We start from the raw sequence: 72,089 nt of genomic DNA on the forward strand, positions 1-72,089 counted from the left end.
CAGCAGCCCCACCCTGGGAATGCATTGAACTAGTCTGTCTGGACAAAACTCCAACCCACAGTACTTCCCACTCCATCCTTCCTCATGCTGGTGAGAACACAACACAAGCTGAGAGCTACGTCAATCAGTTTCAGTTTCAGGACACTTCAGCTGGCAGCTCTGTGAGCAAAACTAAAAGAAGAGTTTAACAACCGCCATTCCTTACTCTCTCTAAGGGGTTCATACCCAACAAGAAATGGGAAGAACAGTAAGGCCCATAGGACTGACCACCCATCCTCATCAATAGTTTTGACCACAGCCACGGATACAATTTTTCATTTTTTATGATGAATTTTTCTCTATTTATTCATTTATTGAGGGATGGTTCCTTGCTGTGCTGATTGGTTCATACTTTATGTGTGTGTGTGGGGGGGAATATGTGTGTGTGTGTGTATGTGTTTATTTCTTTCTCTCATTTTTAGCATTTTGATGTTTTTTTTCTTTGTCTTGCCTTTTGAGATTTAGGGGTTTTAATTTATTTACTTTGTTTTTGTTTGTCTCTTTTATTTTTTTTCTCATCTTTCCTCTCCAATAGCCAATTCTCTTGCGTGCGCTTGCTCTCTTTCTCTTTCTCCCTCTCTCTCTCCCTCTCTCTACTTGTTTCTTTAATTTATTTGTCCTCCTCATTTATAGCTGTCATTTATAATATCTTCTATGCATTCTGTCTGATTGCATTTTGAATATTTTGAACTTCATTTTACCTTCCTATCACATTTTATTTTCTTTAAATGAATAGTATTTTTGGAAATTTTTGGTTTTAGCTGTTGGCAATTGCTGATCCCACCAATTATGTTTTGGGGTAATCAGTGTTGTTGATATCAGAGTGAGCACCAGGTATTTACTTTAATCATGTACATTGTTTTCTGAAGTTGTTGATATTATTTCCACATTTTTTGTGAGGTGGTGGGAATCTACTAGAATACTTCAGGTTTTGCTGCTGAGCTAAATCCAGCCAAGAGTCAATACACATTGCTCCACACACAAACTAATCATGCTAAAATTTCAGTAATACTTTAATACAAAGAATGTAAGAGAAAAATCCCCAAACAAATGACCAGTCCCCAAGTAGAAATGGGTAAGTGGGGCCCTCAGATCCCACACGTGGGCATCCACTCCTACAACAAAAGCATATAGTTAATACAAAGTCTATGGATACCTACAAGGGGTCTCAATCTCCATTCACGCCCATAACTTGCTAGAATATACAGAGGTTTTGTGTAAAGAAAGCAAACACAGAGAGTGTACTTCATATACCCTGCTGTATACAACACAATTGCCAAATCTACAAGAAATACCTCACAATTTTGAGACATACAGGAAAGTAGGATCCTCAAGCTATGACATAATGCACACTGTATCAAAATACACTAATCATCATCAACAAACTAGCAGGTAAACTGTACTACAAACTTATTTGGAAATATACTTAAAAGTTCACAATATCCTGATATTCCAGAACACTTTGTCAGGAGAAGACTGTGCCCTAAAAAGGCCCCCAGCATAAAGCATAACAAAGTAATACAAGAAATATGAAAAAAATAAGGTAACACAACACCTACTAAAGTTCACCAGCAATGGATTCCAAAGATACATAAGTGTATTAAATAAATACCAAATAAAGAATTATTATAAAATGATCAACGAATTCCAAGAAATCAGAAAAACAACCGAATAAATTAAGGAAGTCAGTATAGGATATGCATGAGAAAATCAATAAAGAGATATCAATATTGAAAAAGAACCAAAAAAAAAATCTTGGAAATGAAAAACCAAATAAATGAAATAAAATGTTCAGTTGAAAGTCTGTTTAATAGACTATACCAGGGTAAAGACAGAATCTTAGAGTTGGAAGACAATGTAGCCAATCTTGAACAGACAGTATTAAAGAAAATGAAATAAGTAACAATGACCAAAATATATAAGAACTCTAAGATAAAATTAAGAGAACAAATTTCAGAATAGTTAAAATTGAAGAAAATTATAATATGTAGGCTAATGGCATGGATAACCTCTTTAGGGAAATAATAACAGAGAAATTTCCAAATCTTGAGAATGAAATGACATCCAAATACATTCAGAATCCCAAACAGACAAGGTCAAAAAAGATCCTCTCCACAACACATTATAATTTAATTCATATAATTAAATATATAATCATAATTAACATACAGAAAAGGGATAGAATTTTTAAAACTTCAAGAGGAAAAATGTCAGGTCACATTTAGAGGCAAGAAAATTAGAATCATGTCTGATTTCTCAGCACAAATTCTGAAATCCATGAGTGCTTGAAATGATGAGTTCCAAGCCCTGGAAGAAAATAACTTTCAACCAATATTGCTATATTCAGCAAAGTAATCTTTTGGGATCAAAAAATTTAAAACTTCAAAGATAAGCAGAAACTTAAACAATTCCTATGAAGCTGTCACTATAGAAAATATGTAAAAAAAATAATACACATAGAAGAAATCAAAAACAAACTCCAGAGCCCACAAATGGACAGATCTCATTTGAAGAGTATCTAAGCAAATGAGAAACAGGACCAAATAAACATTAGAAATAAAACAAAATATCAGGACTAATAAACATCTCTCTCTCTCTCTCTCTCTCTCTCTCTCTCTCTCTCTCTCTCTCTGATAACTGATAAATTTGAATTTATTGACTTCAACTCTCAAATTAAAGACAAAGGCTGGAAGAATGGATTAAAAACAGATTCAACTATATGGCCTTTGCAAGAGACTCACTTTATGGGCAGAACAACCACAGGCTGAAAGTGAAAGGAGAGAAATTGATATACCATGCAAATAGAGCCCAGAAAAAAACACGAGTATCTATTCCATACTCAACAAAGCAGACTTCAAACCAAAATTAATCAGAAAGGACAAAAGTTATTTTTTACTAGTAAAGTGTAAAATCAAACAAGAAGATATAATGATAATAAATATTTATACCCCAAATGTCAGTCCACCTAATTATATAAAACCGACACTACTCAAAGACTCAGACAGACCCCATTAGAATAATACTGAGTGAATTCGACATGCCTCTCACCAATAGAGGCATGTCGAATTCACTCAATGTTGATAGGTAGAATAACTCTTTATACTTAATATTATAAATCAAATGGACTTCACAGATGTCTATAGAATATTTCACACAACAAAAGATTAATTAATTTTCTTTTCAGTAGCTAATGAAAACTTTCTTCAGAATAGACCATATTTTTGGTTGCAAAGCAACTCCTAGAAAATATAGAAAAATCAAAGTAATTCCTTGCATTTTATTTGATCATGATGAAATTAAATCAGAAACCAACACCAAACTATATAAACACATAGCATTAAACAATGCAATTTGAAGTAATGAATGGGTGGTCAAAAGCAAGGAAAAAACTAAAAAATACTTAGAATCAAATGATCATAGTGACATAAGATATTAGAACCTCTGGTACACTAAGAAAAAATTTTACAGTTATGAGTGCTTATAAAAGAAATCTAGGAGCCGGGCACAGTGGTGCACACCTGTAATCCCAACAGCTCAGGAGGCTGAGGAAGGCCACAAGATCAAAGCCAGCCTCAACAACTTACTGAGGGCCCAAGCAACTTAGTGAGACCCTGTCACAAAATTTAAAACATAAAAATAAAAAGGGCTGGGGATGTTGCTCAGTGGGTAAGCACCCCTACATTCAAACTCTGGTTTACAAAACAAGAGAAAGAAAAAAAGAAGAAAGGAAAGAAAGAAAGGGAGGAGGGAAGGAAGGATACCAGAAATATCCTAAATAAGCCAATGATTCATTTTGAGACACATGAAAAACAAGAGCAAACTAATTTCAAAGCTGAAGTCAATAAAGTAGAGAATAAAAAAATACAAAGGATTAATGAAATGAAGAATTGGTTCTTTGAAAATAAATTTAAAAACCCTTAGCCAAGAAGGAAAAACACTCAAAAAAAAGGAAGACCTAAATTAATAAATTTTGAGATGAAAAATGAAAGATCACCACAGATATCACAGAAATCCAGGGGATTATTAGGGACTATTTTGAAAATCTATATTCCAATAAACTGGAAAACCTAAAACAAGTGGATACATTTCTAGAAACATCAATGAGTAGAATCTTCAGTCATTAGGACTATAGAATATGCTAGAGAGGAATTATAAAGGAAACTTAAGATAACTGTCCCTTCTCTCAAAGAGTTATTAATTAGGAGACCTTATTATTAAATTTATTACTGTTATCACCATTATTATATAAAGTCTCAGAAAGTTTGTTATTATAAATAATACCTAGCCAAGTGAAATCACCTAAATTACAAATGACCCAAACATAAGAACACAAAGTAATTATGGACTCCATCAAACTTGTAAGAGGTGTAGTGTCCCAGGAAAGCCTGAGGTCATCAGAGGTGCTTGTCCGTCATAGGCACACGCCAAGGGAGGAGAGAGCCGGCTGAGGTGCTGGGGCATGAGAGAGGCCGAGGCACAGGCAAGACTTGGAATGAAATTCAAGCTGCGTGTTCTGAGGAAAAGAGCACACATGAATTGGGGCAGTTGCCAACTGCTCTAACCTTTATTTTTCTTATAAAATGGAAACAACAATCACAATTATAATAATTTCCACTTTACAGGAGTATGATGACAATTGGGACTGGGTCTGAGAACATGTCTTAGGATGGTGAAGATGATGGTGGTGAAGGTGATGTTTCCCCTTTGCTTTGAAAAATCAGTGAAAATCACTTCTTCCTGTTGCAGAAACAGATCCCCCCTGCTCATTGCCCCCCTCAGAGCTCATGTCTTTACACAGCCTTCGCTTGTGAGCAGCAGAGCGCAGAGTTTCCAAGGAGCCCCTGGTGGAGCTGGGAGTGGTGCTGGCAAGCGAGCCTGCTATCTGGCCAACCAGAGTCTGCATTTGCAATCTGCTGGATTTTGTTTCCTTCTTGGAGCCATAAGGAAATGTGTTTATTTAAAATGTGGAATCCGTCCTTTCCATATGCCCTTCTCTTCCCTCTAAGGGTTTATAATCTAGCCTCACACATACACACACATATGCAAATACACATGTACACAAACACAGACCGAACATGGTGAAAAGTCAGAACAAAGCTCTCATGTCACATTTAGGTCATATTCATGGATTCCACAACATCTGTTGAAAATCAAGTATCTGCCAGGCCTGGCACTGAGCACCACAGGCTACTCTGATTTATTAGTTTCTAATCAGGTGACAGTATTATGCAGTAAAAACACAATGCAATCAGCTGGCCTTATCTATCAGCTGTTAAATAAGTTCAGCCTGGTCTACTGAGTTCAACTCGTTATTAATCTATTTGTGAAGTCACTTTATCTATTTACATAGGACATATCTTTGATGTCACAGGAACGATTATACTAGAAACCATTGGATATTCAAGGGCAAGCAGCTTTGCCACCAAATAAGATGATGTCATTCTTCCTGATGACAAACAGGAAGGGGTGATCAGCTAAACACTTATGGCTTATAGTCATATTTATGAATCATTTTCTCATGAATTTAAATACTAGTACTTATGATTAGCTCATCAGTCTGTAGAATTGTGAAAGTGACTTTATGTGTCATAAATTAGTGAAATTGAACCAAATCAGACCTATTTTACAAAAAAACACTTTTTTTCCTTTCAAAAGAATTTTTGTTTGGGCTAGGAAAAAAAAAAGAAAGTTCTGATAGTGTCACAACTGGTTAGAGGAAAACAATCACACTATACAGATGTGGTATTTTCTTTATTTTGATAAATAAAGGGAAAACGTGTGAACTTTACAACATATGAACCAACAGATGAAGGTGCTTAATATTTGAAAAACTATGTACATACATATTAAGTCTATTAAGGAAAGCCCAAAGGTGACAACTTAAAATCATTAATGAAATATTTTTGTTGGTCCCCAATCCCAATTCCATAGTTTTTTAGCATATAGACTATACACTGAGTTAAAATCAAATGCATTAAAGTCAGCTTTCATGTCTTCTAAGGTCAGCCAGGAAGTTTTCCTTCACACTGATTTCTAGGAAGCACCAGTCTTAGTTCCCAGATCATTCAGAACCAAGCTAGAAAATCTGCTGTGTCTAGAGTTTCAAAAAGGATTCCTAGTGCCGCTTCTACCTTCTCACTACCAGTAAGCAAGCTCCATCATCCCCAGATAGGCTATAGAGGAGAATGGCAGGAAGGAGTGTGGGTGGAAAGCCAATGAAATTAGTAACCAGGGACCAGATGGAAGTAGAAAGGCTAAGCTCAGGGATCAAGACAACCAACCAGGCATCTGAGAGGGGTTGGGTCACCAAAATTATCTGCTGGCCAATGTTAGGAAGACATAAAGTTAAAGGAACACCACACGATTCCAACTCAGCAAATCTATTTACATAGGGCACATCATTGATGTCACAGGGACGATTATACTAGAAACCAGTTGGATATTCAAGGGCAAGCAACTTTGCCACCAAATAAGATGATGTCATTCTTCCTGATGACAAACAGGAAGGGGTGATCAGCTTTAAACACCGTCGAGTCAGGGAGCTGCTTTTCCACAATGTTATTTCCTGTGGCAGCAGTTGCCTCTGAGCCCTCCTCAGTGACCTCTATGTAAGACTTGTGCATTAGTTTTGATATATAGAGGCGACCTCCTGAAGCTATTCCAGAGAGATCAGCTCTGGACTCATCAAAGATATCCTTCAGCCCCAGGGAGCTCAAATGCCCTTTCATTTCATAGTTCTTCTCTATCTTGAACTTCGGAAGAAACACCTCCACATACTGAGAGGTCATTTTTCTTGGATTGGTCCACTTCATTAGATTCCGAAAGGACAGTTTGTTCTCAACCTGTAGGAATATTGTAAATGTCATTTAGAATCTTATGGTTAAGAAAATATGAAGCAATAGCTGCCAAGACAAACGGTTTTCCATTATTACCCCCTCTTGAATTTGTGAATTTAGGTATATGAATGGGAACTGGAGGAGCCTGGAAAGGGAATGTGATTTAAATCATAGTTCAAGTACTTTTTAAAAAATAAACCGCATGCTTAATTTCTTCGATATGATGAGGCCTGACTTGCAAGCACTTCTAGTCTTCTCTGTTCTCTGCCCACATAGGAACAGATATAGCCAAAGTGAAATATGGCTGGATGAAGAATCCAATTGAAACAAGAGCTCAGCAGTCATTTAAACCAGAGTTTTGTAATCATTTACCTTTCATGAAAGACAGAAAATAATAATGTTTGTACAACTTAGAGGAGTAAACCAATGAAAACCAAGGTGACTTGAATTAAGAGATCCAGAGCCGCAGCCCTGGGAGCTTGGTGACCAATATCCACACCCCCAGGGAGGTCTGGATCCAATAACTCTCTTGGCCAACACATGAGAAGATGGAATCTCAAGGGACGTAGGGAGGTGTGCCCGGGGTGCACAGTGCACAACCTCAGTTACACAACCAGGAGCCCACCCTTCCCTCCAATGCCGTTGCTGCCCCAAACGACAACTCACAAATTGAATTTGCCGGCTCTTGGATACTGAGAATTGATCATAGATTCTTCCAGGTTTAGAATGGGGAGATTTTTCATGAACATTGTTTAGAAATCTCATATATGGGCATTCTTTTCAAATTTAGATTCACTGAAATCTCTACATACCTTTTCATATACATTAAGCTTCACTTGTATTTTTATTAAGAACATTGAATTCATATAATCAAGTTTAGTACATTTGAAATTTCTATGTGTAAATTTTCCAGTTTGTGGCTAATCTATAATGATTTTTTATTCTAAAATGAATTTTTTTTCTCAGCTTACTAAGTGCCCACTTCCTTATCATTATCTGATTATGCAGAAATATAAGTATTTGAGCTTTTGTAGTGTGAGAATTTTTATGAATCTAATTCACATGTTATTAGGTAAATTATTATAGGAAAAATCTCAGACAGTAAGTACAAGAACAAATTTTCTCTTATGCCAATTTTTGTTTTATATGGGCTACTTTCTGCACTAATGCCAATATTTTAAGGTAAAACAATTATGTGTGGTAAAATATAATTGTTATGAAGATTATAAAGTGAATTGTTCAATTAATCTGAGTACCACTATTTTATATTATCATGTTTTAGATTTTAATCTTCAGTTTTCTCTGTGGTTCCTTACTAAAAAGAATATTAAGATAAAAAAAAAAACTAAAGAAAGTCATTACAATAATTCAGGGGTCTTCTATGTAGAAACTGAATTTCCAAAGCTATAAAGTTTTGTTTTTGAATCATAGGAAAAAGATGGACTGGAGAATGGATGCATTGGTTTTTTACACTGTTCCTACTTTCCAATTATTCTACAATGAACTTTCCTTGTTTTCCAGATCAAAACATAGGCAATATTTTAAAATGCATTTGTAACTTTTTACTGTAGTTGACATACGTGTGTGTGAGTACATACACACCACACACACACACACACACACACACACACACACACACACACATATTTGCACATATGCAGCTGTGAGACAAATTAAATTCCACAAGCTTCTTTTCCCTTTCTCACACAGTTGCTGTTAGAATCAAATGAAATGCAGAGCACATGGCCTGCAATGTAGGAGGTACTCAATTAATGGTGTTATTTTTATTGAGAGAGCAGGGAAGGGAGAGGTGACCAACCAAGGCCTCTGGGATGGCAGGTCACAAACAGAAAGAGCCAAGTTCAGGCGGAGGATAAATGGAAGAAGGGCTGGAAGAAAAGCAGGATCTGAGATAGAGTGACAGCACCTGGTTTGCTCAGGCACCACCATCTGTTCTTGCACTGTGCTGGTCTGTTTCTCCTGTGACATCCCTAATCACCACTTGGCACCAGAGACACAGCGGCACAGTCTGATGCTATACATTTTCATTCCCAAAGGCTCGTGATGCCAGTATTTCCTGCCAACTGAAGGTGGTTGGCCAAACAAAAATTTCATAACATTAAAGACTCTTCATAACCAAGAGTTAAAAAGACCTAAACTCATGTGTTTTAAACTCCACGGCTAGATCTGAGAGGGTCCCAAGTTTACGGCTATTCAACCACTGTTGTGATAAACTGAGATATTTCAGTCTCAACATCTGTAATGGTGTTTGGCACATTCATGGGTACTCCTTAAATATTTGTCAAATAAATAGGTAAGTATCTAACATCCTAACACGAAATCTTAAAATTGATGGATGAAAACACAACCAAGAGTTTCCTAAAGGTCTTAATATTCCCCAGGAGTGGAAGTGACATGTCACTTACTTGAGATAGGTCGTTCTCGGGCAGCAGAATGTACATGCTTATGCCACCATGATACCGGAGCTGGAGAACCTGCATGGATGGATTCTGAATAGTCGACAAGTTGAACTTCCGCTCTTGATGCATCATGGCAACTGGCTTCCCAGGACACTGCAAGTCAAGTCACAAAAAGTGATTCATGATCCCACTTCCTTTACTTACTGGTTGAGTGCATATGAAAAATATCATACTTGTTGGTCAAAGCTGTAGACTTTTTCTGACATGCTGCTTTCATTGGGGCACAGCCTAGTTGTAAAAGCACAGGCTTTGAGCTTACCCTCTGGCCTCAACTGTGTACTTGGGTAAGCTACTTCTTACCTGTATCTCCATTCCCACACCTACATGATGGAGATGGCAAGAATCCTTGCTGCACTGGATTATGAGGACTGTGTCAGCTAATGTACTAGCAGCTAGAACTTGGCCTTGTGCTTACTGTTATAACTGAAAAGTCTAACAGGCAATGGATAATTACTACATGGCAATACAGTGAAAAATGAATGCTATGGATTTTCTCTCTTATCAGAATAAACTACGGACTAGTGTTCTCAAAATTACACAGTTTAAAGATGAAGTCTTGGAAAATTAAAAATTCCTGCAAAAGATTTGATAGTATCCCTTAAGTTCACTTGAAGAAGCACAGTAGCTCTTGTCTCAAAGATGCTGTTTATAGATTTAGGAACACCAGAGAGATGTAATGGACCATCTTTTTGCTAATGATATTATAATCTGCAAACTTCTCAACATTTCTTACAATACCTCCTTTCAGGACAAATGGTTTTACATGGGAGGTCATTTCTCTGTCCTTGAACCAAAGATCCTTCTCCCTTGGGAAATTTGCCCCTTTTGACTTACAGTCTGATCCTTAGAAAGTGAAGAGGTAAGCAGTGAATAGGTAGCATTTGCCCAGTGATTCGGGTCAAAAGAATTGAGCTTGGTGTAAGTGGGACAGGGATTTCATACCATAACATTATATTTCTATACTGAGGCAGGGAAAGAATCACACAAGCTAAAGGGGTGATTTCACCAATTTTTAATTTGGTGCAACCAACATTAATGCCATTAATCAAGATTCCATAGCCTAGTCCATGATGGAACTCTCTCTCTCTCTCTCTCTCTCTCTCTCTCTCTCTCTCTGATAATATATATATTATCAGAGATATATATATCAGAGAGAGAGAGAGAGAGAGAGATACACTCTATTGCACAGGGTCTATGGAAGGCAGGAAGAGTGTTTAAAATAAGGTTATTATATGGGAATACTTTAAAAAAACAAAACTCAATTAGAAGCAAAAAAAAAAAAAAAAAAAAAAAACCCAGGAGACAGGAATGTTTTGTGCTTTGCCTTCACTGTTGCAAAGGAGGAAACAAATGCAATTTACCATAGAACTGTGCCATCAACTGGGGAAAAAGCTGAGGAAAGAGTAGGAAACTCAAGTCACTGAAATTCTAATACTCCCTAGTGTGCTTCATATTACTATTATCCAGGTAGTATCTTTAGAAGATAGAGCTGTATTTTGTTAGGATTTATCATATTTATTATTTTGTCATATGCAATTTTCAAAATATATCTGTGCCCAACTCTTTCTTCTCACAGAGACACACACACCATGAACTTAGTCCACTAGGCTCTGACTTAGGACCCCAGGTCGGGGACACACAGCAGGGCTGGCCTGCAGTCCAGGCAGCCAACGCAGGGTGCAACCTAGTCCCAGTTCTTCTCTGCACTGGTGTCTCTCCTGGCTCTCCTTGGAGTTACCATACCTGCACACAGCGCCTGCTTAGGTCACCTTTTACTTCCCTCCTCCTGACTCATTCACTTATCTTTAGTTGCTATCAGCTCCCAGCATTTCTGGGTCTGTAACTTCCAATGGAAGAAGGTGCAGACAGACTATTCCAAAGAGAAATACCAAAATACCACTTGGAAAATAAAACTAAACTTAAAAGTTAAGTCTGAGTTTCTCTGCTTCAACATAAAAGGCTGAGTGATTGAAAAGAATCTTGAATGTCAACTAAACAAATCACTTTGTTTTGCCTAGGAAGAGGTGGTCCACCACAGTCCACTTGCCTCTGCCAACACAGCTTCAGTAAAGCTAGGCAGGGACCCCAACATGAGTGATTCCGAGGCTTCTGATGTTTCTGCTATACTATTACATACTAAATGCTGAACCAAGAGTCTATGTTTAAGCTTTGTAATAAGATGCTTTATGTTAAAAAAAAATAACTATTTAAAGAAATAGGTATATTTGGAAAGGCATAAATTTACTAAATATAACTTTATCCTTTATAAAAAGAAATATATCCTTTCTTTGACTCAGGAAAATTATTGATGATAAATGAGTGTTGGAGCCCACACTTTAAAAACACGTAAAATAACATACACTTTTGTCGTGTTTCCTTTTCCACAGTCTTCCAACTAGAATATCTTAAAATAAATTCATACTTTAATACTTCTTCCAATATGGAATATGTCTAAAAATATATCAGTTTACAAAGATCCCTTCAGTGTGTTTTGTAACCTGTACTAGCATTTGCTTTATAAAGCATTGCTTGGTAATGCAGAAGAAATGGAAAACCAACCATTTGTCTGTGTAAATATCACAATTTCCTGCCAAGACATACTAGTGGGGGAAACCCTCCCATGTAATGCAGGAGATGTACAAACCTTGGGAGAGTTGAACCGGCAATTTAAGGTCTCGTTCTTGGTGAAGGCTGACTCCCACTGGCCCTTGAAGTACACGGCATTTATCAGCACCATGACCGCGGAGGAGCTGATGCTGCCATCGCTAAACACCTTCTTTATTTTGCCTTTTAAAAAATAAATTGAGGGCAAAAAATTAATTCTTAATGTAAATGAAAAAACTGCTTTCAAAGATCATTATTGGGCATGAAGTTTTTCTCCAACCAAGTAATAATCACACTGATAATCATGATTATTAGTAATAATCTATAGGTAATTAATGGTTCTAGCACTTTCTAAATGCTTCAAGAGCAATATTGGTTGAATCTTTCTAAAATCTCTATGAGGCAGGCATTATTATTATTTGTTTTCTGTTAGAAAACTGGGACACTGAGAGATTAAGGAATTAATATAAAGTCACACTGCAAGAAAGCAATGGCAATAGGATTTCCTACCTGGGATGACAATTCCCACAGCCCCTGTGATTGGCACCAAATGGCCTCTACTGCACTGATAGGGCCACCTGGGCTACTGCGGCACTCCAAGTATAGATAACTTCATTCAGCTGAAAGGGCTGATTCTTTCCTCATTCCTTATTAATGAGATTTTTGCTAGATGCCATCCACTATTCTGGATACTTGAATTGAAACCATGTAAGTCATAACCCATGCCACCCTCCAGCCCATAGTTTAAACACAGGGGATTTAACAACCAGACCAAGTGGTTGGGACATTCCAGTCGCACACAGGTGGGATCCATGAGCTTCAGGGTTGCAGGTTAGGATTCATCACCATGGAAAGGGCTGTCTGCTTGAGTTTGAGGGCACTTTAAGGGGGCAAGGGGAGCTTCCATAAAGAAAGACTGCTTATTCAAAGATATGGAATCCTGGAGGGGAAGTGTATTTGGAGAAATCCTAATTCATCCCTATGTGTCGGGAGAAGGAGAAGCTGGAAAGGTTGAAGGAAGGTCTGGTAAGAATTCTGTATTGTCCTGAAGGTGATGGGGGCCATTAAGATTTCACTGAAAGACAAGGAAAGGCAGGTCACGATGGATGAGATCTGCTTCTAGACAGATGGCTCTGGTGTTGTGAAGAGAGAGGGGCAGTAAGACGCAGGTGTGTTGTTTAGAGTATTGGCAAGGGTATGAAGTTTCTTTGCCAAATAAGTGTTGAGGACATATGCTTATACAAATGATAATCACATACAGATTTGTATGAGAAAGTCAGAGAAATAAATAATTGAGACAAAGAGGAAAAGATACTATCAATGTGATACCTTTAAATATTTAATACTACATAGAATTCCATTCAGTTATTGGAAAAGTAACAATCACATAGTTCCTCTAGATTTATTATTCACTTGTGCTAGCTAAGGACCAAAGTAATTCACTACTGATATAATGATGAATGAACAAACAGAAAGGAAATTGAGACATTGTATTCTTATTCCCAGGATTAACTATATGCTGCTAAACCTTTGCTTTAAGAGTGTTATACGTCTCACATTTCTGAAGCAAAGAGACTCAATAAATACAGTTTTAATGCTCAGAGTACAAATCAATTGTTAAGTAAAGAAATAACTGCTATCTTTGAAATCGGTTGATTAACAAATGATGCTAAATTTCCTTATTTGTTTTGCAATGAATCAAAACATTAAATAGAATTTAATTTTTAGTTGTGAAAAAGATTTACCAATAAAGAGTTGTACTTTTTCTGGAAGATAACTCCTTTGCCAAATATGTTATTTTGATAAATAAAGCAAATTTTAAAAGGAAAGAAAAACTGTACATTCTTTAGAGAAAGCAATGACATGAAGATATATTTCTGTGACAGTAGAACATTATCACTTTAATAAAATCCAGACCAAGAAGGAGCAGTCAGGTATGAAAATTAACCCAACCCTAACAAGGGGTGCACTATTAGAATGAAATGCTATGTTGTGGTCAGGGAAAAGTGCTGTAAACAAATCTTAGTTCTTGTTCTCTAACTAGTGAAAGATTGAGATTCATTCCATAGATTACATCAGGTTATTGTTGGTCTATAAAAAGGTCATAATAATATGTTTGTCTCACAAGTTTATTTCCCAGTCAAAAGAGATATTACACAAAACAAGATTTCTGAAAAGTAGAAAGCATTCACAATATTAAGGTTACTCAAAACCATACTGCAGAAAAATATTAAGGAAGTTTTAAAGAACTGTAACCATGACTTTTTATTGACAGGAACCATTCCTTATATGCCAGAAACTCCCACCTTTAACGTTGACAGTCCTCAGTGTTCACATATAACTGACATATCTTGTAGAAAATTAAGACATTGCACTCACCATGTGTCTCATTTTCAATCCATTTATTAATCTTGTTTCTGGTATCTTCTACATCATTTGTAAAGTCCACCCGTTCTACTTTGGCATCGTATAATTTTTTAGCACATGCAATGTAGTTCTATAAATAAGAACACAGAGCTTGTATTTACAAATCACCACTAAGTACATGAGCAATGTATCTTTGAACCTGTATCATGATTTCTACTGCTTTATTCACAACCTCACCCACACCTCAAACATGAGTAAACGTAACTGGATACATAACAAGATGGCTGGAGAGGGTCTGGTGAACGTGAAGTTGAATTTGTATAGCAGACTTGCTCTTTGGATTTCATTTTATCTCAAAAGATTGCAGAGGCTAATGGAGAATATGCCTGAGGCCCACTCCCTTGGTTTACCCACTGCTGCCTCATCAAAAACCCCCAACAGCTGCCTAACTTGCCCCATCCAGGCTAATTATTGCACATAAGAGAAAACCAAGCCCTTGGACTCATCCCTGCAGACTCTGACCTGTGCCTGACTTGCCTCATTGCCAGTCACGTTCCCCTTCATCCTCTGCCCTCTCACCACCCCCAGTTCCTTACAGTACCTCAAAAGGGCATCTGTGTGCCCTCTGTCCCTTGAAGCCTTTGAACAACATTCTTTCTTCCTGGAATGTCCCACATTTCTCTTGGTTATCTTGCTCATGTTCCCAATGTTACTGCCTCTCTTTGACAAATGTCTTTCCAAGATCCCTTCTATGTCTCATAGTAGTCACTTTACCTTCTTTTTCTTTTCTTTTTTAATTGGGAAAGATACTAATTGGGGGATGTTGTGATAATATAATACTTGCATTCAATGTGTAATGATCAAATCAGAGTAATGAGCACTTCCATCTCTTCAGACATTGATCACAGCTATTATAATACATCTTACTTGCATTTGAGCCCTTAATATGAAATAAGAACCTTATATGGCTTGCTTATTATCATACTCCTACCACCCAGCATATTGTCTTGCACAAAATACATGCTCAGAATTACTTGTTTTAATAAAAGCATGATTATCTAATTTATCAGTACAATTTTCCCCAAAATGTGTGTATTTATATATATATATATGTATATATATATATATATATTTATTTATATATATTTATATATATATAAATATTATTTATTATATATTTAATGTATACACATGTATGTAATATGTATATAATTTAATATATATAATATATATATAATAATGAGTATATATATTTAACATATATATATACACACATATTTTGGGAAAATTTTTTTCATAATTGGGAGAGAAAAGATTTAATGCAAATTATAGGTATTGCCAATGGGTATACTGACAAATTACATAGGATTTTTCAATTCTAATAAGGACTATCTGGTTATTCATGATTGACCTGCAGGATGAGATTAGCTCTATGATGCAAGCTTTGTGTACAATATCCATGGATAGGGCTCTTTCCATCTACTGATTAATTCATCCATCCATCCACCCATTCATCTATTTAGATACTGGTTACAAAGAGCAGTTTTAAAGAGCCAGTATACTGCCTAGATAAGTTGATAAATGCAAGATATCAGCAAGGAATGAGGTTGCTCAAGAAGAAGGGCTGGGAATTACATAGAGGCTATTCTTTACCACTCCCAGAAAACCCTGGAAAAGCTACAGGCCACTATATGCATTTATACCTTTTATAGGTCCTTAACCTTCTTCAAAAACTATTGCTTATGTCCTTAAAAGTAGACATAAACTTAAATGACACAAAGAGTAGAATTCATGGTAGTTTACAAGAGCTCAATTCCACCTCAAGAATTTGGTGTTTTAAAGCATCTATAATGAGTGACTTCACAACTAACTCAAGCATTACCTGGTCCTATCTGAGATCATAATGCTGCTGGTCAATTCTTCTCTCACACCTCAATGACCCTCTCCCCTATTCTCTACTTCAGTTCTTCCAATAAACTAGTCATTTTCTTCAGATATGTAACCCCTCTGCATCTCTAACTATCAGCTAATAGTGTTATATTCTACTTCTCTGTGGTCAAGGTCATTTTAGATTACTATCTCTATCTCTGAGAAAGAAGTATCTCTCTCTTTCAAGGAAAAACCTGGGCCATTAATATTATCTGTGATTGTTAATTGTATGTGTCAATTTGACTGGGTCATGGGGTGCTCACACAATTCACCGAACATTGTGAATGTATCTGTGAAGATGCTTCCAGATAAGATTAACATCTGTATGGGCAGACTGAGTAAAGCAGAATTCTCCATGTAATGGGTATTGGTGGGCCTTTGTTTTGTTTCATTGTCTTTTGGAAGAATTTCAGAAAGATTAGTGTTAGTTCTTTAAAAGTTTGATAGAACTCAGCATTGAAACCATCAGGTCCTGGACTTTTCTTTAATGGAATACACCTGATTTATAATTCAATCCCTTTACTCGTTATTGCTCTGCTCAGATTTTCTATTTCTTCATAATTTAGTCTTCCTAGGTTATATGTTTCCAGGAATTTGTCAATTTCTTTTAGATCATTCATTTGTTGGCACCTAATTGTTCATATCAGTCTCTTAAGATCATTTATATTTCTGTGGCATCAATTGCAACATCTTCTTTTTCATTTCTCAGGGTCTCTTTTTCCTTAATAGTCTAGTAGAGGTTTGTCAGTTTAGTTTATTTCTATCAAAAAGTCAACTCTTAGTTTCATTGATCTTTTTGGTTGTTTTCTAGTATCTATTTCATTTGTATCTGCTCTGGGGTTTATTATTTCCTTCCTTCAGCTAATTTGTGGCTTAGTTTGCTCTTTCTCTAATTCATTGAGATGTAGTATGAGGTTTTTTATTATTTTTTTAGCCTTTTCTTCCTATCTGATTTAGGCATTTACTGTTATAACCTTCCTCCCATGACCACCTTTCTGCATCTCATAAAATTTGGTGTGTTGTGTGTTCAGTTTACTTTATCTCAAGCTATTAAAAATTCATCTTTCTAAACTCTTTATAGACCTAATCATTGGTGGTTCAGAGGGAAAATGTTTTTGTTTTTGCTTTTCTCTAAGACCTGAAATTTTTCTGTTACTTTGAAAGTATTTTAAATAAGTGTGTTTTTTTGTTTGTTTGTTTGTTTGGGTTTTTTTTAAGTAGAAAGAAGCACTACAAAGCTTAGGAAAACAAGAGGAGTCAGAGGTGACCTGATACCAAATGGGTCACTCATTAAAAGAGAACAAGGAGAGACAGAAGGTGCGGGATCAGGAGATTTGCTGTGTTCAGGAACCTGCAGATGCCAGCTTGAGGACTTACATGGGGCAGGGGTACAGCTGAGCCTGGCATTCAGGAATAAGTGACGGCTTGTCACATGACTGTGGAGAGATGCAAAAATACAGAGGACAGCCTCCAGAAACTCTATACTGTGTTCATAGATCACCTCTCCCTGTGTAAGAAGGCGGATCAAAAGTGGAAGATGACCAAGTCAAACCCCTAAAGAACATTCACATCCTAAGAATTATTAGAGAAAAGATGATAAGCTGAAGCGACTGGAGGAGAAAGTAGAAAAGCTGGGAGAAATTAATGTTATAGAAATGATGAGAGGAGGGCTGGGGATGTGGCTCAAGCCGTAGTGCGCTCGCCTGGCATGAGTGCGGCCCGGGTTCCATCCTCAGCACCACATACAAACAAAGATGTTGTGTCCCCCGAATACTAAAAAAATAAATATTAAAAAAATTCTCTCTCTCTCTCTCTCTCTCTCTCTCTCTCTCTCTCTCTCTGTCTGTCTTTAAAAAAAATGATGAGAGGAGAAATTTCCAGGGTTATCAACAGGGTTGCCAAGAGTCCCACGGGATGGGAGACCATGGCACAGTAGTGGCAACCGCATACTTTGAGGCTTTCCCAGGAACACTTGCTGAGGAAATTTGTGGCATTGATATGAATTTGGAGGTTTGCTGGAGAAGGAGGGAGTTGGGAAGAGAGTGGTTAAGGAATGGATCCATGAGAAATTTGGTATAATGGTGAATATGTTCAGGAAAATTGGAGAAGTTCAGAGATTGAGTAACAATCAAAACAGCTGAAGAACAGGTGGAGTGAAGTGAAGGACAAGAAGCCTGGGATCCTATGGATACAGAGATGATCACCTATGAAAACAGTAAGGAGACCCCAGGAAACAGAAGCCAGCAAGTAGGGCCAACTATCCACTTGCGTGGTTGTCCCAATCCACAGCCACACTGAAGTTAGCCAGACAGTGGCAGCAGTTGAGAGAACATGGAATGGCATTTATAGAAGTGTGGCCCAAGTCATATTCAGAACAGATTGGAAACGAAAGGGAGAAGAAGATATCAGATATGACAGTTGAGTCTTCTATGAGTAGAAAAGGCATTTTATGGATCAAAATCTAAATAGTTTGGCAATTATTAAAGTTTTTGCTGATTTAAAAATGATTAAAATGTTGTGATTCATTACATTTAAAATAAAAATTACTTTTTAGAATAACTAATGGCATTGCTTCCCTTTACCACCTCCCTGCCCAGTATTGTGGGTTGAACCCTGTGGTGCTTTACCACTGAACTACATCCCCAGACCTTTTTAATTTTTCATTTTGAGACAGGATCTCATTAAGTTGCTGATATTGGTCTCAAATTTGTGATTCTCTTGCCTCAATCTTCTGAGTAGATGGCACTATAGGCATGTACCACCTCACCCACTTGCATTGCTTTTTACATACCATGTGTACAGAAAAAAGCATGGAAATCTGCTATAAATAGTAGCATGATAGCCAGGCATGGTGGCAGATGTCTGTAATTCTAGCAGCTCAGGAAGCTGAGGCAGGAGGATTGTGAGTTCAAAGCCAGCCTCAGCAATTTAGCAAGGTGCTAAGCAACTCATTGAGACCCTGTCTCTAAATAAAGTACAAAAAAGCATTGGGGATGTGGTTCAATGTGGTTGAACTTCCCTGTGTTCAATCCCCAGTACCCCCAAAAAATAATAGCATGATAGACAGATCAACACCCAGTTTAAAGGAGTTAGTAGTCCCTCATGGGGACAGCAATGGATATAAGAAAAGAGAAATCAGATGTTGAGCATACGAAGAGACCCAGTAAAAAATTGTGTAAAAAAGTGAATGTGTAACCGATGTGATTCTGCAATCATTTGTATACGGGGTAAAAATGGGAGTTCATAATCCGCTTGAATCAAAGGTATGAAATATGATATGTCAAGAGCTTTGTAATGTTTTGAACAACTAATAATAAAAAATAAATAAATAAATAAATAAATAAAATTGTGCAGAAATCTTTTATGAAGAGTCAGAAAGTGACCTGATGCTTCATAATTGGCCAGAGACCAAAGATTTGGGAGTTTTATTGGGAGGGGCAAAGAATTTGAGTGGGTGACAGAGAAAATAATAATGATTGGGTGGAACAGAGAGAGCTGGCAAAGATAAAGGCAGAGATTAGCCCAGCAATGTCTGAGGCAGAGTTTTATGGATAGTTGTCTGAGGAGTGGAGAATTAAGAGGGAGAGAAAATATGTACAGAAAAACTATAGGCAGTACATCTGCTTAACTGTCCAAACCAAGTAAGCAGTTTCTGGTAGTCATAGCAACCAGAGCATGGATTGGGCATAGCAACCAGGAGAGAGTCTTCTTTGCCTAACAGGCCTGTGGGTAGGCAAGGATGCTACGATGAATGCATCCATTACCAACATTATACAGAAGCACAAAAAATTAGTCTGTGACCCCCTTTTCCAACTCTGTGTTAGATTTGAGCTTCTCTTCTATCAATGGCTGGTCTTACCTGGCCATATCTCCCAAGAGGGACTCGTTTATAAACAGTCTCACAGTAATATAAGAAAATTCTGGAAGGAGAGGTGAAAAGCACGGCTGAGAAGAAAGGAGAAGAGCTCACACCAAGGATGCCAACGATGTCTCACTAGACCCAAAGTGCAAAGGAACACTGGTGGACACTTCCTATGAGCCCTGGACTCCCCTAAATGTGCTGAATGCCCTCCAAATACTGCTCAAAGTCTCTGTTAATGCAGAAGTTCTCTTCTACTTAGAGCCCATCAGTGCAGAGACTCTGAATATGAGGATTCATAGCATGAAAAGTTGAACTCTGGACACAGTGATGATATTTTGAAGATATTTGGCAATGTGATTAGCCATAAGAAAAAAAAAATCACTTTTGTATGGCTAAGTAGAAAGGCATAAGCCTTTCTTCACACACACACACACACACACACACACACACACACACACACACTTGAACAATATTCCAGATCCAGAGTAGAATTAATCTTATCAAATAAGCAGTTTTCACCTACCTTATGAATGTCAAATATTTTTTCTGCAAAAAGACCATTGGCAATGCTGAGTTCATAATCCTTGTGGGATGAATTTATATCAGAAAGAACTCTTTTCAATTGATGCTGAAGTCCTGGCTGCTATTAAAAGATGTGTTAAAAAAAAGTTGTTTAAAAATTTATTCTTGAATTTTAGATATATGCATAATAGTAAGTACCGTGAAATAAAACATGTACATTATACTATAAAAGAACTTAAAATGATGTTATAAAAGCATCAAGTGATACCATATACATATCCAATGTTTCACCCTTCCTCATAATAATGTCTGTTATCAAATTTGAAAATTTACTGAAATGGACTTAGAATAAAACTGTTCATACGAAGTAGTTTGTTTAGCATGTGTACCAAATAATTGATTTTACCAACATGTTAACTGTGATAACGTAGGAGAAAGGCATATAATTTAGATCCATTTGAACTTAGCAAAATCTGGCCAAAACACAAGTAAAATATTTGTAAATTAATAATTAACAAGTAACTTTTCAAAAATTTTATTTGAAATATCTGGGGATCTAGAACAGGCTTCATTGTTTTTTTTTAAAAAAAAGAGAGAGAACATATTAAAATATATTCATTAAACAATATCAATTTAGTCTCATTCTCTTTTGAAAATATCATATTGTCTTTACCTGGTTGTTGGAAGAGTTTCCACGTCCTATGTTAAAGTAAAGGGTCTGCAAACAGAACAAAGGAGAGTGGTTGTCAGAATCAGAGATTACCAGGGAAATGGCTGACAAGAGGCCTTACAGATGAAAGTATTTCTTTTCCAGTACATTTGTCTAATTGTTATTCCAAGTTCACCAGTATCCTAGAGTGGTGCTCCCCATGACCCCAGATGAACACCAGTGAACTGAGAAGGAGAGAAGCATGTTATAGTTTTATTTTTTATTTAATTTTTCTCTTTCTCCACATGCTGACTTCTCTCAGCTTCACCAGGATTTTGGAATTCGTGTTAATACACAAAAACACTACAGTGACTGGCTTCCATAAAAACATGCTCATGGGTGGTGCATTCACACGGGGTGCTAACGCTATGTTGCCTACTGGGCCTAACGTCACACAGAACAGAAAGCATATGAGAACATTTGAACCTGAACCCAACAGTTTACCATATAGTCAACTAATTCTGCCAAAGTCCTTACGACATAACTCAAGATTCCTGCAAACTGTTTTATGATCTGTTGAATGACTCAGCCTCTTTTTAAAATGACCTTGCAGTTATCCTTTTAGCATTTAAGCCAATACAAATTAGGTCATCCACTCATGAGTTCATTTAACGTTTATTTGTTTTACCTACTAGATTCCCACACAACTTATTTTTAAGTAATTCTTGAAACATATAACCCATCAGCATTTCCTACTGATTATTATCCCTAAATTTCTTGAAATTTCATTTTATAAAATAAACTTAAGCTTTGCTTTTATTGGCGAGGTCCTAAAACACTGTGTCCTTCCCATTGGAACACTTGAAGGACTTTCTCCCTTCCCTTTCTTCCTGCCCCCAATCTTACAGAAGTCTCAATATGTGGAACTTCCCCTAATTTTCAAGTTACTGGTAATACAAAACTCAGCATTGTGGATACATGCTTTACTTTATCCAATAGATTTCAGCACAGAAACTCAGGTTTTTGCTAACACTTTGGTCTGATTCTTTATACCCACACATTGTCTCAAACAATGCACAACACAAATTTAGTTAAGGTAGTCACTTGTATTGACCAAATTTTAAAGCTACATTTTATGTATCAGGTATGATTTTTATTATGAAAAGAACATTTCAGTCTGATACAGGGTTTTCTCATCTATTCTCTGTGCAGAGAACAGTCAAAGCTGTTTTCAGTAAAACCCACCATCACTGCTGTCACCTCCCCCAGCAGCCCTGCCCTCTGGGTCATTGTGGAAGCTTGACTCAAGGTCACACTATGGTGGCTTCAGACAAAAGAAGAGAACTTTTCAGACTCTATCAAGATTATGCTTACAGAGGTTTGTCAAATGTAAAATGTTATAAATCTGCAGCTTTATATTAAATGAGTTTATTGTTTTTTAAAAATATGTTATATTCATGATAAAATAGAACTAGAAAGCTTGATTTTTTTTTTCAATTTAAAAACTTCCTTACTTACACTAGTAAGTATAAACATCACTGCTGCATTAAGGTATAGTTTTGACAAACATTAATTATTTTTTATTAATATATTTATTCTAATTAGGTATGTATGACAGCAGAATGCATTTTGATTCATTGTACACAATTGCAGCACAACCTTTCATTTCTCTGGTTGTACATGATGTACCATCACACCATATGTGCAGTCATACATGTACCTAGGGTAATAATGTTCATCTCATTCCATGTTTCCTGCCCCCACAGCATTAATTCATTGCAAGTGGATTTTGTTCCAATTGTGAGTGATTAACATATCACATATTCATCTGCAGAAAGACTCAAAATTTTGAACTAGAACCTTAAGTGAGCATGTACCAGAGGCCCTTGGACAGTTATGGGCTGGCAGTGCACAGCAACACCAGTACTTTATGAAGGAAAAAGCTTCCTTCATAAATCTGTAGGTTTGGTCATCTGTCATTGTGAGACTGCGGAACTGAAAGCCACAAGTCAACACAGTCCACAAGAAAACGTGTGTGTGTGTGTGTGTTATGATGAAGAAAATATGTAAAAGTAAGATATCATTTTAATATTAAACTTTCACTATATTATGAGAATCTTACTTCTTTCCAACATTTCTACTAGATAAAAGAATAATTCACTCTCGCTGCCTATATCAGAAAGGAAGAACACAATTGACTGCTCTCGCTGTTAATCATCAAGTTTAAGAGGCTGGCCAGTCACTTCAAAGGAGAGCAGCAGAGGCCACAGCACATCCACTGGGCTTTTCAGTAATCAAAAATTCCCTGGATTCACTTTAAATGTAAGAGCAGAGAGGTATCCAGGTACACTCAAAAGATTTATGAACTTTTTTGATGGATGCTGAATATATGAATTTTTGGAGATCTTGGGGTTCCGAAATGTTCATTCTCTGACTCAGAGAAAAGAAAATCACATCATAATTTGAAGTTCAGCAAAAATAAGAGCTTTCCTGCCTCTTTTGGCAAAAGCAAAATAAAACAAAACAAAAGCTTTCTAAAACATACTGGTGGCCACATGAAACAATGAATTGAAATTTTAGTGTACTGTTGAGTAAAGGCAAGGATTCCCCTCTTATAATAGCTTATATGTTGAAAATGGTTTACTGATTTGATAGTTCCTCATTCCCCCCAGCCCCAGGAAATTTTACTCATAAGTTAGGATTAGTGATCCAAAATTCTCAAAGAACAATGAATTTTGTCCTTCAAATAGAAAAGGGTTTCCCTTAGGAAATGTCCTAAAACATCATTGTTAGCCTGCCTTGTGGCCATCATGGTATTAGCTCCTGGAGCTGGAAATCTGTGATGTTTCCACATTACTAAGAGGAAAAAGTAGGGCTGGGGTTTTGGCTCAATGGTAGAGCGTTCGTCTCACATGTTTGAGACCCTGGGTTTGATCCTCAGCACCACATAAGGATAAATAAGTGAAATAAAGTTATTTTAAAAAGAGATAAAAAGTAGAAAAATATCATCTGAAGAATATAATTAAGTAGAGGATCAAAAAAAAAAAAAACTTGGTACACTCAAAATGGCAGTCTTTTATAAAGAATGTCAAAAGAAATAAATGATCTACCAGCCTTTTATAAATTTATGTAGAGTTAATACCCACAACAATAATTGGAATAATATTTCAAGTCATCTTTGAAAAGAAAAGGATATGCAATGTTGACAAGATCCTGACATATCAACACACAAGATGATTTTAGAAAGGACTGCGTTTGAAACCCGGAAAGGACTTCCTAGCCACAGTGACCCAGGTAATTTTTTCCAGATTCCAGAAAAAGTCAGAGTGGGGTTTGGAGGAGCAATCAATAACCTCATCCCCAGCCCAGAAAGATCCTCTCGGCTGGTCTTCCCAGTCCTTTGCTTTAGGGAATAAATGCTGTTGATCATTAACAAAATCAACTCAGACACATCCACAAATGCTAGAGAGGCAGAGACCAACCTGTGGGAAGAGGCAGCAGAGGCCACGAACATGGGCCTTTCACCTGTCTGCCTCCCCTCCCAGCAGGTGCAGCAGGACCATGTCCCAGCACAGGGTCTTCACCATCATGAACTTCTAACAGGACGGTTTAAATCTCAACTATTGCCCCCTTGGAGGTGCCAAACAGCTCATTCAGAGACCACAGAGGGGACAGTACTGACAGATGGGCAACAATAAAGTGGGTCAGACTTCTAGCCTGTATTTCATCACTGAACAAGAAAAGACCTGGTGAACAACAGCAACAATAATAACGACAGGTTGGTGAGGAGATGAATATGTTAACTGGCTTGATTTAATCTTTCTACAGGTATGTATCAACCAAAACAACAATTTTTATTTGTCAATTAAAATTAATTCACTTTAAAAATAAAAAATAAAAATAAAAAGTTAACTTTTTAAAAAAAAAAAAAGATAGTAGTGAAACAAAATAAGGAGTGGAGACTTTGTGGGTGGTGGTTGTGTTGATGGGTTAGTTGGCTGGTATGTATGGCAGGAAGTAAAAGTACATAGCCTGACTGACGTGGTAAAACAGATTATTCATCAAGAAAACATAAACTGGAAGAGTCAATTCAGTGGCTGCAAAATTAGAAGTGCTTAATGATTTTTGTTTGTACATTCTGAGGAGCAATTTAATGATTACTTCATGATTCAACCTGGACAATATTGAAAAGAATAAAATAAAAAATGGAAAATTTCATCAATTGGGAGGAAGGAATAGGATTAATTATATAGATATAAAAGTCAAAAATAGTCTTTGAATATCTAGGAAATATAAGATATGAAGCTCAATCAGAATTTGAGAGATAAAATTTAAGATCCTACCATTACTTAAAATTAGGCAATTTTAGATTTTCCTTTTTCAATGTGGCTCATATTATAACCCATTTTTCTAATAGTGGCTACTATGCCCAAGTGTGATTTCCTTTTGGGCTTTGTTTGAGTTTTCCCTGGGTCCTCCAGGCTATGAGATCTGAAATGCAAAGGGTCACTCTACTAGGAAGTGATAAAATGTACTGACTTGGGGTAACAAGTCATGGAATTATTGAGACAGAATGAACATGTGTCACCCCAGACATGGATGAACCATACCCAGGGGCAGCCATGGACTCATTCCACTTCTGTCCCTCCAACCAACTGTAGGAAAGGTCTAAATAACTGCTAGGCAAAGGTGGATATGTCCTGCTGCACCAGTTTATAACTGCTGGAATCTTGATCATGTTTCTGTAAAAACAAAAAAAAGGTGTGGGTTTTCTTAATGTGGTCATATGTGCTTTGTTTGACCACATCTCTAGTTTGAGAGGGGAGATTTGAGGTAAGGAGGACAATTCTGATGCTGGGGTAAATAAATTTTGTATGGGACCAACTAAACCAGCTAGTCTCTCTGGGAAGGTTTTCAACTAAAAGACATCAGACACCCAATAAACAATATCACCTTATTGACTAGGGGGAAAGTGGAACCACTCAGAAAGAGGTATGAAAACTTAAAAAGGCTATGATTGTCCACCTTAGTCTTAATAGGCTACAGAGAATCTGAACCTACCTTAATTTCTACCTCATCTTAATCTAGAATGATAATATGAGAAGGCAAACTTGATACACAAATTAGTCACTTAAAATTCAGAAGTAAGAGGGCTGGGGATATTGCTCACTTGGTAGAGTGCTTACCTCTAATGCATAAGGCCCTGGTTTCAATCCCCAGCGCCACAAAGAAAGAAATTCAGAAGTCAAGTCTCTGCAGACATCACAATGGCAGTCTGGAGTTCTCGTATCCCCTGGGGTCCCTTATCCCCTAGCTCTGCTGTTGTGGAGCATGAAGAACATCAGTCTCCTTTCCCATTTTGCCTTGGCCAGATACATGGATTTTCAATGCCTTAAAAAATATGGTCATCATCTTTTCCCAATGGATAGAAATAATAAAATCAAGGGTAGAATATGTTTAAGAACTCTGGGTTCTTAAACAACCCTTCCTTTGTTTTATAGTCAATGTCATCATGACTGCGACTCCAACAGAGTTGGCAACCTATCATTAGGACAAGAAGGTTCAAACAAGGTCCCTACTCCTCCATGGAATTGTTTATTTTTTGCTACACCAAGGGAGGAAATAAAAACATGAATCTGTATAACTTTGACTGTGTCATTATAATTGTTTCATTCTTGTGGCTTTGGGACATCTGTGTTAGAAAATAAATATTTTTGCTCCCAAAATGTAAGCTCTCTATTCACCTCACAGATTGTTTCTTATGCCGAATGTTTTCTTTGATATAAGGAGGCTGATTCATAGTGGGATAGGGAGATGGAGCATGGGAGGAATAGACAAACTCTATAAAGGGCAGGGGGGTGGAGGGGAAGGGAGGGGAATCGGATAATTAATGATGGTTGAATGTGATGATCATTGTTATCCAAAGTACATGTATGAAGACAGGAATTGGTGTGAAAATACCATGTATACAACCAGAGATATGAAAAATTGTGCTCTCTATATATGTAATAAGAATTATAATGCATTCCACTATTATATATAAATAAAAAAAGAAGAAGAAAATAAATGAAGTTTGCCTCTCGGTACGCCCAAAATGAAAAGGAAATGTTGCAACTGGAAGTCATTGCTGTCAATCATCACAGTTGAAAAAGGAAAGGGAGAGAAAGTCTCTCCAATTTGCATCTACCAACCTTGAACATGAGTAGTCCCTTTGTACCTTTCTCTCTTAAAATGAGGGTCCAGGTTCATGATCTTTGAAACAGTTCAGGGAGAAACATGAGAACACAGTGGGAACTATATTTGGTTTTCGCTTAATAACGTCTTGATTAAACTACAAATGCTTTGTAAATTCATATAAATATAATTATAAAGCATAATTTGATGCTAATTTATGTCATAATTTATGTCTACTCTTCAGAATTTTAAGCCTTTACTCATTACCTTCTAAAAAGAACCCAGTAATTATGTGAAGGGAGAATGAAAAGAATCAGAGGTGTGGTTGTAGGAGTATTCTTGCTGTCCCCTGGCTCAAAAACAAAGTTGGGGCCTGAAGGGGGCAGGGGTATAGCTCCAGGGCAAAGTTCTTGCTTGGTATTCACAAGGCCCTGGGTTCACTCCACAGCACCTAAAAAAATGAATGCTACAACCTGCAGAGGGATCCTGGAGATGTGTGAAGATGTGACACCCTGTACCCTCACAATGCCGTCCATTAATATGGGCATCACTGTAGTGAAATATTCTCTCGGGGCAAACAATTTGTTCCTGTGATTAATTACAAAAGTTGAGACTGACCTTATCAATTTGCCGTGCACAATCTCCTTGAGCACCCAAACGGACCAGGCTCAGGGCAGTGAAGATGCTCAGAAAGGACAAGAACACATTTTCATTTCCCTGACTGTTGTCCATCTCTTTGAAGAGGTCAAAGCCAAATTCTGCATTTGCTGCAGCAAGGGAGGCCATTGTGAAATGGAGTGCAGCCTAGGAGACAACAGAATTTCAATTAGTTCAGAGATCATTTTCTAGAAGCATTGAGATTTTTGTATGCATTTGTTGTTTAAATTCAAAGCTTCATTTCTTCGGACTTAAATGCAATAATCTAAAAGCTTATAACAGAGAGCAAAATTTCCTTTGGCTCAACATTCTTGTTGTCAATACTCTACAACTCTATCCTCAGGCAAAAATATTATGATACACTAATTTTTCTCACATTGATATTCTTCAGTGCAGCATTTCTACCTGTGCTCTCCTATTGTCTTATACAGGTAATATTCTTGATTCTCCTTGAGGGGACATTTCTACCCTCAAGTAGCCTTGAGCTACCTGAGCATTTCTATCCTTTTAAGTAGCCTCTGGTTTCAAGTCCCAAGAAGATGCATGCAGGGAATCACAATTTCTCACATCACCCAATTTCTACTGAAATAGAGCAAAAGTTCTGTTTGAAGTAAACATTACATTATTCTGTAGTCTAGCCAAGGTGCTATAGCCTTTGCTTTCTAAAGCACCTGTAACTTAATAGTGTTAAAATTTGGAGGTTAATACATCACTTCCTTATCCCTTCTCTCTACTATGGCCTCCATACACATTGTTAGAGCAATCATTTATTACAAATTTTTTTCAAGACCACCTTAATTTAAAATATTACACATTCTTAGTCCCATAAGTGCATTTATTCTTTTAAGACAATTTTCTGATTCTCATTGAATTATGTGGTTACTATAGTATTTATCATGGACATAAAAATGTTCCAACACATAGATCTATCACTCAGTAGAAAACCAGGTCTGCAGTAGCAAATTTAGAATAGAGAATGAAAATCAGATTATCTTTAAATTCTGGAAAGTGTTGTTTCTAAAACGCAGAAGACTGACACCCCGTGACATTTTCAGGAATCTATGTTGGTATTTCTTCGATGAATTTTTCCACAGCTCAATGATCTTAATACCACAGTTCTAGTTGTCTCAGACTAAATGAACTTGCATGGATGCTCCTAATTATTCCCTTTGAATATGCCATGATATTACATCTAGTGACATTTCTAAGAGTCATAAACCTTAGGAGGCCCAGTCCTACTCTCAATCTTGCTGTTTGAAGTTGTGTGACGTTGGTCAAGTCCTTCATTTCTCTGAGCTTCTAAGATGCACCATATCTCATGAGATGATCTGTTTACAGGATCTAGCTTAGCTGTGCTCAACAGAACATCATACATTTATCTATCTTCTACCCAATAAGAGGGGAACATCATAATAGTTGATATCTGATGGGGGAAAGTATGGTGTGGGAGGAAAAAAAGAAGGAGATAAATGGCATTTGAAAAATGGAGTGTTCTAGAATTGCCATTGTGTTGACTTGGTTGCAGTCATAAATAATGCCTTTAAAGTTACAAGTGAGAGTATAGTATTTTATTTTATTTTTATCAATTGAGAGCTTGAGGTTTTTTTTAATTAACAATACCTATACTAATAGTAGACAGTCAATAAATCAAAAATGGTAAAAGAGCAACAACCTAATCAGTCCTAAAAGACAACAAATGAGATTTTTCTGGAAAGAGCATTCCTGAGGAATTCATACCATACGCTTTGGAATACCAAGCTCAGAGAACATTGTCGAGGCTAGAGGCCATAAATAATGGTTTCTTAGGGTCAAGTTCACCTGTTTGCCATTCATTGTACATCCCATTCCTCAGATGCACTCCAGGATCATAAGGTAAGAGCATCATTTATATCCCACATGCCCTTTATTCTAAGAAAGATCATCTACATCTTCTAAAAGTTATCCAGGGCTGGGAGCAGTTCAGTGGTAGAGTGCTCTCCTAGAACGCATGAGCCCCTCGGTTTAATCTCCCCACTACCACCAAAGAGTTAAAAAATAAAATAAAAATTATCCAGAAAAATATTAAATTGATTCCATCTCTAATGCAAGTACTCCAGGGTGAGGAACTGTGGCGGCTGTCACTCATGCTACGGGAGAAACCTTGCAGCAAAGGAAGGGAGAAAACTGAAAGCTGTAGGCACAGTGAGGGGCACCGGTAGGGCTTAAGGCCCCCAAACGATCAGGGATTCTAATCATATTTCAGACCTAAAATAGGAGTATTGCTTCTTAAATATGAAACAAATAAGATTGACATTAACAAATATGCAATTAAGTCTATGAAAATGAAGCAATGATTTTTATATTAAAGTAAGTAGGCATAAGAATCTCATTTCTTTCCGGGGGAAAATGTATGCTAAATTCTCTCCCTTCAAAAGAGTTCTGAGACTTCATGCTGATTGCTGAAAATCAGAGACAGCACTAAATGAAATGAATCACTCTTAGAAAGTAACTTCCAGGGCAAAAGCTCAATAATCTTTTCCAGATATTGACTGCGAAAATTAGGTTTGGTAGAGGATTGTGGGTCTATTTTAACACATTGAAATAACGTGGGTAAGATACTTTAAAATAAGACCTGAAAGATTTTAATGACCCTGTATGGGGACCTGCTTGCACAGTCCCATGGGGGTCTGCAAGCTTCCTGGTACCATATCCCAAAATGCATTTTTCCTTGCTCAAGCCCCAGTTTTTCTGGTTGCTTTACAAAGTACTACTTTATTCCTTGGAGAAGAAATGCATTTTCCTATTTTTCAATTACTCTCTAAGCAATAACCACAGATATTCAAGTTTGAATTTTTCAGTCATCCTGGTAACTTGCCACAAAATTGTCATACCAAAGAGAAGAAAAGCAACACAGGAATTAGTTCATTCAAGAAACAGAGTACATAATTATCTTGGCTAAGTTAATCTTATGGCAGAGAAACCATACTAGATTAAAAAATAATTACCGGAAAACAAGAGCCAAGACATTTCTAGACAGTTATAAATTCTTAAGTAATAACTTTTAGAGTGACAGGTAGCACTAAACAGGATATACTTAAACACCTTTGTACAGACATGTTCACGAATGCTGAAAATAAATTCCAAAAATAAATTCCAAAAATGTTCTTCCCATAATTGCTTTTATTATCTTTTTTTTTAAGTGCAGATGCACTAGTTTCTAGAAATGAAAGCAAGATTCTTTGCTCTTCATCTGAGATCAAGTCTGAGTCTCAATGGCAAGCAGATAATTTTATTTAAGGCTGAACTAAAGCTCTATGCCCCAAATGTCCATCAGGGATGGAAGAATCAAAATTAGCATGGGGCCAGAACTGTGATTTTCCTTCCTCCCCTAATTACTTTCACAGCAACTTAAAAACTAATAATTAAAGCATGAGTTTAAAAAAAAACAAACTAAATTCTGAAAGCCTCAAAGAAGTACCAAATGACTTGGATGGCAGTTAAATAACCAAGACTACTGAAAAGAATATAAATTACATTAAAGCTGCAGAAGATGCCAGTGTGACATTCCCCAGAATGCCACTGTGCAGAGAGAGCAGTAAGGAGATTCCTTTCAAATCATAAGAAAACGTGGCTTTAAAAGACTAGTTTTTCTTCTCCAAAACAAAGCACATTTTGATGTTTCTTGTGTAAATACCTTAGCTTAATATTCAACTAGGTAATTAATTTAGAACTTTCAAGTTAATGCAAATTAGCCAATACTCATGAAAGTTCTTCCCAAACTTCAGACTTGAGGCCCTCAAACCCTATAGCAGACTGAGACTTACTTGATTATATATAGTATATTCAATCCAAGAACTTTTTACCTTTCATTCCTATAGTCAAGTTGCTATTGGTGTTAAAACAATACTGAAGCTTTGTTTTAAAAGTCTAATTTTTAAAAAAAGAAAAATAATTTTTAAAATAAAGCAAAAAGAAACAGGCACAAAATAAATTCAATAAAGCATGAAATTATAATGACAATATTTCTTGGACCTAGACTTATTGTATCTAATTGATCAATTATCTGCATTAAATGCTTGTTAAAAAACATTATCTAACCTTAGGATAATTTTGGCCATACACAGAAAATTAATCCTAGTTCATGGTGCCTTATTGAAAAGAAGCCTTCATATTTACTAAACTAAAATATACATATCAGAAGGTAATGAATAACTATTAAACATGCTGAGTTTTTAATTCTTTTAAATAAGTCAAAGACGATGCTAGAAAAATAGTTACTACTCTACAAAAGTATTTTCGAGTCTTTCCACAGATTCAAATTTTGATAAATGTTACTCAGATGAGTAACTCATTACACTATTAAAACAGAGTTCAATACTATTCTCAAAAATCCGTACATTCCAACACATAATGCCTTAAGTAAGAACACTGGAAATATAGAATCTGGATCGTACTTAATTCCCTATTTATCTCTTTAGAGATGGGACAAATTTCTCCACTGGAGCTGATCCCCTCCATGTCACCACTGAAAATAGGCATCCAAGGCCGTAAAGGAGAGAAGCGAACAGATGAGATGGTTTGATAGTTTGATGAGTTTAGTGTCTCAGATACCAAGAAGCAGCCAAGATTTGCTCATTTCTCCAATCTCTCTCTCTCTCTCTCTCTCTCTCTCTCTCTCTCTCTCTCTCTCTCTCTCTCTCCCCTCCCTCCCTCCTCTCTACCTAGCCAGATTTAAGGGTGAACTTTGGAAATATTTACCTTACTGTCTTCATAGAGGAGGTTGGGAGCTGGTTGGGCGAGTCTGAAAGACTTCCCTACACAACTTTGAAATATAAAGCCTCTGACTCAGACACTCCCTGCTTGCTTTTGTGATGACCATGATAGGTTTAAATAATGCTATTAAAATGAAATTATGTTCAAGCCCTTTGTGGAATGAACTAAAAGAAGTTTGTAGAGTATTAGCTACAGCTCCTATTCAAAATAGTCAAAACGGATACTTTCAACAAATGAACTTTTGGTATGAAATTGAATTTAATTTGATACTCAACATCACATGGTATTTTTGTATAGGATATGTAGTTATCTGTACTCTAGGCACAGCTGGGAATTCAGTCACTGATTTTTGTTATTGCTATTTCTTTTATTTTATTTTTTATTAGTTGCTCATGACAATACAATGATCTTGACATATCATACATTTGAATCAAATGGGGTGTAATTTCTCATTTTTCCAAGTGTACAGGTTTCAGAATCACATTGGTCATACAGTCACCTATATACATACAGCAATACTAGTGTCTATTTTATTCTGTTGCCCTTCCTATCCCCCCTTCCCCTCCCCTCCCCTCCCATCACCTCTCTCTACCCAATCTCATGTGACACATTTCTTTTTTTTTCCCTCACACCATCATACATGTATTCTGTATAACTAAGGGGGTCTCCTTCCATCTTCCGTGCAATTCCCCTTCTCCCTCCCATTCCCTCCTACCTCTCTTCCCTAATTAGTGGTAATCTTCTTCTCATGCTCTTCCTCCCTACCCCATTTTTAAAAATCCTTCCCCCTCCAGTTTCTGTATAGAACAAGAGATGCAACAAAGCCCCTCCTTTGAGATTCATATTCTGGAAGCTGCAAGTTCACTATTACAAAGGAACACAGTGCAATATGAGAGATTTGAAGAAAGCAAAGATCTGGAGAACAACATGTGCGTTTTTTCATTTACCATAAAACAAGAATTCAGATCAATCACATTTTAATTAAATACATATGTATATATTATATATGTGTGTTTATCATATATGGTATATCATATGTATGTATATCATATATATGTATATCATATGTGTATTAAATGATACATATGATATATATGGTATATATGCATCATATGATACATAGGATAATTATATATGACACCTCTGTTGGAATTGGGGAATACTGCATTTTGGGGGTAAATGAGTTGACCTCTTTGAGAGGAGTAATATTGTCCTTAGTGTCTGATATTACCTTATACATTATTCCTACAAGCATCTACCCACAGTCTTCATTTTTAATTGTATGATTTATTGTTAAAATTGAATATCTCAATCATCTGAAGCTCTCTAGGGTGAATATTGTATCGGGCAGCTGGATGTGTTTGAATATATTGAACATATGGAGGAAATAGCTGCCTCCATCAGAAGAGTATTACATAAGGGATAAGAGAATAGAAAAGTAACCACACCAAAAAATGAGAAAATATGATCATGATTAACTCCAGAAAAAAAAAAAACAGATTATACTCTGAAGCATATATCACAGTGCACTTGATTTTGGCAGAGGCACTACTGGGGATTGAATACAGGGATGCTTTACCACAAGCTTCTTCCCTAGTCCGTTTTGTTGTTTATTTTGAGAAGGGTCATGCTAAGTTGATGAAGCTGACCTGAAATTTGCCATCCTCCTGCCTCAGCTCCTAGGTCACTGGGATTACAGATGTGCACCATCACATCCAGCTCCTGGTACACTGTGGATAAAATTCTCTTCATTGTAATAATTTAAAAGTTGAATTTTGGACTAAACAAAACTTATGATGTATTTCTCAGGGAAATTAAGAGGAGATTTTTTAAAGGGTGAGGTGGAACAAAGTTTTGAAGTAGTATATCATCTTTCCATGAATGTAAGTTTATAGATAGTCTTCAAAAGTCAAAGCACAAAAAGTCAACATTAGTTTGCTATTTAGACATTCAGAAGAAGATGTGAGATATAGCCTTAAAAGCATTTGAGTATGTTGTTCCTACTAAGTGGAAAGCCAAGTGGGAGGTAAAGGACCAGCAGAGATTGTTGATTGACATGATAAGTTTTGTGATCTCATGTGGACTGCTCATCACTTAATTCATATGTAAACTAGAAGTAAAATAATGAACAAGTTACTAGATCTAGGATTAAATCTTAACTTGGCAACTCTAACTATATGATCTGGAAGTAACTTAATTTCTCTATGCTTCATTTTTTCATTCACAAAATAAGAATTTAGATCAATATTCATGATAATCAACATGGCACTTGTTAATTCCCCCTTTCTACCTCTTCTCTACCACTACTTTGACCTTCCTATAGGATATCATACATCATTACTATGCAACATTAAAAGAACTTGGTCATGCAGTATTTTACTTGCTGAAATCTGGGGTTTGCCCCTAATATCCCTCTGATATGGTACTTCTGTCCCTTTCAGGAAAATAATGCAATGGCTTCTACTACTAGGGACTTTAATCATAGACAGGACTGGGCAGGATTGGGTGGTTGGGAGTGAAAGTTCAGAGCTAACAGCAGGGAGAAGTAACTGAACTGCGTGGACAATGATTGTGGAGGAAAGAGTGAGGGTCACCAGCTTGTCCCAGATTTCTTGGGACTTCCTGAACTTGGCATCCTGGAACTCCCTCAGTCTTGGTCGAACATTCATGGGGACCCACTTTCTTCCTTCAGGTACTGTTTCCAGAACTCTCACAAGACCTGCTTATCTGATGCACCCAACCATGACACATTGGGTCAACTCTCACCAGAAGGCATTTCTGCCACCAAATTTGCCACCATCTGCTCACCAATGCCTGATATTTTCATGACAGGAGTCTTGGGCTCCCATTCCACTGTCAGAAGTGAATTTTAGAAACCAAATGAATCAAAAAAGAAAAAGAAACCAAATAAATCATCCCCCCAAAGAATGCACACAGCATGAATCCTTTATGAAAAGATCAAGCCAAGCAAAAGTGTATTTTTAAGAATGCTTCTCTGAGTGGATAAGACATGCCAAAGGAGTGGTCACCATAGTTCCCTCTAGTGCAGGAGAGGTTCTTTAGGTTATGGAATACAAAAGGGGGCTTCAGGGGTCCTGGCAATGTTCTGCTACATTTAATGCACATATTGAATACACCTTTATGTAAATGAGTTATATTTTGTAAATTTCAAATTCAATAAGGAAATAAAGACATCAAAGTCTTTAGCGATAAGACCATGGCATATTGAGTATAACTAATCATTTATCTGATCCTGAGAGCAAATTTTGATGGAAGATGGGCTGGGATCCTGAACCACGAACAAACAAGTAAGAATGAAATGCCAGCAAGACTGGTTTATAGCAGAGACCAGGGATCATGTACTCCCTCCTATAGTCCCCAAACCAAGCCGATTTTCTAGTGGTGATGCAGGCTGGCCCACCAGAAGAGGAATCCTTTCAATAAAGTAATCTAAAGATATTTCAGGCCTCTGTGCAGCATCATCGGCCATCTATACAGTTCTCCAGATCCAGTAGTGAACCTGAGTCACCTACAACAGCAGCCGAGAACAGCACATTTGCATATCAACAATGTATTCACACCAGTATCCTGATACACAGAAGCAGTGATGAGAATCTGATACTCTTTCTATCTAAAGTCTCACTCCCAAAACGTTTCCACACTGCTGTGGACTATTTGGTCCTAAATGTTTTCCACATGCTCTTAGGTGGCAAAGAAGGGCTGACAGACTGATTTACTGTTATTTAATGAACCAAAGTAAGGACAACTAAACAAAATTTTGTTCTAAAAATCTTAGAATCAGGTTTTAAAGTCTTTCTGTAAGTGCAGTCTGCACCCAGTCCAGGCACCTGCTTATTGATGTTTGAACCTCGCTTCTGGGATTGTTTCTCTGTGACTCAGAGCACAGCCCTGACCCTAAAGAAACTTACACACATTTAGCTTTCCACCAGGTTTCAAAATAGCATCTGACTAAGGCAGTCATTATGTGGTTCATTCAGCTTGTATGTGATCAGATTTGAATAGGTAGTTTTCCAATCTCTATTCTTTATAGTGACAATAGTTTTACTGTAACCATGCAAACAAATCAAGGATCCACAGTACTTATTAGCCTGTCTCAAAACATAACCCTCTGGAAGAGGATGCATCAGTTGATTAAATGGACATCAAAAGACTAAAGCACAAGAGCTACAACTCTGTGTTTTGGGTATTCATTTGTATTGCAATTTGTCATTGATCTCTTGTAGCCCAATTTTTTCACCCTATCTTGTGCAAATTTGCCTGAAATAATGAGCTTAAATAAAATTTATACAACATACTTCTTATCACTCCTCTGGACCCCTAAGTGGCTTTTGTTTGTTCTGTTTTCCATCCTTTCTTGTTCCTCCTTCTCCCCAGTTGGCCTTGGATTGGAATTTTCCAGAGATGCATCTATTGTGTTAGTTATCTCATTTGGCCTCTCCAGATGCCTACCTGAACTCAGCAGCTTCAGATAGCAGCTGAAACTCGGGGTGTTAGTTCATTCTTGTCTTCCTGCCAGCTTCTCCTACACCCTTATGACCTGGCAATGGAAAGCCACATCTGCACCACCCAGCTCCTCCCTGCAGTAATGCAGGCTTGGGTTCACTGAGGTGGTTTTGCCCCATGAAAAGTGGCTGGGTACAGGGAAAGGTAGATTGGAGCCATGGGTGGTTCATACCTTTACCATCAGAACATGCCGCACAGGGGCAGCAGCACATCCCAGTCCTGGCTTCAGCATCACAGTGTCATACTGTGTATTGTTCCCACCTTCACCTGCTGTGCACAAAAGGTTTACAATCCTGGTTTTTCCAGCTGAATTTTTTCCAAAGTGCATTGTTCACCAAAATGACTATTCCTGTGTCGTGAAAAACTGTTGGAATTAGAAGGTACCATCAAATTACTGTTGCATGGCTGTCAATTTTGTCTACTTTGTCTACTTTTACTCCTTCCCATGTAGAAGGAAAGTCTTTGTAGATTTTCCATAATCACATAGAGCAGTTACTGTTCACCTCTGTGATGGTGTGTGAGTAGAGAGGAATAACAGATCATTTCTGAAACTAATTTTTGATTTAGCCATTGCTTTCTGATGGAGAAGTTGTTGATATGGAAAATATAAGCATACAAATGGATCTCCTATTTTCTGTATTCTCACTCTCTTGATAACTGGGTAGAGTGAACCAAAATACTTTTAACCTCACTTCCTATTCTCTATCTATTGTAGAGGTAAATTACTTTCAGGTCATGAAATTGTTGGCAAGTTATGAGCAAGGGACCCAAATGACACACGAACTAGATAATCCTCCTGGGATTACTCAGAGTCGACCATAATTAAAGGTCTACTCACCATTGTTTTCTTCTCCACTTTAACTCATAAATTCCTCCCACTATCATGTGCAACAGTTTATTTACAACTGGTCAATCCCCAAATGACTTAAGTCCCAGAAGGAAACAGGCCTGGGAACTGGTAGGTCATGTCAATTCTCCCTGGCCATACAATGATAACCCAAATTCCTATAGGCCTTACCAGCTCACAGTGCCAATGATGTCACACTGAATTGTATTAACTTAAGTTTTACTGTCTCCTGTCCTCACTTACTTACCCAGGGCTGAAGCCTACAATGATGTTTGAAGCCCCCAAGGAAACAAGTCTGCCCATCAACTTCAGCTACCACGTGGGTCTCCCATGATTTTCTGTGTCCCTTCTGGTTGCGCATCCATTTTCTCAGTCTCTGGGAAGCACCAGTGATCTCTTCATGCCCTCATGGGTGCCTACTTAGGGGGTCAGCACAACTGTGTGGTCATATGAAGAATTGAGAAGGGCCCTACCTCACTCTTACTACACTTTGTTGCCAGGCACCTAGCAGAGATGCTTATAGTACTTGGGTCTTCTGGAACTTGTCTTCCAAACAGTTCCTTTGGTTGATGCTTATCTTTGTGACCAGATGAATAACAGACTTTTTTTTCTGTGCTTTTCATTCACCCACTGTACCCATAGTTACCCACACATAAACATCCTTTCTGTGGTTCCTTGTCTCAGTTAAAATTAATTGTTACAAGTGGGCACTTAGGGAGATAATCAAATCATCACATGACCCAAATATGCTTTAATTTTCTCTACTCTTACCACTGAATTCTCTATCTTTGAAATTATCTGAATTATATTTTGATATTATTTCCAAATAAACCACTATCCATACCTTCTCTTTAAATACATATGAATACAGAATAATCACTTTTTCCAATACAAGCCTTGATTATAAGGCAAAGTGCTCTATCTGGATCCAAAGTCATTCTCCCAAACTGAGAGTCATATTATACAGAGTTAGGAGCAGGTACAGCCTTCTCATAGTCATCCTCAGGCTAACTTCACAAGAAAAGAGAATTTTTCCATGTATCTTTGATATTGTGACTGCCAATCTTAGAAAGTTTTTATTCATAGTAGTTTTACAGCTACTTAAATGACTTTTTCCATATTTTTAAGATTGAAAAAACAAAAGCTCAACTTCAACACTTGGATACCCACCATGGTATGTAGACAGCAAATACTAGTAACCTTGTACTTAGGGGTGTAAGCACTTCAGACTCTGCTGACTGGATGGATGATGATATCATTAACAGGGAGAGAAAATCCATCAGGCAGAGTGTGTATGATGGAGGGAGGGGGAATCATTTGATCTGCTTAGAATACAGCAAATTTAAGTTGCCCATAGACATCTAGTTGAAAATTCAAGTCTGTGAAATTCAAGTCTATGAAAGAAGTGCTTATGATATGAATGAGTCTTTGACACATAGATGGTTAAAACCATGGGTGAGACTCCTAGACAATGGATAAAAACAAAAAGAAGAAAAAACAGATAAGGAAGAACCCTTGAGAAATTCCTGAATGATAACCATAATAAGGATTCAGAGTCTAAAAGAAACTTAGACTGACTAGTCAACTAATCATGACTAGGAATTAAATACTTCTGGGATCCAAGTAACACAGTGATGTGATTTTGCTGCAGTAAAAGTTGGCAGCCCAAGAACAGGGCAAAGAAAATGGATGGTTGTCTGTGGACTATGAAAAAAGATGTGATAGTGAGAGTGTAGTTGAAATGCTGGACCATGAAGTTCAGATTAGACACAGCACAATAAAGAGAAAACTTTTCCTAAGTACAGAGATTGTTTCAGGACCATGGACATCAACCCATGGGGCTCCCACTTCCAACTATTACAACTGATGAGCACTGTAAATCTTTACAGGATGAACAGAAGGGAAACTAAGAGGCTTGATTGACTATAAGGTTTTGGACATTGATGCACTAGAATACAAGACATTAAGCACGTTTAAGAGGAATGTGGACTATACAAAAGTCAGTAAGACAAGATTATCCTCAAAGATTTTTAAGGATAGTTTAAGAGTTGGGCAGATGATCACAACAACAACAACAAGAAAAAGGAATCCATGTAGATGTTCAGAGCTTTAAAGAAAGAAGGGCAGTAGAAGAGGATTCTTAAAAAACTGAAATTGATGATGAAGAGTCAGAAAGAAGGTCTCACTTTCTCTTGGCCTGAGTTAAGGGACACAAGGTGGGCGAGCAGCTTCCACTTGAGAGACATTTGAGGATAGCCCTAGGGAGAAACTGCAGATTACAGGAGGCATTAGAAGAGGAAGTTGTGGACTCTGTTTGAAATACAAAAATACTCTGGTGATGGCAGACTAATGGAAATGGTGTGCCAGTGACTGCTAGATTTAGAGTGGTACTCTGGAAAGAGAAACGGCCTGGGTGTGGTAATATTTCCAAACTAAGGAAAATTCCCTAAAATATTTCAGCCAATTTCAGCTTCCAGTCTGGAAGCTGGCGCCATTTGTGTTTTATTTGTTTGTTTTATATTTTGTTGGTTCCAAATTTCAGGCATTGAAATTTTAAATAAACTGTGTTTACCATATCAAATCCTTCCAATCTATCTAAGCTATCTATTTGAATAAAATCTTGTAGTAGCAAGTCCCAGGCTTTAATTGCGTGCTGTAACTCAGGTAATTCATTCTAAGGGATTGCTTGTTAGGTCTATTTTTATTTCTTGGTATATTCTTTGTTGCTTTACTGTGGGCAGGGCACAAAATATTCAATAAGTCTATGTGTCTTGTTTACATGTAAATATTGACTCCATTCTCCTTTTGCTCTACTTTCCCCACCTTCTACTCTTCTACTTGTGAAATGAATAATTTTAGCTTTCATGTGGCAGTAAATACCATTATATATTGTTCTTCTCAGACACTTAAATGCAGGTAACCATTCATCTTTTCTCACCAGAATTCCAAATGCCAAGACCTCCTCGGCTTCCACTTATATGTGCCTCGTTACATTGTTACAGTCACAACCAACAGAAAAATGAATGCTAACATCATAGAAGTAGAAGAATTAAAACAGAAAATGTCATTAATAAGCAACATTAATGATTCATTTCTTTGGAAATTTAGCATTCATTTTCTATTGGTTATGACCATTACAATGTGATGAGGCACATATAAGTGTTCATAGAACAGACTAATGCAGGAGTTTCCCAAATAAGATCCAATAGTAATTTCTTAACATCCTGAAGAAAGTGATAATTAGTTCCATTTGATTTGCTGAATTATACTATCATTATATCTGAATACTATTATCTTTCATGAAGAATAAATATTCTGAAATTTCAGATTCATTAAGCATTACTTTGATAAATTCCAGTGGTAAAGTTCAATGTAAATGATGTACTTAGTTATCTATAATTTTCTACTTTTCTTGTCTTTTAAATTACTGTTCTATTTCTCAATGGTAGCTTAAAAACTTCTATCTATAATCTTCCACTTTCAGAATAAATTAAAAATCTGTCCCTCCTGACTACAGAGTTTAAGGCAAATCACAAAGAGGTAAGAAATAGAGGGAAAGGATCGTCTAAGTTTTTTGTTTGTTGGTTTTATACATACATGACCGTAGAGTGCATTTTGACATATTATGCATTCCAATAAGGATCCCATTCTCATGGTTGTACATAAAGTGGAGTTACACTGGTCATGTGTTCATACATAAGCAAAGGAAAGTTATGTCTGATTTATTCTACTGCCTTTACTGTCCTCATCCTTTCTCCCTTCCCTTCATTCCTTTTTGTCTAATCCAGTGAATTTCTGTTCTTCCATCTAAATTTGTATATGAAGCCCTTTGCTCTTCCTTGCTCAATTCATTTGTAAAACTGAGCAGAACCAATAAAGAAAAATCTTTGAGTTTTTCCACATCCTCCTCTGGATAGCTCCAGATTGGCCACTGGGCATTAAGATAGCATTGCAAGGAGGATCAAAAGTTCAAAGCCAGCCTCAGCAATGTAGAGAATAATACATCACAACCAAGAAAGACTCATACCAGTAATGTGAGACTCATCAGTAGTGGGAAGTTGATCAGTATGATTCATTATATTAACAACCTGGAGAAAAGGATACTGAGTAAATACAATTCTCCCTTTATCTCCTACAGACTCTCCTACAAAATCTGGAAAGAATGTGTAGACAGATGCTTAAAAATGCTAAACCAGGGAAGATCAGAATTCTAAGCACAATAAAGTCAATGAAGGGGGGTTTTGTTGTCATTTTTATTTGTTTGCTCCCCCCCAACACACACACCCTTAATACCATCCTGAACTTAGCACTGTAGAACAGAGTATGATCCAGGAAAAACCCTGTTGTTCTGGCTTGAATAGCAAAGAGAGCTCCAAATCATGTTGAGAGTGAGAGGGAAATCCCTCTGATATATTTTCTCCCTACTTTCTCTGTTCTCACACTGTCTCCAAGTGACCCTGGGGTGGAGCTGTCACAGCAAGGGCTGCTGGAACCCTCAAGCTCATCCAACATAGGGCCAAAAGTCAAGGACATGATGGGTTGTAAGTAAAATTGTACCAAAACTCTCAGATAAGATGATTATGCATGTATGAATTAATTCCAACGAGTCTGTCAGAAGGCTTCTACAACTCATAAGGAATGGAGTTTGATAGGGATGCTGGACACAAGGTCCACAGACAAAAGAACCAATTGCATTTCCATGAAGTACAATAAATAAATGGAAACTGAAATTAAAAACACAAAAGCATTTTCAATGCAAAAAAATGGGTGTGTGTATATGTTTAACAAAATATATACAAGATCTATATGATAAAAACCATAAAACTCTGAAAAAGAAAAGAGCTTGACTTAAATAAATAGAGAACACACCATGTTTGTAGATTGGAAGACCCAACACAGTACAGATTGCAATTCTCCCAAAATTTCTCTAAGTTTTAACATAATTACTATGAATATTCTAGCAGGGGTTTTCATCCACAGAGACAATATAATTCTAAAATTTAAATGAAATAGAAAAGGAAACAGAATGCCTAAAATAATGTTTAATAATAGGTTTGGAGGAACATAATATCCAATTTCAAGATTTAATAATCTAGACGGTATGGTATTGATACATGAATCCCTGTAACAGACTGAAGCATGGAAGTAAATCCACAAAAGTGTAGTCAATCTGTTTTTAACAAGTGTGCAAAGGCAGTTTCATGTAGGAAGTATTGTCTTTTCAACAAAATGGTCTTGAAACAGTTATGTATACATACAGGAAAAAGGAACTTCACATAATACACAAAAATAAAAAAAGAAATGGATCATAGATGTAAGCCTAAAATATAAGACATAAAACTATAAATTTTTTTAAAGAAAACCTGACAGAATATTTTCATGACCTGAACAACGAGAATTTTATAACATGACACCAAAATCAAGACCCTTAAAATAAAAAGATACACTGAACTAAGTTAACATTTGAAAGATTTGCTCCGTGTAAAATGTTGAGGAGATGAGACTAAAATCATGGCATTTGCAGGTAAATAGATGGAGTTAGAGAAGATGATGCTAAGTGAAGTTAGCCAATCCCCAAAATCCAAATGCTGAATATTTTCTTTGATATAAGGAGGCTGATTCATAGTGGGAGCATGGGAGGAATAGACGAACTCTAGATAGGGCAGAGGGGTGGGAGGGGAAGGGAGGGGGCATTGGGTTATTAATGATGGTGGAAAGTGATGATCATTATGATCCAAAGAACAGGTGTGAAGACACAAATTGGTGTGAATATATTGTGTATACAACCAGAGATATTAAAAATTGTGCTCTATATGTGTAATAAGAATTGTAATGCATTCCGCTGACATATATAAATAAAAAATAAATAAAATAATAAGATAAAAGATGTTGAGGAGAGATGGTAAATGTACATGTTGTTGGGAAATATTATCACCTTTCCAAAGAGGATTCATAGATATGGCAAAGAAGCAGATGAGGTTCCTAACTTCTTTAGCCATTAGTGAAATGCAAATCAAAACCACAGATCTATCAAAATATCTAAAATTAAAAATACTGACAATAAGAAGTGCTAATGAGGATGTAGAATAACAGACCTATGGAAAGTGAGAATATGATAGAGGTAACATCTCAAATCGATGAGGTAAAGATGCACATATAAATAAATTATATACATATCTCATGCCATACACAGAAATAAACTATGAATATAATACAGATGTAAATAAGAAATAAAACCATACAATTAGAGAAGAAGAAGAAGAAGAGGAAGAAGAAGATTCAATTCCCCTTTAACTCTGGCATATAAAGAAGTTTCTGATTCTAATTCAAAATCCAGAGGCAATAAACTTTAATCAACCTTTTTAGGTTGATTAATTTGACTGAAAAAATAAAATTAAAATTTGTACATGTCAAAAAACAACAAAAATCAAGTCAAAAATATAACTGACAAGTTGGCGAAAATATTCATAATATACAAAATAGACAACAATCTAATATTTCAACATGTAGATAACTCTGAAACTTGAGGGACAAAGTACCAAAAACTTGGTATAAAATTGTAGAAGAATACAAATAATTGAAAAATAGATACAAAATAATCATCAAGCATGTAAAAAATATTCAAATATACAAATGTGGTAAAATGTAAATTTAAGCATCAGTGAGATAACATGTCTGTCTCACTTACCAGATGCAGAAAATTTTTAGATGTCATTGAGGCAACAGATAAACAAATATTCTCAGACAGTGCTCATGGGATGCAAAGGCAATGTACTCATCGGGTCTAATAGACCTGACAAAGCTACACTTCTTCTGAGCCAGCGATTTCAGTTCTGGGACTCTGAAGGTATACTTCTGATATGAAACTGCAGGTACACAAGATGGTTCACCATAGTATTGTGGATAATTGTCAAGACCACAAGTAACCTAAATGTCTACAGATAGGAAGCAGCTGAATAAATTATAATTCAGCCACTCAATCAGGTACATGTAGAAATAGAGAAGGATGAAGAAGGTAATTCTAATCGAGAGTGACTTTTTTCAGAATATAATAAGGGAAAGAAGAAAACTCTTAAAGTACCTAAGGTTCACTATCTTTTGGGCAAGACAGAAAGGAATATAAGAAAATACAAATCTACTTAGTTGTGCAAAAAAAAAAAAAAAAGAGCTATACTCAGAAATTTTTGTTTAAATATGAATCATCTTAATATATAGGAAAATTTAATCAAATTCACCTATCCATCAATCTACACATCTGCCCTTCTATATCTGTAAAATATTGTATCTATAACATTGTTTTATATACTGGATAGAATAAAATAAATGTCCTTGAGTTTGTACTGACATAATTAGATAAATGAATTAAAAATAAATGAATGAATAAATGAATGACAGCTCTCTTTCACAGAGAGGTCCCACTTAAGAAATGTAAAATAGAGGAAAATATAAAATTGCCAAAAGTAAAATAGCATAATAATAATTAAATATCTAAAAATTCTTGCAGGTAAAATCTATTGATATATACAAAAAGTAGTGGGCAAAATTTTGAGGAGAAGCTAAATACTAGGATAGTCTCAAATCTCTCTCTCATACACGCAATTATTGACTACAAAGGTAAAATGAGAGAGAGAGAGAGAGAGAGAGAGAGAAAGAAAAAAAGAAAGAAAGAAAAGGAGAAGGAAGAAAAATAATTTATAGCACTGAAACCTGAAGACACTACCGTAACCAAGTGGTCAAGATCAATACCCCACTAATAAGAAATACTGGAGTCATGAACCCTATGATTTGATGCCCACAATACCATTGCCAGAATATTCTTGCCCCAAACGGGTAATCTCTTTCCAACCACAACAAAACATCAGCTAAGCCCAACTGGGGAGAAGGGGGTAGTATAAATAACTTACCAATAGCTTTTTTTTTTTTTTTTTTTTGGCAGAAAACAGAGGATGAAGGAAATGTCAGACTGAAGGAAACCAAGGAGGATAAGACAACTAACTGCAATGTGGGCATCTGGGTAGAATTCTGCTGTAGGAAAAAACTGAAATTTAGACTTCAGTTTAGTTAACAGGATCACACAACGCTAATTTTCTGGTGTGATTCATTCATTGTATTATGGTCACATAAGACATTAGCATTAGGAAAATATAGGTGAGGAATATACAACAGTTCTCTGCCCTCTCTTTGTAAATTTCTGAAATTTTAAAATAATTAAAAGGTTTTTTAAAAAAAAAAAAAAAAAAGCAAATAATATTTGGGCACTATGTGAAGAATAGACCCTAGGAATCAAGAATGGCAAAGAGAATAGCTGAGAGGCTGAGATACCTGGACAGGAGGTGGATAAGCATGGCTTTGAGCAGCGGAGAAGGGAAAGTAGTACTCAATGCTGTGGAAGGTAAAGTCAGAGTAGACAATATCTCACGTTTCTTTGGATTGAGTAACAAGGGTAGATGCCTTGGGTGAAACTGAGGAGGAAACTGAGAGAGAAGCGAAAGTTCTCTTTTGATGATGTCAAGCTAGAGTCGCCTATGACTTATCTAGATGCTTCACCAGATAAGAGTTATACAGAGTCCAGGCAAGAGGTCAGGGCTGGAGCTGTGAATGCAGCGGTCACCATTCAGATCACTGCAAACCAGGGCATTAAATAAGATCTCGTAGGAAGAGAGACACGGCAGAGAGCAGAGGGCCCCGGAGTGCTCCAGCCTAGAGGACATAAAGAGGCAAGGCCAGTAGAAGATACTGCAAGGAAGTGACCAGGAAAGAGGGACCAGATGCCCCAGGAGCCAAAGGAGAAGGTGTGTGAGGCAGGAGTTGTCAGCTGACACCGATGATGCTGAGAGGAGGAGTCTCCTGGAAGCAGAGGAGAGACCAAGGAGCCCACCATGGGGAGCTACTGTGACTTTCACAAAACCTGTGCCTGGGGGCTACGGGGACTACAGGCTGAAGAGTGCATTGGGGAGGATGGAGTCACACATGGCTCTCTCCAGAAGTTTTGATGAAGGAATCAGAGCATGGTCAGATGTGTACTTTCCAGTCAGAAGATATTAAATCATGGCTTGCTCCTTGGAATAATCTCTGATGATATCGGAGAAAGAGGTGATAATTTCAGAAGAAAAGCCTGCCAGTGTGAGCTATGGTAGGGTCCACTCCCGCATGAGCAGAAGTTTACCTCCCACAGAACCTGGCCACCTCCGTACAGCATCCTGCACCCGGTGTGTTCAGGAACACCACACCATGTTAACAGCAAGTTAATTTGTTCCATGATTTATTGAGCTTAATAGATCCTGGATATATGCTTCTTAAAAAATAAAAGATGATTCCAACCTAAAGGAGCTGAGAGTCTAATAGAAAAACACATTTAATAAACAAACATATGTATGCTGTGGCCAAGAATACTAATTGCTGGCCCAGGATACAGTCTTCCTAATTTTCTTTCTAAAGATAACTAATTTTGTTGGGAGAGGTCATTGTGTCCAGTTTTAAAAACACATTTCCTACCTCCCTTGTAGATAGGGATGGAACATATATCTAGATTCTGGCCAATAGTTATAAAAGCAGAAACAGCTGGGTGGGGCTTCCAGAAAACTCTTATAGAAGACAAGTGACTTCATTGTTCTGTGCCCATTTTATTTTTCATTCTCTCTCCTTTTTCTTGCCTGGAATGTGTGGTGCTAGGTAGAAAAGTCTCCCTATGATTTGAGGACAATTCTGAGGGAAAGAACAAAAGGAGTCACAGAGACATCTGTCCTAATAGCTTTGAACCACCTGCTCCAGTGCCAGCAACCACCTTTCTAACTGTGAACTTCTAACTACATGAGAGAAGAAAGACTAATTCTCAGGTGTTTAAAATTTGCCAAACTAATTCTAACACGAAACACACCCTGTAATAATTGTTCAGAAGGAAAAGAATAGAAGAGAATAATAGGATGGGAGGCATTTGCTGAGACTGTATGGATGAGGGAGGTTTTCCTAAGGAATATCTATGTTGGGATCTAAATTCTACCCAAGAGTAGAGCTGGACTGTATGAGATGGAGTCATGATGAGCAGAAGGGAAGGAAGGGAGCGTTCCAGAGAGAAGCCACATGGAGGAGACGTGTGGCATGGGACAAGGAAGGATGAGAAAACAAGGCTCAGGCTAGGTGGAGGCTCAAAGGCTATCCAGAGGAATTTGCATTTTATCCTAGATGGAAAGGGAGCCCCTTCAAAGCTAAGTACCAAAAAGATGTTTGGGGATGGTTTTTCCTTACCCTACTTTTAAATTATTTATTTATTTATTGTGGTGCTAAGGATTGAACCCAGAGCTCCAGGCATGCAAGGCAAGCGTTTTACCAACTGAGCTATATCCCCAGCCCCTCCTTATTCTACTTTCTACTTATTCCATAATCTAGCAGCTCCCTAGGGAACAGATTCTTGGAATCTAACTGGAGGGAATTTAATATGGGAAGGGAGGAAAGTGGAGGAAAGAAGGTATTATGTAGACTAATGGATTTAGTAATGGAACAAGTGTTTATAGTGTTAAAGTGAGGGATTTTGTAGAGAACATTGAGATTTGGGGACTCAAGTTTGAGGTGCTTGTCAGCAGTTCACAGACTTGGATGATGGCTGTGAAACTCAGAAAAGCATGCTGAGGTGATCATGTGAATTGGGTCCCAAAGGCCCTAAGAACAGCCTAGATCACCTACAGAGAGAGGAGAGGGCTCAGCACTGAGCACAGAGGCAGCCAGACATTTGGAGTTGGACAAGGGAATATGGATCTACAACAGGAGACTCAAAGAAGAATCCAGGAAATGAGGAAACCTGGGGACTGTGGTTTCACTAAGTTTAAGAGAAGAAAGTTTTGGGCATAAGATGGAGTGACCAGCCATGCTCTGGGGAGGCTGCTGAGGAAGGACTGGTAAGAGATGTCAATGAGTTTGACAACATAGGAGTAAGTGATGAGCTTCACACAACAATTTTGCTGCAATGGTGTTATGTTGGTGCCAGTTTATAGAAGGTTAAAGGTTAGTGAAAGTTGAAGATGTGAAGAAAACAGGTGTTGAGCCACTGCTTCTAAAGCTTGGCTTCAATGGAGAGCACAGAGACGGTGCTGCCTGGCACCATGCAGGGTGAAGGGCTCCATGCTGGGTGTCTGACAGAGGTAGCTCTGGAGCACAGTCAAAAGCCAACAGGTACAGTTCACTCAGAAGAGGGAGGTGGAAGATGGATGAGAAAGTGTCCAACAAGAGTTAGTTATTTTTGCTAGTCATTTTTATTTCCTCTTTCTTCTGATTTTCTGCAGGGAAATTAGTACTTAGTTTATTAATTTGCACTAAATCTTTACAAAGTTAAGGGTAGCGAAAATTTATTTGTCAGAAATAAATTCTTCAATGTGTGGTTTGCCTTTTAATTGTTCTGGCTATAATTTTTATATGAATACTATTTAAAATTGTGAGCAGCTCAAAATATGATTTCTTCCATAACTCTTACCTTTTAAAACTCCTCCCCTGCTTTGTGATCTGAAGACTAATTACTCATCTCTCTGATAGTTTATTTTGCTTTCTTGCACTTTGTCACTCTTTGGCATAAGGGGAATATGCATATTTAATAATAATAATCACAATGATAGATATCCATTCACCAAAAGATAAATTTTACCTAAATCACAGTCTACGTCTGAGCTCCATCTGTTCCATTCATCAGTCCATTCATTTGCTCGTAGGCTTAATAACTAAAGTATTCAATATTTGATAGGCTCATAACGTTCAAAATATTTTGACTATTTTTATTCTAATTTTTCCCCAGAAGTTTTAAAATTTTTTCAAGAAAAACATCTCATTATGAAAAAAGGATAAGATTATTACTTCCTATGCTTTTAAAAATACATTGAGTGCCATGTTTCTTAAGGAGAAGAGACCTGTAGTCACTCTGGAACCGCCCTTCCTGGAAGGTTAGGGAGCAGTTTCCTGGGGACATTTCATTCAGAAGCCTGGGAGGAGAAGGAGCAGCCATAAGGGATGTGGAAATAGATGGGGACAGTCAGAGACCAGCCAGCAGAAATATGATGTCCTTTGAGAAAGGGACTAACCATTTAGTCACTCAGTGTTTACTTGACTATGAATCAGTCAGAAGCATATTTGTCTTTGAAGCCCCTACACATGGAGAACCTGTGGAAGGGGTGCAGACAGGTGGAGAGACAGTGGCTTCCTGGGTTATCAAGCTGACCCCATCATCCCACCTACTCTGCCTGGGCAACCAAAGCCACAAGTAGTTGAGAAAAATTCTCCCAAGTGTAACATATTGGTCATGCATTTGAAGAACCTATCTCTTGCAGGAATTTATTTGTAACCCCCTGAAAGCTGGGTAAGTTTCACTCTAGGGCTTGCCTTGCATTTAACTCATGCCATGTAAACGGCATGCCCAGTTTCTGTTTTCATAACTTGGGAAATACAGCACGATTACAATTGTATTGTAATGCAATTCTTTGTAGTGACCCACTTAGTAACACAGGTCAAACTTGTTCTTTTCTGCGTTCCTTAGCCTGGAACATGTTCCCAAGTCATGGAATTCTCAAAGCAGAGTATGGTGGGATGTTAGAATTTAAAACAAAACTTAGTCCTTCACTTAGTAAAATAATGTAATGGTGCATATTCCAAAGACATAATTTTGAACAAATAAAAATAACTACAATATTCTTTGCCCAGTGGCCAGTAATTTCTGCTTTGCTAAATTCAAATTGAAAGCCTCAGAAAAAGTTGCAAGTCACCTATGTTATAGCTCCTTAGTTCTTACACTCCTTCTCTGCGTTCCTAGTGTTTAAAGTGCTTTTCACAAATGCTTTATATTCTCATAATACCTTCACATCAATTACTTAAGTGTTGGTCTAGTAGTCATCCTTTAGATCAAATATCTGATGAATTTGAACACTAGCAAATATAACTCCTGGCCATGAATTTATCAGGATTAGTTTTAAATAAAAGAAATTAATTTTTAGATCTTCTTATAAATTTAAAGGATATTACTTGCTGATTTTTAAAGTATTAAAATATTTAGACTAGCTTAAATATGAAATCATTTTAGATGGAGATTTTTTTTTAATATTCAACTAGTAACAACAAAAACATAATAGAACAATTTATTCTTGTGGCAAAATTACTTTCTGGAAGTTGTAGTAAATTAGTTTCATTTGTTAGTATACCATTTATGCTTATTAAAAAAAAGTGGCAGGAAAATTTGAAATGCAAAGCTGCAATATAGAGATATTCATTTTCAATAACATCCTATAACATTTCAGAAAAGTCATGCCCACATTTTGATAATGAAAGGCAGAGCCCATGGAATATTAGAGAAGGTGCCCAGACTCTGGAGCAGGATTTTCATCCATCTTCCTGGTCTAACCCCAATCCACTCAAGTCCCAAGGCGACAGGATATGTTTAACACCAGACGAAATGGCAGAAATTTTCTTCTTTTCTTGATGAATTTTTAAAAAATAGGTAGATGGACAAACCTCAAAAAATCTCATCCACATCCTAATCCACAACTCTCTGCTATTTTTTATGGGTACAAGGGTAACTAAGAAATGACCATAAAACCATAATGTATTGCCAAACAGCATAACATGTCATCACATCGAATGATTCTTATCCCTATAAACATTTGTGCATGAAAAGGCAAAGATTTAAAAACCCGACCATAAACACCTATTTTTAAAAGCAATTGTTTCAAAGCACTTTGCTGCAGAGAAACTGAAGACTCAAAACCACAGAACAAGTGAGTCTCAAATGTGAGGACATAACTCAGGCCCACCGCCCACAGGTGTTTCTACTGAGGCAGATGCAAGTCTGACAGAGCCCCGGCCGTGGCCTGGCAGTCTCCTGGTTGGCTCATCCTGTTCACTTTGTGCTCCAAATATCCACCCCTCTTTGCTTCTGACTCTCACTACAGATCTCACCCACTCTCATGCCTCCCTAGCAGTCCACTGAGGACTCTCCCATCTAACCCTCCTGGGACTCCTATACCCAGGGCCTGCTGAACACTTCATATTAAAACATGCATTTGGAATGTTCCTCCCAAACCTGCTCTTCCTCTCCATCCTTCCCAGTCTCAGGAAATGGCCCTTCCCTCACCCAGTTTTTCAAGTGTGAAATCTGAGTGACCTTTGACACTCCTCCATCCTCATGCAATCCAGTGACAAGTGCTGCTGATTCCTCCTGCCCAGTGCAGGTCAGGGCTGTCCCCTCCCCACCGTTCTTCCTTTGTTTAAGCCACTAAATTTTTCACCTGGACTCTTGCAATCGGCCTCTCACCGGCCTCACTCTGTGTCCTTTCTCTGATGTCACCAACAGTGATGCCTTCAAACCTAAGGTGGATCCTCTCAGTCCCCTTTTGAGACTCCTTCCCTATCCTGTGTTCTTGATCTTTCCCACTGTCAGCTTCTTCTCAAAACCTATCCTCCTCCCTCCTGTAGTGGGTTGAATTATTTCCCCTCAAAAGACAAGTCCAAAACCTGTGAATGTGACTGTATTCGGAAATAGGATCTTTGCAGATTTAATTAAGGATCTTGAGTTGAGATCATTTCAAAACACCCAAAGGGAACCTACATGCGATAATGGATTGGTCCCTCAGAAGAAAACATGTGGTTTCAGACACAGACACAGGGGAGCAGGCACGAGAGGACAGAGGCAGAGACTACAATAACATGTCAGCCATCAATCCTGTCTGCAGTCGTCAGAGACTAGAAGAAACAACAAATCCAGCAAGTGCTCCAGAGGGCCCTCAGAAGGAGCATTGGGCTGCTCGATGCTCATCCCCTTCGCCCCCAGTATATAGAGCATAATAGACGTGTGTTGCTTTAAGCCACCAACTTGGCCCAAAGAAACAAATGCACTCCCTGAGCTTCCACTATATGTATGTATTTCTTGTTTTTTTTCAAAAGGACCAAGCTCTTTTCCTTCTCAGAGACTTCTCACAGGAATGAAACCCAGAATTGTGACATAAATGTCAGGCCCCTGCTCCTAGCTCAGAAGCCCTCCCTCCCAGCACTTAGAAGAGTGCAACTGTATAAAACAGGGTGAGTATTTGCTGAATGCCCATCCCCAGTCTAGACTCTGAGCTCCACCAGGATGATACACATGTTCCCTGGGTCACTACAGCATTCTTTATCCTAGCACAGATTAGCCACTGAAACCAGTTCTCCCATAAATGAAATTACAGAGACAAAAAGAGACTGAATGATGTGTCCTTCCATTGGTGAGAATCTCAAACCCAAAGAGTGAAGTGTCTTGTACCATGTTGAGTTAGCTGAAGCCGATAAACGGTTATATTTTAACTTCAGAATAAATATTCTCATAGGTAAATGTACAATTATTCAATTAAAACAGTATAAAAATCAAAATGAAATTCCATGATGGAAAAATTGCAAGTTGACATTTGGTCGGATGGCAAATCAAAGCTAATTGTTTGCACATACCAACTGCTTCCAGAACTGGCTGAGACAGCTGGAAGATATTGTTCAAAATCATGCCAGGAATGCAAGGCAAATTGAACCCTGGGCACACACAGCTTGCCGTGAAACTAAATTCCTTAACATACATAATCTCCCAATTCCTTTCAGCCCAAATGCACAGCCAAGAGGAGAGGTCCTGGTGTCTCCTAGCACCTAAAACACAACCATCTCAATAGGAGTTTGTTTTAGTGGAACATCTCAGCCTGGAGAGTTTTGAATCAGCACACAAAGGCTAGGTGGCCAGAGATTAGAGAATAATATCTCTATTTTATTTCAGAGGGAAAATCCATGGACTTTTTAGCATTATACATGAAATCAAAGAATATTAACTACAGTAGAATTTATTTTAATAGATTCACCCATTCAAATCTCTTCATCTAGAGGCCTTTCTCCCTGCCCTCATTCGGTAGATTCGTTCAACCACTCATTGGTTGAGTGTCTGTTCAGCCCTGGCCTAGGAGGTGCTGAGCCTGCTTGCCCATAACGTGGGGATGCTAGGGATAATGACCCTGTTTCCGCCCTACCTGGGTGCACATCTGCTAAGGGAGACAAATTTCGAGCAGTCACAAGGTAGCAGGAGAGTTACCAGAAGGGAGGTTGTTTGAACAACACTTAAAGTTGTTGGGCACCAGAGGGATCAGGAACTGCTTCCCCCAGAAACATGGACCTGACAGGTTAGTGGGAACTGGCCCAGCCTGGCGGGGGCAGGCAGGGAGCAGGAGCTGTTCGTGTGGGTACAGGGGAAGGAGAGAGGGAGCCACTAGCCAGATAGAAAAGACAGAGCAGGAGGGACAGAAAGAGGAAGAAGAGAAACTAGGTAATAGAATAAAATAAAACAAGATTTCAAAACTTCATTTGTGGAAGAAGAAAATGCCTGTGAGCTCAGAGAAGCCCCAGTGCTCTCCGGTGAGCTCCTGCCTCTGCCAGGATGAAAGTGGGCATCGCTTCCCCAGCCTTCACTTCATAGGCAAGAACTGGTAATGCCCACGTTGCCTGGAACACTGTCTTTCACCCTGCAGTGTGTGTGTCTGTGTGTGGGTGTGTGTGTGTATGGGTGAGAGAGAGAGAGAAGACAGAGACAGAGACACAGAGAGAGAGAGAGGCTAGGAGAAGCCAGGTCCCGTGAGAACATGGCACTGAGACCGTCACACCAGGTGTGAAGAAATGCTCATTAAAATACGAGGACAACACACCCTCCTGATGAAGATGCCTGTAATTGGGGGAGTAGGTTAGGGATGAACACGCACACAGGAAGTGATCCCTTGGAAACTAAAACTTGCCCCAAAGGCAAGCTGAGAGTTTGAACGTGAAGGGGAGCCCCTCTGTGATTGGCTTAGCATGGTGCCCAGCGCTTACGGCTGAATGAAAGATGAAGGGATCATGTGGGATCTTCCAGAGCATGTCTTGCCAGGAACTCCTGAGAGTGGAGGCCTGCAAGCTTTTACTACAGGAGACCAAGTAATAAATATTGGACCTGGTGGGTTATATTTGGCCACCTGTTACAACTCAAGCTTTCAGTAATAACATGAAAGCGAACACAGAAAGCAAGGAAACAAATAAGACACGGCTGTATTCCATTAAAACTTTATTTATGAAATCAAATGTCACATAGATTTGGACAGAAAGCCAGGGTTTGCCAGTCCTGCCCAAAACCCCTACAGGAGTGAGGGTTCTCGGGAGGAAAGCAGAACCAGGCCTGCCTACCGTAGACAATTATTCATGTCTCAAATCTCAAGGAACCTCTTCCAGTAACTCAAGTGTGGAGGCAATAGTTTCACTTGTCTCCACCCTAATTTCTACCTGGATTGAGTGGAGACCCAGACCACTGTACCAGGGAACAATTAATGTGCATGGCTTTAAAAGGACTTTACCAAGACACCAGGCCAGGCTCCTGGGTCCAGGGCAGAGGGCTCACTCCTCCCCCTGCTGGGTCCTGCAGGAGGGTCTGGGAACAGGCTCCTCACAAACTGTGCTGTACGTCCCATGCACAGGAATGACAAGTCACTGTACCACTACAGGAAGTCCACTCCAAACCAGTTTGCACAAACCTCTCACACACCCACGTGGCGTAATGGTTTTATGGAACCTGGTACACAGGAGACTGCAGGATTTGGGACTGAAACAAGTAACAACATGTGGTAGGAAAAGTATTTCTGCCTTTTGTTTGTACCTCCTAAGGCATGTTCTTGTTACATAACTGTGTACATCCTACTTTTAAACTCAAAAGTTGTTTCATGTATTAGCCCTAAATCTATCATTATCCTTCAGTATCCACGGAGAAGCACTTCCCACAGGCACCAAAATCTGAGGATTCACAGGCCCCTTCTATAAAACAGCGTAGCATTTGCACATAATCTTACACATTCTCCTTTGTATTTGGAATCTCTAGATTGCTTCTAATATCTAATGCAACATAAATGCTATGCAAATAGTTGCTATATAGTACTATTTAGAGAATAAGGACAAGAAAAAATGTCACTATGTGTTTTCAGCACAGATTTTTTTTTCCCCTAGTACTAGGGGTTGAAACTCAGAGTGCTCTACCACTGAGCCACATCCCCAGTCCTTATTTTTTATTTTGAGACAGAATCTCACCAAGTTGCCCAGCATGGCTTTGATCTTGTGATCCTCCAACCAGACAAATTTTTTTTCTTTAAAGATTTTTGATCCCCAGTCAGTTGAATCCACAGATGTGAGAGCTGAGGATGCAGAGGGCTGACTTATAGTAATGACATAAATGTTATTAGTACTTGTTTTCACTGTTCATGATAGATATCAGCATATTGGTTAATGACTCAATGTAATGGCCTCATACAGAACTTGGTTCTTTTCATTCGTAAAGTGGTTTAATTCTTGCTGATAGTCAAACAGTTATTTTAAAAGTTCTTCAAGATACAGTTGATTAAATGTAGCTACCCTCACTAGCTTCTCAATAAGAGGAAATTAGGGCTGTTCTCACTTTTCTAGTTTTTGCCCCTCTTTATGCCACCTTCAACCCCCAAATTTTTCTTGACTTCTTACAGGAAAAGAACATTTGAAAAGAAGGAAGAAATGAGACAAAAAGAAAGCATTCGTTATTTCAGAAGAAATAGGGCAATAAAATCATCAAAGTTTCTGATGATGGTCCGAATTAAATGCTTCTAAAAATTAAAAAATTCTAAAGCTTCTAACACCTCAGTTCACTTAAGCACCGCCGGGCAACAAGAAAGTGTTAAGACACCGTCCTTGCCCTGGCCCCCAATTGTACCCCCCATGATCTAGAAGTGAGTTTGAAAAGTAGACCATAGTGTGAAGACTGTAATGGTAGAAATATTTGTGAAGTCCTGTGGGAGCTGAACAAGGTGGCAGAATAATGATATTATAAGTCCATCTTATAATGCAGGAGGAAGGAGAGGAGTGGGAAGGCTAGAGGGAGGACCACCCTGATGACCAGTGTTATTCCTGACCAGCATGTCTTACTCCTTCAAGGAAAATCTAGGGGCTATGGGACTTGTACCCATCCAAGGTTACTCAGGAGGCTTTAATCTCTTTACCAGTATTCTAGTTAACATACCCATGGCAACACAACCACATTCAGAGAGGAAAACAGAAGTCCAAATTTATTTTAATTGTTTAATTTATTCCCAAAGAATAAATTAGGAAATCTGTATTTATTTTGAAACAAACCCAAACCCAAACCCAGCCTTCACTTACTAAATATGAATGAAACTGCTCAGTCACCCTGATGTGAAATTTACTGCTTCTTGTTTCTACTGCCTATCAATTTCTAAAAGCACTCTTCAGATGGAAGACTTTACATTTCTTCTCAAGAAAAACTTCCAGAATGGTTGTACAAAACCTCTATAGAGAAATCAATGGGATTTTATTTATCTCTCATATAAATGTGAATGTCTCTACTCAATGTTAGCATGAAAATTCTGCCGCAGAATTTAGGTCAATATCTTCCAGATACAATTATGATTAAATGTGAGATTTCCTGCTGCTAACATATTTGTTCTAACCACCACAAATGTTAGAGCCTAACAAAGATAAACAGTGCTTTTTCCCCTATGAGCAGCTCCCTTCAGTTGATTTTTATTGTGTGTAAAAATACTAGCACAGATGTAAAAGCTACAAATCACTGTCAGAGAATATAACCACAGTCAGTACAGAAATTCTCCAGAGCTCAACTGAACCCCGCTGTGTTTCCTGGAGGACTCCTGGCCCTGAATAAGTCCATCAAATTCTCGAAAATGCCTGTTATTAACTACTAAAATAGAAGATAAAATCCAAATCTCTCACTATTATTTAAGTTGTTAAACTTCATTGACAAAGAGTAAAATATAATCAACAAGGAGTGTCCAACAACTAGCTGAAATTTGGGAGAATTATCATTATTGTACTGTAATTTCTAGACCTGGGATTGGTGTGCAACTGTCACCCAGGTTTTGAATCATTTGCTTAAAAAAAAAAAAAAAGCAGAAAGACTAGCTCACAAATCATCATTCGTTCATTCATTCATTCACAACTAGTTTTTCAATTTTGCTGTGACTCCCAGAGATAGAAAATCCAGGCATGGATATTTGGACACTAAATATATTCCTTGTGCAGGCTATTTTATCAACTTCAGGATCTGTACAGCCTTTTGCTGATGACATGAAGAATAGTCAATTTTCCTGTATCCCATATTGGCCAATGAGATTGACATCCCCATCCACTGTCTCTCTAACCCTAAAGATCACTCCACAACAACCCTGTAGGATCTAGATATTAGATAGGGGGCTGAAGGTGGCTTTAAGGGAGAGCATGAGGCTGTCATTCACCAAGCATGTGACTGCCAGGAGTGTAGTTGATAGAGGTGAAGCTGCTACTTTGGCAGAAGGTGAAGCCCCACAACAGACAGAGCCTTGAGCACCAGGCGCTGCTCATCTCTCTAGGGAGTCTGAGCATACTCAGAAGCCTGGAATAACCCAGGGTGTGTAAGAATGCCACTCACCTCCTGCACTGCTGGGCTCCAGCTCCTCCTGCCTCCTTCCTCCTCAGACTCTTCACTCCTCCCAGGACACTTCTGCCAAGGTTAGGAAAGATTCCCCAGACTTCCCATTGGCTTATCTCCCAAGGAAGAGGTTGGCAACAAGAACAGCAGCAGGCTACAGAGAACCAAGTCCCTCCTCCCTCCCAGATGCACTAAAAGGAAACTCTTGTTCATGGAAGGGACACCAAGGAGGGGCGCCATGGGCTCTTCTGTCCTGCTCAGCAGGAAGCTCAGAGCAGTGCCACAGTGTCATTCTACCTATCCTCCCTCTGATCATGAGGAAGTAACCCAGCGAACCAGAGAAGCAAAGCATCTAAATACTCTCCATATGCATCCACACCTAGACTGTGTGTACCTGGCCACAGGCAGGGTGCAGGTTAAGAGTCAGGGATGAGAGCCGGAAGAGCAGAACATGGGGATAGGATGGATGAGGAGCAAGCCAGAGCCAGGAGAGGACGAGCACCAGGTTCAGAACTCAGACAGCCTGGTCCTCCCCCCCCAAAGGACTAAGGTGGGATGCTGGGTTTTATCCACTTCAGGGCAGTCCTATCTAAACTACAAATGGTGTCCTTGGAAAATGAAGTGACTCAAGTCCCTGACCTCATGATAAACTTTACCAATAACAGGTGGCAATGTGCAGCTCAGGAGAAATGCTGAGCCCACCTACACAGAGAAACCAGAGATTCTGAGCCAAGCGTCAGGGTGCTTTAGATGTCAGCATGTGGCGCTGTGCTAAAAACTTTGGAGTCACAAAACCTGGGTTCAAATTCCAATTTTCCCCCTTGTGCCTATGGGATCTTCCGCAAGCTGTTTCACCTCTGTCCTGCTTTGCTTGTTTGAAAGATGGGGAGAATTTTGGTAACTTTATGGTTGAGATGATTATAATTAACATGTAAAGCAGTGAGTATACAGTAATCACGTCATGAATGTAGCTATTACTATAATAATAGGTTGAGATTGTCCTGGAAAATCCAGGATGTGTGTGCACTCCACCCATGATATCCCTCTATCTATATATTACCTATTGCTCAAGGGCTACCTCAAGTCACAATTTCCATCACCTTCCATATTACCACAAGCTCACATTGATTTATGACTTGATAATAGACCTTGATCATGTGCTTTTACTCAATTTTTCCACTTGTTAATATATAATTTTATACTGTCCCTCATAAGTTCCTTCAACAAAATTTTTTCCTGAGCACAGAAACAAGCTGTGCTATTTAAAAATCCCCATGGTACTGAACATACCATAACAGGTACAAAGTTCAGGTTAGACAGGTGGAATTAGTTCTCCACAGGAGGATGATCTATTTAACAATCAATATCACACATCTCAAACTAGCTAGAAGGGAGACTTTTGGATGTTCTCACCACAAAGAAATGATGAATATTTAAGGTGATAGACATGCTAATTATCTTGATTTGATCATTATGCAATATATACATATAAAATGACATATATATGAATATATTCATATATTATAAACACATATTTGACATATACTATGAGTCAAAAACTTCTCTGTAAGATTAAATTTCTTCACAATAAAACAAGTTTTAAACATTAAGAATGTGAATACTTTAAATAAATAATAGTTTGAATCATTCTGAGTTTGTACTATGAGACAAATATTGTTCCAGAGGGACTTGTGAATAAAGAAGCCAAATCCCCTACAATCTGATTCCTTTAAAAGATTTAGGATACATCGAATAAATAAAGAAGCAGAGCTATGAAATTCAAGCCAAAATAAACTTCATGTAGAAATTTAATAGAGATTTGTAGTGCCGGCTCAAAGTTGGCCATGAACGAGTTTAACAGGACGATTGAAGATTTACAAAGTCAACACCATGCCATCTGCCACACCTTTCTCTCCTTACCAATCAAGTCTGCCACCTAGTGATGGGACAGTAAGCTGCCATTCATAGCTCAAAAACCTTCCTGTGGATTTTAACCTGACAGCACGTATGAGTTCCATAGCGTTACCTTTTTAAACAAAAATGTCAAATGCTTTCTACTGCCATCAAGTAAAGTCCAAGTTTCTATATTTGGAATCCAAGTGAGTACACAGGCTGGTCTGTCTACCAAGTGCAAAGAGATGAGAACTCTGGAGTGACAGACCGATTACAGTATTAACTCCTTGGACAAATCTTGCAATTTTTATGTCTAATTTTTGTTGTTTGGATTTTAGGTGATTTATGTCTAGTGATGACTTATGACCCAATGACCTCAAGGGACCATGATGGCATAAGATAAGTTGTGATCAGCCTGTGTCTCTGTAGCTCCTTTCCTTCTCCTTCCCTACAGAAGCGCCCCCATTTAGGTTGGTGGCCTTCCTGATGGTGTCCTGCTGCATCTTAATCCTATGTAATGCTTCCAAGTCAGCTAAGTCCTGCCCCTCCACCAACCCTTCCCTGACCAAGCTCTCTCCTTCATCAAATTCCTGCACCTGCCTGGACTATCTTGTCCAAACCCAAAACAGTAAACATGAATTTGGAAAAGATTTTTTTCTGACTTGTGAATATTGCATAAAATATTTTAATGAACTATAAATTAAAATTGTTGGTTATACGGTTAATCCATCTCTTATTTTCTTTAAAAAACAATACTAAGATATGGAAGCTATAAAGCCCGGTGCATGGCCAAAGCCCCAGTGCTGCTTCAGGGAAGCAGTGTCGCCTGGTAGCAACGCACCTAGGTGTGGACTCAAGGGACCTATCCCAACACACGTCACCATCCTGCATGGTCTTCTGAAATCCTGCCCTGGGAAGGTGGTGTCTGACTCCCCTCCCATTGAATCTAAGCAGGCTTGGGCTTTGTTGTTAACCAAGAGAATGTGGTGGGATTGGGACAGTATGATTTCTCAAGCAAGGTCATTAAGGCTTTGAAATTTCTACCTCATCAGCTGAAGCCCATGTTACCAGGTGAGAAATCCAATGACCTGAAGCGCATTAGGAATCCCAGAGGAGCCCTGAAGAGGAGCCAGATGGAGAGGTCCTGAGACTGCATGGAGACTCCGCATTCACCCTCACTCTTCCAGCTCGTGAACCACCTAAATGCTCTCCCATGGGATACCCTGGAAGACCAAGCCCTGCACAAAAGGCCTGAGAAAAATTAAATGAATGTTGTTGTTTTCAGCCCCTGGATTTGAGGGTTATTTGATAGGCAGCAATAGTAACTGAAACAAGACCTGAGGTAAGATTTTGGCTTTTCCACTCACTGTGTGTGTGTCCTGAGGTGAATTCCTTAAAATCTCTCTGAGCCCCCATTTTCCATACTTGAAAATGGCATTGATCCTATCACCTACCTCATTGGGTTCTTTGCAAAACAAAAGACAAGAAAGCATTAACACATGGCAGACAGACAGTAGGACCTCAATAAGTATCAGTCATTACCACTATTGGATATTATTATTTTATCGGATTCTCTTCTGTAGCCCTTAGTGTAGTAATGCATTGCTGACCATTTCTGCATATTTCTGAACCCACGTTTTCCTGGCTTTCTTCAGCCTTGACAATAATGAAAAGCTTCAGCTACAATGGTAAATTACTTGCTATGGTCTCCTCCTGAGCAGCGGTCTCACCTCTTTGGCAAAGGTTCATTTTCTCATGTCTTTCTACCCTGCTGCTAGGGGGCTTACTTCCTAAGTATCTACTTCTGCAGCCACCTGTACCAAGGAGAGTACAGTGGCTTTTTGTGAGGACTTCTGGCCCTGGAGCTAAGGGTGTTGCTGCTGTTGTCATCAGCCCAAGCCACAACAGGACAGTGCTCTTGCCTGTCTTCTCCCCGGACCCCTTTTCCCTGGACTCATCCTCATAATGAGGAGATAAAGGTCTTTAAAAGGGGCCATCCCACTCAGCTTGCAAGAGTGAAGCAAACAGGTTTGGAGGTACATTCTAGGCTGTCCACAGTCTCAGAGACCATTAAAACCTCTGTGTTCCCAGTCTTGCTTTCAGACCAAACCCTCCCCAATTCCACCCCAGATAAGTCCAACTCTAACTTCATCCCATAATAAAAGATAGATGCCGTCATGTTGAATGGGACCTTCCCACTGCTGAGTTGGTCTGAAGGCCCAGTGTAGACATTAGCCAATAACAGGCATCGCCCATGCTGTTGGGAAGACACTAGGACACCACTCGGGAGAAGCCAAGAGGCCTGGTCTGGTGGACCCGAGCACAAAGCTGAGGGTCGGGCATTGGAGAAGATGGTGAGGATTTGACTGTGAAAGTTGGAGAATGGAAGTTTCTTTGGAGGAAAAAGGAAAGGGGTGCTTCACTTCTCCACTTGGGGAAGGGGGTAAATTTCCCATAGGTCAAACCACTGGGTAGGGACAGGACTTAAAAGAAAGGAAAACATTCATAGAGAGTGATGCACTTCTCACCAGGACATCTCCGAGGCAATTGCATGTTTGCTGGGATACAGAAATTTTTTGGCTTGTGAAACAGGGAGGTGAGAGCTAAGTCAAAGAGGACCCCAGCTCAAAGTCTAGACAGCACTGCTCTATCACCAGAGGACCAGGGCTCAGGCTCAGAGATAAAGGGTGACTTCAAGCACATCACCTGTGTCCTAGGGTCATGCCCCAACCCACACTTGAGCCCCAATGCCAGGAAGGAAGAGCTTCTTGGAAGAGTTCTGATAGCCTCTGCACTATCTCTGAATAAGACTGACCACACCACGTCCTCCAGCCCTGTGGGCAGGAACAGCCCTTCAGGACAGGAGGCTGATAAGAAACCGAGGCAGTCCTGGATCTGGCACCGACAGAGGATGATACTTTCCTGGGTCTGATGGTAGAGTCACAGTCTTCATCACTACTCCACGGGTACCAGGGTCCTTGGCGCAGATCCAACTGGGACCAAGCCCAAGGAGAAGAGTGGTGAGTCCCATTGAAGGTTTGGGAGCCTGGGGGGAGGCAGGAGTGGGATTACAAAGGATCACATTTATCTGAGAGATCTAACCCCCAAAATCAAACTATTAGTTTGATGTGGTCTGGAAGACATGTGCCATGCAAGGTCATAGAAAGATGTAATTAAAGCAATATTTACAAAAATAAATCAGCAGCTGACATATAGAAGCTGGAAATCCTGCCAAATCCCAGTCTAATAAATGTCAGTTCAATGCCCTTATTACTTCTTAACAAGGGACTTTTTTTTTAATAACATCAGAAATTTATTAGTTGCTCAAAACATTACATTGATCTTGACATATCATATATCATACATTTGTTTCAAATGGGGTATGAATTCTTATTATCCCCACGTGTACAGATTGCAGGATCACATTGATTTATACAGCCACATTTATACATACTGCCATACTAGTGTCTGTTGTATTCTGCTAACAAGGGACTTTTCAATACTGATGGTCAAAGATGCTCACGGGCCAGATTGAGGAATTCTTGGTATGGTCAATTCATGGGTGTTGTGGTCAACACTGACTCATGTCCACATTACTGGACGATTCTATCATCTAATTAAGCTCTGAATGGTGCCCGTCCCTATGACACCCAAATTGCCAGAGATGCTATCTACATATAACCAAAATAAACCACAAAACAGGCATGTTATTACAGCCTTTAAACTACTCCAGTTCTGCCAAAGTGGTGACTAGTATAGAAAGTGCTGTTTACTTCCTGTACCTTAAAATGGATCGTTCTCATCATAAATATGGCCATTTGGAAATCAAAGTGACCTTTGTGGAACACAAATCTGACCAACTTACTTTCCTCAGTAGAGAGCCCTTGCTTCCTGAGCTGGCTGGGGCAGGGGGTGGGGGGGAATTCCCCTAAGAAGACCCCACTCGTAAGAATCCCCATAACAACCATCCACATTTTAATTACTATTCTAAAATCTAGCCTCTCTGTTGAAATAAACATGAGCCCATAAAGACAAGATCTGAAGCTTTGTGTTTTTCAGTGTATGTCTCTATGCCTCGACAAGGTATGTGGAACTTAATAGGTGCTCAAGAAAGATTTGTTGAAGAAATGAATCAGGGCACCAATGAATAACGAAATGTCAAGATCCCATAAAGTTGTTCTCATTGGAGCTATAAATCTGTGGCTGGAGGGAGGTGTGGGTGCCTCTTTGAGTCTTGTGGAGGTTGGACCTGGTGCCTCATTGATTTCTATATTCTCTATTGACACAAAGACAACAAAAACAAGTGCCATCGTTGGAGAGGACAGGAGAGGAAGCTTCCCTTCGGACACTATGGTCCCAGAGGAAGACGATAGAGGCAAGAGAGTAAAAGGAATCCAGGGGCCACTGGAGCCAAGATGGGTTGTGGTAGGATGTCAGGGGCAGCTGTCACTAGAGACCTGAATAGGATGACCAGAGACCATGACATAATATCCAGTAGCATGAAGGTCCGGTGGCCATGTAATTTCTCACCTAAATCAAGGCACTCTGAGAGTAGAATGGGAAGCAACTGATCATGACACCAAAACAGCAGGAGTGAATGAGGACTGAGGCAAACGAACCAGCCACCATCACCCGTGAACCCAGGGACAACATGTGGGGAAGCGCTGGATTCCACAAATGCAGGGGTTTAGGGTTTCCCCTGGAGAGTGTTCTCCATATCTTCACTTCTGCCTTCCACTCTGCTCCTGAGAATTTCTGAGAAAGAGACAGAGAGACAGAGAAGCAGTTAATGAAAAGACTCCACTCCCGGCCAGTGCACACGCGAGCCTCGACCTGGACCACGGCAAAACGGGGACATGTTTTTTCACTTTATTTTTTTAAATTTACAGCAAGTTAACCTGGAAGAGCCCTCCCTGAAGCCCTGGAAAAGTTGCCCTTTTATGCCCTCTGCCCCTTCTCCACTGCATCAATGCATCATGACTCAGAAACTGGGTGGATTCTACCACTGCCCCGGAGGAATACCACGCTTCCCTGGCCATTAAGGGCGTGGACATGGGTGCTTTTAGGAAAGCAGTAATTTTCCTGAGTCACAATGGCATTTGAACCAAACACAGACTTGGAGGCTCAGTGTTTGTTCTAAAAGAAGAGAAGGACATTGATAAACTCAGAAGAACTTTCAACTACCAAAAGGAAAAAAAAAAAAGAAATTAAAATAAAACACTGTTCAAGAACATCTAAGAAGAGATTTTTATTTGCTTTTTGAAATCCAGGTCAAGGAGACCTGCTTCCTTTCTCACTTCTCAGCTTCTTTTAGAGTTTTCTTTACTTAGTGGTCTTTAATTTTTCCAAGCAGTTTTAGATTTACAAAAAAAAAAAAAAATGAGCAGAATTCTGATATACTGCCTTGATCTCCCTCTCCCAGTTTATTATTAAAATGTTGCCATAATGGGATACATTTGTTACAATCAATGAGCCAATATTATCATTAGCTTACATTATTATTGGCTTAATCCCATAGTTTACATTGATATTTACTCTTTGTTGTATATCCTGTGGGTTTTAGCAAATGTATAATGGTGTGTATTCTCCATTAGATCATCCAGAATAGTTTTACTCCACCTATTATTCCTTCTTTCCTCTCTCCAGACCCCTGGAAACTACAGATTTTTTTACTGTTTTTATAGTTTTTACTTTCCCAAAATAACATACATTGTAATTATACTGTATGTAGCATTTCAGAGTGGCTTCTTTTATTTGGAAATAGCTGGTTAAGCTTCCTCCATGACTTTTCATTCATTTATTTTTATTGTTAAATAATATTCCATTATATGGATATACTAATGTTTTTATTATTCATTCAGCTGTTGAAGAATATCTTGGCTGCTCCCAATTTTAGAAATAACGCATAAACATGTTATGTGAAGGTCTTTGCATGGACATAAGTTCCAACTCACTTGGGTAATTGCCAAGGAGCACAATGATTTGGACTTTTTAGAAGCAGTGTGTTGAGTTACGACTGCCGAAACTGTCTTCCAAAATGCCAAGTTGGATTCCCACTAGGCATGACTGAGCCTTCCCGGTGCTCCACCTACTCACCAGCATTTTGTGTTGCCAGTGATTTGGATTTCAGCCATTCTACCTGATGCATAGTGATTTTAACTTGCAATTACCTAATGACATTTGAGGTTGAACATATTTTCACTACCTTATTTGCCATCCCTGAATCTTCTTTGGTAAGGTGTCTGTGTCTTCTCCCCATTTTTCAATTAGTTGTTTACCCTCCTATTGTCGAATTTTAAGAATTCTTTCAATAGTGCAGATATCAATCCTTTATCAGATATATGTTTCATAAATATTTTTCTTTCACTCTTTGGCTTGTTTTTTTCTTAATGGTGTTTTTTTTTTTCAAACTTCTATTTTGCTTTTATTTCTAAGTATTTTATGCTTTCTTTTTTTTTTTCATCTTTCATACATTTGATTCAAGTGAGTTATGCTTTTCCATTTTTACCCCAAATACAAATTGCAGAATCACATCAGTTACACATTCACAATGTTTACATAATGCCATATTAGTGACTGTTGTATTCTACTGACTTTCCTATACCCTACTATCCCCCCTCCTCTCCCCTCCCATCTTCCCGGCGGAATTCCTTCCCAGCAGAATCTTAATGGTGTTTTTATGGAGAAATTGTTTATTTTAATACAGTTCAACTCACACTTTTTTTTCTTACATATATTATATCTGTAATGTCATATCAGAAAAGTAATTGCCAAATGCAAGGTCACCTAGATGTCTTCCTCTGTTATCTTCTAGAAGTTACACAGTTTTGCATTTTATACTTGGGTCTATGATCCATTTTGAGTCGGTGTCTAGATTCATTTCTTTTGAAATTTGAAGACATAATATCCAGTTATTCTAGCACTGTTTGTTGAAAAGACTGTTGTCACAAGCCGTCCATGGGTTGCACATGGGTCACCGCACATGGAAGCCTCATAGATAGAGACATCTGGTGCCTGGGAATGGCCAGTGGACATTTCCTCTGGTCAATTGCCCAGGGACAATGTGAATCTCTTTCCCACTCTGCCATGGCCCACACAGCACCAGAGATGGGTGTAACCTGCCAAGATGTCCCCTGCTGTGGAGAGATTTGGCCTGAGAAACTAGAGGAGAGCAGAGGGCACCTGGGAAGGAGCAAGATTTCTGGGGGCCAGATATAGACTCTGGCAGGAATGGCAGCCTGGGGTCACTGTATAGACATTCTAGATCTGGTTCTGGCCCTTGGGGAGTAGCAAGTGGGGGACATACCCTGCTATGGTAAAACAACAGGGAAACTGGGCAGAGGGTGGGAGGCGGCTGCTTCAGCCAGTGGGCACAGATAGCACAAGGCTGAGATCCCTGGGAGAAGGACTGCCTCCAGGGGCTCCCCGGGCTCTCTGGAAGTGAAACCCATACAGAGAACTGTGGTCTCGCTGAGCAGAGGACTATGGGTTAGAGTTCAGGCCATTGGACTGGACTTTGAGGGCAGGCGCTGGAGAGGAGGGAACTGCACCTGGAGCTCTTGAGGGCTGGACTAAGTGGGTAGGTTTCCTTGAGCCTTTGACCAAATCTTAAATTGCATATCCAGGAGGCTCCACCAGCAGAGAATAGCCACCAGAAGACTGTAGGCAAAAGGAGATTCCAGAAGGTGAAAAGATCCTAAAAATGTCGGGATTCTAGCCAGCTAGAGGGGACATGAACAAGCATTCAACCGAGACACTCAATAAAGACTTTTAAAAGATCATGTCTAAGGAGTCGAGCTGTTTTAGCCTTAAAATGGAGGTCCAGAACCTTTCAGTGAAGAGCTAGATGGTCAATATGGTTCAGGCCATAAGACAAAAGTACTCTCATAAACTCTTACCTTGGCCCTCTGGTCAGCTTGGGATTGGCCGTCGTGGGAGGCGACACACTCTGGGCCCAGTTTTCTCCAGCTGGAGACGTTTTGGGGGTGAAGAATGACGGGCCCAAGCTGGGAGGCTGGGGAGGCTGGCAGGCAGGAGGCAAGCCAGCGCGGGGTGGCCACCCAGCTGTTTTCAGCCCAGAAACCCACAGATCTTCTCTCTTCTTGAGGGTCCTGGCTGTCTCAGGTGAGGTCCTGACTTGACAAAGATTCCACTGCACAGCGAGTTCCTGAGGGAAGCAGGTGCTGGAGAGAAAACTGAGCAGGGGGAACACCGGCTGTCCCTCTCCAGGGGTGCCCACTGGGCATGCAAAACTAGATGATAGGCTACACTCAGCCCCTAGACCACAGGTGCTGACCCTTGTCCTCAACGAAGAGCTAATCTAGTTCTACCTAACAAAGCCCCCCAAACCATACTTCAGCAGGATCAGGCTCTGTTGCAGGTAAAATATTTAAAGAAAAAAAATTATATATATATGTGTGTGTGTGTGTGTGTGTGTGTGCGCGCGCGCGCACGTGTGCACACACACGCACATGTATTTGAAGAAATAATGACTAGACATTCTACAAATCTGATAGAAATTTTTAACCAGTAATCCCCCCAAAAAATTCAATAAAGCTTAAATAGGAGAAAAGAACCCTGTTGAAAAGGCAAGGGAACTTAATTAGTAGGGTAGAGGGATTTGTCACTTTGGGTGGAGGGGCTGCTGCTAATTAGCAGAAAAGAGGTGTCTCCCAGAGGGAAAAGAGTGGCCTCAGTCCAGAGAACCCACCACAGCTGCTCCTGGCAAGAGTGTGACTCAGCTTGAAAATCAGAACTGTCCCGTCGTGTAGCATCTCTCTTGACCCCTCCTTAGGAGAATGCATGTTTACATGCAGAGAACCTGGGTTCAACTCCCAGCACCAAAGGGGGAGAGAGGGAGAGAGAAGAGAGAAGAAAGCAGGTGGGTGAGGACTATCCTGAGAGAGGTGGAAGGAGAGGAGGTCACCCTGACTCGCAGATCCCAGACTTCTCCTGGCACTTCCCTGCTGGGAGGAGGGATGAGATGCACTATTAAATCAGGTTGGCAGTAGGGTTCAGGGCTTCTCACAGTGCAGTGTGTACACTGTTCACCTGGGGGTCTTGTTAAGACGCAGGTCTGGGGTGGACCAGATGCTGCACTTCTAACAATTCCCTGGGTGAGGTCGATGATGTTGCACCCACTCCTGGAATAGTAAGAGTTTGGACTAATACCTAGGCCTAAATATTTTAAATTAATGATGGGTGGCTGTGACCTGAAGCAACCAGAATTGCTGGAGTTCAAGTTTGACCAGAAAATCATGAGACCCACAGGAGTTCCCTGCTGGCTCCAGGGTGCTCTCCCACAAGGCAGTTTTTATAGGGGTAATGGAAGACAAAAACATGGCTGCTTTTGTGATTAAATTTCATGAGCCTGCTAGGTTTTCATATTATTTACACTGCTAAAGGCACATTTCTGTTAGCTCTTACAAAGAGTGAAAACAGTTTACATTCATCTCCTCCTCAGCACTGAGGGTCAATTTTATGCGTGGACTTGCCTAGGCCCCAGTTCCCAGCTATGTGTTCAAACTCATCAGGACGTTGGTATGAAGGCATTTTCTAAATGAGATGAACATTGAAAACAGTGCACTTTGAGTAAAGCAGATTACCGCCCCCCCCCCCAAGGTATGGAAACCCCATGCAATCAGTTGAAGGCCTTAAAGGAAAAGAGATGGAAGTTCCCTGAGGAAGAGGAACTTCTGCCTCCTGTCTGGCTTCAGACTCCAGGTACAAGACTGCATGAACCACCTTCCTTAAGTCTCTATGGATATGTATATCAGGGATGGGAAAGTGTGTGTGTGTGTGTGTGTGTATGTGTGTGTGTGTGTGTGTGTGTATACGTGTGGGTGTAAAGAGATACTGATGTGGAGATATATACATTGGCAAGAGTTTGTATGGTCCCTATATTAACTCAAAATTCTCCAGAATATATCATATTGGTTGTGTTTTTCTGGGGGATCCTAAATCCAAAGTCTCCTTACAAACTCCTGTCTCAGAAGTCCTCCAGCTCCCTCTCACCTCAGCTCTCAAGTCACAATCTCTCCAAGTCCTATTCTCATCACTAGCATCCACATCAGTACCTTTGAAGGCCTCTCCATAAATTACCTCAGAAGAATTCTCTACATGAATTTCCCACCCTTTGGTGGACCACACTGAGTCTCTTTCACTGTTGGAGGAAACTGAGTATCACATAGCTCTGTCCTCATTACTTGCGGGACAACTGGTTGCATTAGCTTTCTGTTGCTAGATCAAAATGCCTGAGAAAATCAACTTAAAGGGAGGAAACATTTATTTTGGCTCATGGTTTCAGAGGTTTCAGTCCACGACTGCTTGGCCCTATTGCCTTGGGGCCTGGTGGGACAGACCATCATGGTGGGGAGGAGCACACAGCGGAGGAAGCTACCCACCTCACAGTGGCCAGGTGGCAGAGAGGGAAGGAGGAAGGAGCTGGAGTCCCAGTACCCCCTTCAAGGTACACCCCACTGACCTAACTTCCTTCCAGCACCAGCAGCCAAGGACCAGACCTGAAACATAGGGGCTTTGGGGACAAGTGAGATTCCAACCCCAGCACTGGTGCAGGTGGTATCTCTGCACTCCTGCCCCGCACGTGCCAGGTACTACCCAGAAGGACTCAGCATCCCCTGGCAGACTTCATCACCGTCTCTTCAGGATGTTTAAGGTGAAAAGCAGATGTCAAGAATCCAGTGTCATCTTTTCTACATGGGTCACTAGTGTTTCTTGTCTCCCCCTCCCACATTAAACCCTGTGAGTGTATTGCAGCTGATCATCTGATCCTTGCTCCATGTTGTCTTGGGCACAAAATGTGGAGGCTTTCTCCAAAGTCAGACTACCTGATTGGTATCTGTCTTTTGCTCTTCTGAATTCTTACTCCTGGGATGACTTTTTCAAAGGAAGAACTATGTCACCCAATTTGGTACCTAACAATGATTTGGCCAAAAATTCCAATAAAATATTCACTAACTTAGAGTTGGCCTTATTCACAATCTCCCTTTATAAGTTATTTAATTGCTGCTTGTAAGTCTTCAAAGAGCTTAAGGCATTTCATGCATTTATTATGGTCAATACAGAATTCTGAACTGAAACTTACAATGTTATCTTTAAACAGCAAGGAGAATTATAACATTTAAAAATCCATCCAAAGTAGAAGCCCTTAAACTATTTTTCTAAAGGCAGAGCAGTCACTTATTCACAATCTTACCAGTATAAACAAGTCAAGAGAATCTAAGCCTTCGACTGTTTTCTCATTGACTGATCCTGTCACCTGGGTAGTACTCACACAAGGCTCCAAAGATTCAAAAAACAACAACAACAAAAAAAAAAGCCAGAAAACTTTTGTGTAAACGTTTTTTCTTCCATGGTGACCACAGCCTTAGTTTCGCCAACTCAGGAATGAGCTAGAAAAGATCCTAGACCTATTTTACAGAACAGCAAACTGAGGCACAGAGGAATGTGAGGTGCAGATGCAGTCACCTGTTTGCCCCG

The 72,089-nt window shown here is 38.9% G+C and overlaps 1 protein-coding gene across 2 annotated transcripts; it reads right to left on the reverse strand.

Annotated features, from left to right (window-relative positions):
- Positions 1 to 6,482: 6,482 nt before the first annotated feature.
- On the reverse strand, positions 6,483 to 28,248 carry Serpinb7 (serpin family B member 7). Of its 2 annotated transcripts, XM_076837143.1 has the most exons (7): positions 28,081 to 28,248; positions 21,313 to 21,357; positions 20,641 to 20,757; positions 14,339 to 14,456; positions 12,000 to 12,142; positions 9,302 to 9,448; positions 6,483 to 6,881 (listed from the first exon to the last, which is right to left on the reverse strand). In XM_076837143.1, the coding sequence occupies exons 1-7, from the start codon at positions 28,246 to 28,248 to the stop codon at positions 6,483 to 6,485; spliced, it is 1,137 nt and encodes a 378-aa protein (XP_076693258.1). The 2 variants fall into 2 exon arrangements, with proteins under 2 accessions (XP_076693258.1, XP_076693259.1); XM_076837144.1 differs by lacking the exon at positions 21,313 to 21,357.
- Positions 28,249 to 72,089: the final 43,841 nt, after the last annotated feature.

This window comes from Callospermophilus lateralis, chromosome 17 (assembly GCF_048772815.1).
Source record: "Callospermophilus lateralis isolate mCalLat2 chromosome 17, mCalLat2.hap1, whole genome shotgun sequence".
NCBI classification, from domain to species: Eukaryota; Metazoa; Chordata; class Mammalia; order Rodentia; family Sciuridae; genus Callospermophilus; species Callospermophilus lateralis.

Excerpts from the sequence above, each read along its gene's own strand:
- Serpinb7 (XM_076837143.1), bottom strand. The coding sequence starts at position 28,248 with ATGGCCTCCCTTGCTGCAGCAAATGCAGAATTTGGCTTTGACCTCTTC. Across the intron at positions 21,358-28,080 it reads GTGCACGGCAAATTGATAAG|ACCCTTTACTTTAACATAGG; the intron begins GTCAGTCTCAAC and ends TTCTGTTTGCAG. Across the intron at positions 20,758-21,312 it reads GAAACTCTTCCAACAACCAG|CCAGGACTTCAGCATCAATT; the intron begins GTAAAGACAATA and ends TTTTAATAGCAG.